The sequence below is a fragment of the Chelmon rostratus genome, chromosome 8 (genome assembly GCF_017976325.1).
Source record: "Chelmon rostratus isolate fCheRos1 chromosome 8, fCheRos1.pri, whole genome shotgun sequence".
Lineage (NCBI taxonomy): Eukaryota > Metazoa > Chordata > Actinopteri > Chaetodontiformes > Chaetodontidae > Chelmon > Chelmon rostratus.
In genome coordinates, this window is record NC_055665.1 from 3,913,940 (window position 1) to 3,974,887 (window position 60,948).

The 60,948-nt window shown below is 42.2% G+C and overlaps 2 protein-coding genes across 3 annotated transcripts; both read left to right on the forward strand.

Moving 5' to 3' along the window:
* Window positions 1–902: 902 nt before the first annotated feature.
* On the forward strand, window positions 903–3,903 carry sostdc1a (sclerostin domain containing 1a). The gene is made up of 2 exons (XM_041943063.1): window positions 903–1,158; window positions 2,848–3,903. The coding sequence occupies exons 1-2, from the start codon at window positions 954–956 to the stop codon at window positions 3,291–3,293; spliced, it is 651 nt and encodes a 216-aa protein (XP_041798997.1). The 5' UTR covers window positions 903–953; the 3' UTR covers window positions 3,294–3,903.
* Window positions 3,904–4,783: 880 nt separating this feature from the next.
* crppa (CDP-L-ribitol pyrophosphorylase A) lies at window positions 4,784–54,092 on the forward strand. 2 transcript variants are annotated; one of them, XM_041942517.1, is made up of 10 exons: window positions 4,784–5,123; window positions 8,137–8,425; window positions 11,691–11,840; window positions 18,152–18,256; window positions 19,354–19,399; window positions 20,737–20,834; window positions 26,554–26,631; window positions 26,833–26,922; window positions 34,335–34,466; window positions 53,168–54,092. In XM_041942517.1, the coding sequence occupies exons 1-10, from the start codon at window positions 4,873–4,875 to the stop codon at window positions 53,270–53,272; spliced, it is 1,344 nt and encodes a 447-aa protein (XP_041798451.1). In that variant the 5' UTR covers window positions 4,784–4,872; the 3' UTR covers window positions 53,273–54,092. The 2 variants fall into 2 exon arrangements, with proteins under 2 accessions (XP_041798451.1, XP_041798452.1); XM_041942518.1 differs by lacking the exon at window positions 18,152–18,256.
* The last annotated feature ends 6,856 nt before the right edge of the window (window positions 54,093–60,948 follow it).

Below are 60,948 nucleotides of genomic sequence, written 5' to 3' on the forward strand. Positions count from 1 at the left end.
GCCAACAGTTTAATGCTTGTTTTGATTTGTTTATTGCCTCTTCCCTGCCTTTTCTAGTCTAGTTTTCTAATATTCTTCACTCAATATATTCAGATATTATCACAATAAGTAAGTTTAAGCAGAATTAATGTCCAGTGGGTGATGATGAAGTGTGTCTGAGATCATCAATAACTTTAATTATAGCTTTACATTGTTGGACGCCTGAAAAATGTTATTGATTGTTCTAATGAGTAAATCTTCTCCTTTTATGTTGCTGTCATATTTCTTAGTGTCAGATATTGAATGGCTGTCTTCAACTTGATGAAAGTTTGTGGAAAACAATGGAAATAAATCCAAGGTTTTATCCCCCACGAAATCTAATATGCTGTATTTTCTGAATATTTGAGAACTATATGTAGAATTCATCGTATATGTTGTTTATTTTATATTTTTGCACTGCTCAACTTATTGTTCAGTCTTCTGTTTTTTTGCCTTTTGTCCTCGTTGAGCCCTTTGTTTTTTTCTGTGCCAGTACTTTGAGTGCAATGTCTAAACCGGAGTCAAATTCCTTGTATATGAACACACACTTGGCCAGTAAAGCTGATTCTGATTCTGACTTTGAAAATGTTGAAAATGAACCAAACCAAAAACCACGTGTTAATAAGCCAATGACTCAAGCATGTAATCCCATCATCATCATCATCATCATCATCATCATCACGGATCGCATCCTCTCCAGCATCCAGGATCAATATTAAACTCAAAATAAATGCCGTGGGCGGGGTTTTCCTACCAGCGGTACTTTCGTGACGACCAATCAGAGCCTCCCTACAGAGACGCACCTGAGTAGCTGCCAAAGCGAGAGGCGGACCGACTGTATAAAACTCCGGCTGCTATTTGAAGCTCATTCAGCATCAGTCCGCTCCTAGTTGGACTTAAATCTCCCCGACGTTCCCCATTTCCCAGGAGCAGCCATGCACCTGAGCGCGTACGAGTCGTGCCATTCCTTGGTCGTACTCTGCATCCTCCTGAGGAGTTGCCAAACCTTCAAGAACGACGCCACGGAGCTCCTGTTCCCGCATGTGAGCGCGCCGGTGCCGGAGCTTCAGAGCAACGTGACCCTGAACCGGGCGCGCAACGGCGGGAGAGGAGCCGGCAGCGCGGCGCACGACAGAGGCGGTGAGTGAGTGCAGTCAGGGTGATTGTGAAGGGACGATAACGTGTGTGTGCTGCTGCAGAGTGACTTTTACTAACCTTATTGTGCTTTGAAAGACTTTAAGGAAGCTGCTCTCCCACTGCTGCAGAATCTTTATCTGATATTATGTCTATTTATCACATTTATTTGCATTATATTTAACAGTCATATGTGAATTCCATCTTTTTAGAATTTGGTCATGGATCACTGTTGTCCATTTGCCCAAGCTCTTCCATGTCCAATTTCCATTGTTTACCTTCTGCTTTACTTGATGTCATCATTCTTCGCTGAAGGTTGCATGCAGCCGAAAGCTCTTGATAAAAGTCATGTTAAAGAGTCAAAGTGTTCACATCAGCATCTCAAAAGAGGCAAATGAAGGGCCTCTTAATCATAATCATCAGCTACACACACCTTAACAAACAAAAAGAGGCTTCATATGTCATCAAAACACTTTCAAATATCACAGCTGCTATTTGCAAAATGTATATCACAAAAACCCAAAATAAACATGAAGTAGCACCACAACAAGGTCGGTGTAAACGTACAGTCTTGCACTGACGTTGTACAGTCAGATTTCTTTTGGATTGTAGTATAACACCCCCCTGATGTCATGCGGTGTCTCTGATGCTGTCGTGACTGCCAGCAGAGGCTGTTTCCCTGCACCGCAGTGAGCTGAGGCAACGCTCAGGTAACACACACCTGGCTGGCCGTCGTCCAGGCAGGGATGAGACTGGGTGTCAGTGCAGCTGAATGGAGGTGTTCTCCCGCGAACAGGAAGCCTCTGATTGTGGCTCGTAGCTCTCCCAGCAGCCGACCGTGAAGGGGGGGGGACACAGAGCCTCGGCCCTGTTCATTCATCAAACTCTGACAGAGAAAGGGGGGGGTGTCACAGAGTTTATGGAGCTGTATGAATGGATCTGAGCTTGGGTTACAGTGGTGGAGGGGAGAGCAGGGGGACAGTGTTTGTAGCCTGCAGCAGAATAACGCTGACAGTCGTAGCTGCTGCACAGACGTAATCCTCCTCCCTGCTACACTGATAAAAAAGGGTTTTCTCCTTTTCATGTGCCATAATTCCTCAACTTTTTGAAGTAGAAAGGTCAACATACTATTGTGCTCCTTCCCTGTGTTCCTGTGACTTGCCAGAGGCTACAAAGAGGCTCATAACCAGTGTAATGTACAGGATAAAGGGCTGAGCTGTAATCTGCACGAGTTATGTGATGTGTAATTCTGTTGTCTCAGTTAGTGCTGAGAAGGATGTTCCGATTCAGAGGTCTTGGGAAGCTAAATGTAGCAGAGCTGCAACAATTTGTGGATTAATCAATTAGTCGAGCAACAAAAACAAAATAGTATAAATGATTTAATTATTTTTTGAAAGAAAAAATACCAAATGTTCTCTAGTTTCAGATTCTCAAGGTGAGGATTTGCATTCATGATAGCTAGCTAAATATTTTGGGGTTTTGGACTGTTGGTCAGACAAAACAAGACATTTGAGTGTTACCTTGCACTGTCGGAAAAAAATAACAGGCTCTATTCACTATTTACTTTAATATTTTATGAGTAATCAATAAAATAATCTGCAGATTAATTGGAAATGAAAACAATTGTTAGTTGCAGCTGTATCTTAACACTGTCAGATTCTTCTGTCTCTCATTTCTCATTGTGTTGCTCCACAGAACGAAGCCAAATTGGATGCAGAGAGCTGAGATCCACGAAGTACATCTCTGACGGCCACTGCACCAGCATCAACCCCATCAAGGAGCTGGTGTGCACTGGCGAGTGTCTCCCAGCTCCAATGCTTCAAAACTGGATCGGCGGCGCCTACGGCAGGAAGCTCTGGGGTCGCCGGAGCAGCAACCAGGACTGGCGGTGTGTCAACGACAAGACCCGCACGCAGCGCATCCAGCTGCAGTGCCAGGACGGCAGCACGAGAACATACAAAATCACCGTGGTCACATCCTGCAAGTGCAAGAGGTACTCGAGGCAGCACAACGAATCGGGCAACAAGTTTGAGGAGCAGGCTCTGACGCCGCCACAGCTCCTGCACAAGCACAAGTCCAAGAGCAAGAGGAGGCTGGGGAAGAACCGGCTGAGCGAGAACTGGCACGAGACTGAACCCTGAGAGCTGGCAGGCATGCAGACTCTTAATCCACATCAACCTGCAGGTGTTTTGTCTCAGTGACGTTGAGACAGGACGTCCAGAGCTGTGGATTATCTCTTAATGGGACTGGGACTTGAGTTAGGTGAAGCTGGTTCCTCACTATGATGGAGCGCTCCAAAGGGCATGCTAAAGACTTTTTTTGACATTTGAATCCATGTGGTTAAAGATAATGTGAACAGAACCGGGGTCTACAGTCTGCAGAGCTTTCTATAACCCTGAGCAAACCCACATTGTCCCAGATGTAGCCATGTGCATGTGTTCCTATATTCTTTTTATATGCAGATGGAGATCTGCAGTCAACTGTTTCGGCACCAACACCACTCAACAACACAAACATCTCAAAAGAATCCTGTGTAAATACTTGTACATATATCAGATTCTTACTTGCCTTTTGAAGTATGGCCATGTGTATAAAATTTTACTATGTAAGATTTATGATGTATGATGTAATATATTTTTGCTGCAATATATAATATGATATGTTCTGTGTCTATAAGTGGCATCAGCATGTGGGTGAAATCTGGAAAAGCTTTTCATCGGCCTGTATTGTTATAACTTTATATGAAATAAATATCACTTTTTATCACATGTATTGTTGTCAGTGGAGACTTTACTATGTATGAACCCACAGTTCATCGTGATAACTATTGCAGAGCGATGCTTCATCTACAGGAGGCCGGCTTTAAAGCTTAAATCAGGCCAATATTCAAGTTTTAGAGAAGAGTTTTACGATTTTGTAATTCAAAAGGCTGGTGCATTTTTAATTCTCGCGAGACTTGGTACTGCGAATTTATTTCTGCAGCGTGAGGGACCCTGAAATCACGCGACAACCTAGCTCTCTGTTAAGAGGAGGTAGCTGCCGATACTTTTCCAAACATGCGTCAAGCATCAACTTGAATTTCACCGGAAATCAAATGCTTCTACTTTTAAAATAGGATCTAAACTAAAACAAACCAAACGCTATTCAAATAGATCAAAACTGTAAAATTATGCTTAGTACAAAATATGTTCTCTACAATTTTCTCAGTCATTCTAATTATATGATCTAATCAACCGGTTCGATAACTATTGATATTTTCTAGGCATATTCTCTACCATTCCGATTTTACCTTTCAGTAGAGTTTCGACCGTCAGAACGGCACAGAAAAGTCATTTTATCGACTTCAAAAGCAATTCAGCTACACATGCATTTGTTTGACAACTGTAGTTTCTATTAGTTTACATTTTTTAACCAAAAATAATAGATGGATGAGGAAGTGTTTTAATTGAATCTGAATAGCTTCTCTTCACGAAAGAACTGAGAAAATAGTTGATCATTTCGTTTCACATTTATGTACCGAAAGAAGGCACTTCAGCCAACCTCGTCTTGAGGGGATTTATTTTGAAAGCATTCGCCGGAAGTACGCCATTTTACTCTAACGGCTTGACAACACTGTTTCCCAAATCTCCATCCACGTTGCCGCTATGTTTCCACCCCGCCCATTATCTTGGAATGTAGGGTTTTGGAAATGACCCGTTGTGACCCCACATCCACAAACCGATGGAGGTTAACCACATCAACATGCAGGGCGATAACTGTGAACCAGAGAGGCCCGCTCATCCCGGGATTTTCCCAACCCGCGAGGCCGGGAAGAGCGACGACCAGCCCGCAGAATGCAGCGTGGACTTCCCGGTGTCTGTGGTCCTCCCTGCCGGCGGCACCGGTGAGAGAACCGGGCTACAGACACCGAAACAGTTCTGCTCGTTTCTGGGTCGGCCGCTCATAAGCTACACTATCCAGGCTTTCGAGAGGTAGGAAAAGATGGAGGTAGTCAGTTGTCATAAGTAAGGTGTCATAATGTCTGTTTGTGGAGATATGCAGGTACAGGTAGAGTGAGGGAAGTAAACGCCTCACGGTCACTTCACTTCCTCTGACGGTCAATGTGTCTGTGCAGGTATCTGAATCACCAACTCAGTACTCGAGTATTTTCAACTTTACACTTTTCCTTCACTACTCTCTCAAAAGGGCATATTGTAGCTGCTCCAGTGGAGGAAAGTAACTAAATGCATTTACTCAAGTACTGTTCTTAAGTACAATTTTGATGTAATTGTATTTGACTTGATGTGCTACTTTAGACCTCTGCCCCACCACAATTCAGAGAAAAATATTCTACATTTTCATTTAAATACATTCATTTAACACCTTTAGTTACTAGTTACTTTGCAGAGTTAGTTTAATAATAAAAAAAATGATCATCAAATAAATTATGAGGGAATATTATAGATTAAGATAGAACTTAATTAATCTCTGACTGGAAATTCACAAACTACCCACCAGATAAAGTACATAAAGTTATTAAGATGAACCCTGTCTTTACTAGCTTTAACATTAAAGTGATGTACACATTAATGCATCAGTAATTATAAACCTATGATATAATATACATTATTCTGAAATGGGCCAGTCACAGTCGGTTCATTGAAAGTACAGAGAAAAATACATAGCCCTTGTTGTATCTCATCAAGCAGATCTGATTCTACAGGCGATTGTAAGATGTCCAGACCATGCACCATAGATTTACATTCAACAGAATTCAGCAGCAGCGGCTTGAAGAAGAAGGCACCCCTGTTATCAATGGACTAATTCAGTCTAAAGTGTTTATAGATGCATATTCCAGACTGTCTCTGACCACAGAGGAAAGCCATGAGATGTGGCTGAAAGCTTTGGAAAGTAAAGGGATCCTCACGATGAGAAGTGTTTATTCCTGTTTCAAATGGCCACATGCTACGAAAGCAGCTCGATGAGATAAATTGTTCAGAGCTAATGTTGCATCCTTTTGGCCCTTCTCTTCTTAAAGGCGTTCATGGTGTTGCACTTAGTTTTACACACAAAAAGTAACAGAAGTTGCTGCTTGAAGAATGAAGAGCGTTTGAGAGAGAAGTTCAGACCTGTTTTCTCACCTCAGTGCTGTTTTGTTAAATACAAAACATCGGAAATGTGTCAGGGAGGAGGTTTCAGACACTCTTTGCTGCCTCAAAGCACTTTTCCATGGGTAGAAAACTGTTTGCCTGCAGATTATCAAGAGTAGCTTGGAGAGTGTTTCTGCAAAGACATGTTGTGTTCAATTCTTCAGTGCCGTGAGAAGCACAATATCAGAAAAGAAACAATTTACAGACGAAAGAACCAGATGGAAATGTTTGTCTTTGGCTCATCCAGAAAATTCAACACCCAACAAATCAAGGTACTTCATCATACTGATGCACAACTCATATGAAAATTCAATATTTCCACATACCAGTTCTGCTGATTTATTGTCCACAATGGCCTAACACACCCAGAGACATTAAAATGATAGCTACCAGGCTGAAGCTCTTAATGGTTTACACATTTATATCCTCTTGCAGTGTAGTATTCACCAGCAGGTGAACCTCTGAAGCACACCGTGTGGCTTTGTGAAGTGAAAATCAGCCTCACTTCCTCACTTCCTTGAATGCAGATATTCTATTTATCACATTTTGGTGTTGCCAGAGGATTTGAGTCTTTCCTCCACGACTGGAGGAAAGACAGAAATATTGTCTTCAGATTTCAGGCTCCATAACAGTGAAGAGAAGGTGGATGTTTACACTGTGTTGTGATCACTGCCTGACCTTCATTACAACAATACCATAACAACCGGTGTTTATAATCAGACGTGTCTCCTCTTAGCTTGTTCTCAGTGTTTACGTGTTGTGAGGAAATGAGTGCAGCAACATCCTGGGGACTAGAGGGCAGGGGGAGATGCTGCCTGTGTGGCCCCAGTGATTACAGAGAGGCTCCCAGGGGAGGAGGGTCAAAGGTCATCAGGGTCAGATCCACAATCCAAGCGTGATCATTCAGAAGTTCGGATATATTTGAATTAGCACAGATGTTATCATACTGGTGGTAGAGCTGATTATTTTCATTATTGATTAATCTGCTGATTATTTTCATGATTAATCATTAGCTCTATAAAATGGCAAGAAGTTGTGAAAAATGCTTGTCACAATTTCCCAGAGCCCAAAGTGACGTCTTCAGATTGCTCCTTTTGTCCAACTAGCAGTACAAAACTCCAAAACTCTTCGTTTGCCATCATGAAGGACAAAGAAAAGCATCAAATCCTGAAATTTAAGAAGTTAGAACCAGCAAAAATGACTGAAACGATGAATCAGTTATCCAAATAGTAGACTCACCGTTGCCTCTTTAATTTTTGGAACTTATTTTGCACAGTTTTGATATCAGCAGGGATAATAATAACAAAACGTTCTTTTAAAGCAGCTACTTCTCAGTGCTGAAAAGGTCAGTTAACAATATCAATAATTTGATTATTTAAGTAATTTGTGAAAGGAATTGTTCAACATTTTGGGAAATGCAGTCGTTTGCTTTCTTGCTGAGAGTTAGATGACAAGACTGATAGCAGTCTCATGTCTTTATGCTAAATCCTATTAGCTTAGCAGAGAGACTGAAGGCAGAAGGAAGCTGCTCACACAACCACAACTTGTCATTTTAACTCTTCATGTTCCGTTTTGTACTTTTTTTGTCTTAATCTTCTCAAAGTTTCATCTTTTTGTGGGTTTTGGGCTGTTGGGTCGTCCAACACAAACAATCTGAAGACGTCACTTTGCACTCTGGGAGATTTTCACGAGCATTTTTCAACGTCCTCCAGATTAAACAAGCAAACACTGATCAGATAAATCGATAAATTGCAGCCCTAATAAGAAGCTCTGGGTGAGTGTTGTGTTCTGCTGTCTTCCCTGTCCTTTCTGACTTCTCACCTTACCAAACAGACTTGGCTGTGTGTTCTCGCAGGGTGTCATGGATCCAGACCATTGTGGTGGTTGTTGCCAAAGAAAACGTGGACCTGATGACGGACATCATCCAGCGCTTCCAGCACAGGAAGGTTCGAGTGGTGCCAGGCGGCTCAACTCGTCACAGGTCGATATGTAACGGGGTCCTGGCTCTGGGCGAGGAGGAGGAAGAGGAGGAGGAGAGGCCGGCGGCTGACAGACCAAAGGTGGTCATCATCCACGATGCCGTGCGGCCTTTTGTGGAGGAGGACTTTCTGTACAAGATAGCCATGGCAGCCAAAGAACAAGGGGTCAGTATGAAAAAAGCTGTTCAAACTAAAACATTTGGGTATTTGGGATCACAGTAGAAAATAGAAATCACTCCAATGTGTTTGAACTGTGTTTCTTCCTTTATGTCTGTTTATTTGGTCAAGTTAGAACTTATGTACCAAATACATGAGAGATGAAGCGATTTATTACTATTAGAATCGTGTCATCAGAAATGGTTGAGAAATTCATCATCTTAATCAGCAGCTATTCTAATCACAGATCAATGATTTCAATAATTTTTCAAGCAAAAACAAACATTCTTTGGTTGCAGCTGTTCAAATTGAAGATTTGTCTGATATAGGCCTGCTACTGACAATTATTTTTTAATTATCAATTAATCTGCCCATTATTTTCTTGACTGATTAATTTTCTGGTCTATAAAACATGAGAAAATAGTGAAAATATTCCTCCCAGTTCATCAGACTCCAACTTGACGTCCTCAAATGTCTAATTTTGTCCAACTGAAAGTCTAAAACCACAAAACATCCAATTTACTATCCTGTAAAAGCAGTAAAACTTCACATTTAAGAAGCTCCGACCACCAAAGGTTTGGAATTTGTCAGCAAAAATCACTCATGAGATGATCTTCCTGTCGATTGGCTAATTGATTAATTGTTATTAAATCATTGCAGCTCTATTGTTATGTAATATTAAACTTAGGTTGAAGACTGTTGAACTCTGGGAAACTGGGATGTACATTTTTCACTGTTATCAGGTGTTTTATAGAGCCAGCAAGAATATGATTAACTTATAAAAGTCTTTTTAAAGTAATGTGCTAGCTGCAGCCTCCTACAAGACAAACAAGTCAAGTGTGTTTATAAAACGCAGTCAGGAGAGGATTGAATTCTGTCAGGAATCAGTGGAAATGGGCCTTTGCTCACTGAAAAATAGCCTTTCTGTCATGAGGAAAAGTTCAAAGCTAAATGTAAATGTCACAACTTGGAAATGATCAAAATGAAAATTATCTCCAAAGCTCTCGTCATAAATATGACTTGAAGATGTGTAACCTCTATGGCCTGTCAGTTTTTCCAGTAGCACATAAAGGCAGGATGTGTCTATTTCCAAGAGTGCAGCAGTTCAGAGACAGATCGTAATCCCTCTACAAATAGAGAAAACAACCCCAAAATGCCAGCGGTTCTTCATGCTTGGACAGCGTGGTGCAGCTAATTTAATCCACTGTAGCTCATCTCTTCATGTGATTTTAGCTGAAAACCAGAGAAGGTCAATTACAGTGCGGAGTGTAAACAGATCCATCATGTTTAGCTGCAGTCACAGCTGCTGGAATCAAACCGTTCACCTGGTGGGATGACCGCTGACCAAAAGCCACACGTGACTTTTGTTTGTGCGCCCTGCAGTGTGAACATAAACAAACCAAACGGTAAAATATAACAAAGTCAAATTTTTCCAGTCGGGTTCAGACCAAAGAAGACAAACAGCGCTTGTGATCACACCTTCACTTTGCCCCTTCGCACACAAGGTCTGCCTGTCTTTTCACAAACTGTTCGTCAGATTGACAGGTCCATCGCTCCCGGTGGTACGGCTCGTTTATTTCGCCGGTGATCGATGGAGAACATTTGGGCCGCAGTGACGAACGCGCTCGCAGATTGATCTCACGATGATTCATGGCCGACACTCGGAGAGAACTTTGTTGAATGCAGGTCACACAGGTTGTGAAGAAAGCAAGCCCTGACAGAAGGCCAACATTTATGGTGTGTTTCAGAGTGTGTGTGTGTGTGTGTGATGAACTCTCACAACAGGCGGTCTGGTCTTCATTATCTTGCCAGCATCCACGCTCATGGCAGGAAGCCCGTCTCCACTGAGAAGCAGCAGATTAATTTTGATTTTAACAGCATGTGTAACATGCAGAACACATGTTTGCTTTCCTTTCATTTACTCGACGTTTCTCTCGCACTCGCTCGCTGACTCTCTACTCCTGGAAACTGCCTTCTATCATGCTATAGCGAGGTGAAAATATTATCTCAGAAATGCTGATTATTTTGAATTTCCAAGGGAGGAGAGGTGCAAGCAGTGCACGCTCCAGATGTGCTGGTTAAGATGGATTTATTGTTGCTCTGGAATATGGCTGCTGACTCACAGTACGATCAGAGAAACGTTCTGAAAAGAAAAGAAAAGAAAAATCATAACTCAAGGTCCACTTGTTATTCCAGCAGCATCTCATGAGCCTCATTCATTCATGAAGTGATAATCATGATTTTTAATCTTGAATATACGAAAGCTTTTACATCTTATGTCAACATTGTGATCATGTCATCTACGGCGGACGTCCGAAGTGAGAAGAGGTGTCTCCATGAGGCTTGTGACGGCGCTGTACGCGGTGGTTTTGGTGTCAGCTGGTGGAGAAGTTCCACAGCTGACAGTGCAGATGTTTGCTCTGACAACAAACAGCGACTCTGAATGTGACAGACTGTGATTTCAGAGCTTACCAGGACCTTTGATTTTCCTCCAGAGGTTTTTCTGTCTAACTGTGCGTCTGTGTAGTGGCAGACGTTCGGTGAAATTTATGCATTTTGAAGCTGATTCGATGCACGTTCGCCTCATTTCATGCTGCCCTGCGTGTCTGATCACTTCTGTTTATGTCTGTTCTACGATTTTAAATGTGTTCCACCTCTAAGTGTCACTGCAGCATTCACCACATTCACTTCAGGAACTGGGGTTTGTGCTTTGGAAAATCTTTTGATCTTCATTTTATTGAAAATAATCCCGTCTAGACATTTTTATAAGGCTGCTTTCACCATCGATTAATCAGACCATTATTTTCTCATTTAATTGATTATTTTTTTGGTCTGTAAAATGGTTGAAAATGTCCATCAGTGTTTCTCAAAGTCCAAGATCATGTCCTCAAATGGCTTGTTTTGTCCACAACCAAGATAAATACAGTTTACTGACATAGAGGAGTGAAGAAACTGAAAATATCCACACGTAAGAAGCTGGAATCAGAGAATTTATAAAATCAGAATAGTTAATGATTCATTGATAGTTGACAGCTTATTAAAAAGTCATTGCAGCTGTACATTTTTGCTCTTGTCTGTATTTTTACATGAATCTGCTTGCAAAATAAACCAATTTGCTAAGATTATTTCATGTTTTGCTTATTGTTGAGAGCAGCTTTAGGAGTTATTACACTCTTGACAGATCTTGTCTAATTTCTCTCTGAGAGATTCAGAACTCTAAGATTGTATTCAAAACAAACACGAAAAACTGAAATGGTTTTGTTTTTTGTTTCAGGCAGCAGGAGCCATCCGACCTCTTGTTTCCACGGTGATAGCCACCACATCTGAGGGTTACCTGGATCACTCTCTGGAGCGAGCCAAGTACAGAGCCAGCGAGATGCCTCAGGGATTCACATATGATGTCATCTATCAAGCCTATCAGAGGGTAGAGTCTGTTCTTTAATTCACCTTTAACAAACGTGTGGGCGCTCCCATGTTGAGAATGTGGGTTGATGGATCTGCTGGACTGTTTGGAAAAATGTTCTTTGCACTTCGATGGTGCTCAACATGTCAGAGAGTTTTGCAACTTAAGTCCATAACTCCTTAGTTAAAAAAAAAATGTTGACATAGCAACAGCAAGTGATGCTCTGTGAGTTTTATTTTACTTTACTTATACTGAACTTTTCAGGACTGCAATGAGGTAAATGAAATCAGACACTTAAAAATAAGACAATTAAAAATGGAATAACATACCCAACAGTAATGTCAGATTAAAGTAAAAATAATAATGATTAAACAGAAAGACATGTTGGAAATAAAACAGTGTTTTAGCATCAATAAAAAGCTTCTTTTAAAAGATAAGCTTTGATGTCCCTGATTCTTCAGCCTCAGGTCTTCAGGTGGTGAGTTCCAGACCTGAGGGGCCCTGGCTGTTAAACCAGGCTGCCTTTAACGTTTTGAACTGGGACTTAACGACAACCAGCACAGCCCTGCCTGAGCATCTGAGGCTGCACTCTGGCTAACACTAGCAGCACTTCAGTAATATCAGTGCAGAGAGGTTAAACAGGGCTGATATGATCCTGTCTGTATTTGTCCTGTATATGTGAAAAAGCGAGCAACTGTGTTTTGTACTAGCTGAAGGCATGAGGTAGTTTTTTGGCTTAACCCTGAATACAATGAATTACACTAATCTAACCAGGATGATGCAAACAAAACATGAATGACCTTCACGAGATCAGGTCGAGAGAGAAAACAAGATTTCTGAGATGCTCCTCAGTCGATAACAACATGATTGAACCTTGTTTTTCAAATGCAAGGTCACTGTCAGATATTACACCCAGGTTTTTGGCTGCAGGTTTGACATTTCGAGACCGAGAGCCAAGATGTTGTAAACGTGGGATCAACTTTGGAGGACCGAAAATAATGATTTCAGATTTGTTTTCGTTTAGATGGAGAAAGTTTCGGGACATCAAGCACTTTTCTTCTTGAAAAACTGATGGAAGTTGTCTTGCTCGCTGGTTTTTATTGGGACATATGCTATATTGTCTGTTTATGTAACAGTATGATGTTTGCCAGTGGCAGCAACAAGGGGCCGAGGATGGAGCCTTGGAGTCAGAGTAAGAGGTTCGAGGCTGCAGAGAGCACTTTATCAGTGTAATTGAAATGTAACGCACAGTTTTAAAAGGTTGATTGCAGTTTGTCTCTCTTGTGGCAGTTGTCCACATCATCATTTGTGATAAGCTGTTAATGAGGCTAGCAGTCTCTTTGTCCTGTTTCCTCAAACGTAATTAATGGCACAGTAATGTCATTTACCGATATAATTTACTACCTCTGCCAACGAGGTTATGTTTTTGGTTTGGTCTGTCAGCAAGATTAAGGAAAAACTTTCGAAGTTTTTCTCGCGATAACATTGTGAAAAGGGCACTTGACTTTGGCAGAGTAGATGCAATACATCTTAAAATCCAGTAGATGGCAGTAAAGCTAAATACTGGCTAAATATATTAAATATATTGTAGCAATACGATATGCAAAATCTGCTTCTTATTCTTTTTTTTTTTTTTTTTTTTTTTTCCTTTTTCGTTATACATACGGGCTGCATGGTGGCTCGGTGGTTAGCAGCGTCGCCTCGCCTAACAGCTAGAAGATCCCCGGTTCGGTCCTGCCTGGGATCTTTCTGTGTGGAGTTTGCATGTTCTCCCTGTGCAGCGTGGGTTTTCACCGGGTTCTCCGGCTTCCTCCCACAGTCCAAAAACATGCTGAGGTTAATTGATAATTCTAAATTGCCCCTAGGTGTGAATGAGTGGTGTGCTTGGTTGTCTGTCTATATGTGTAGCCCTGTGGTAGGCTGGCGACCTGCCCAGGGTGTCCCCTGCCTTCGCCCGAGAGACGGCTGGGATAGGCTCCAACCCCCTCCATGACCCTGCAAAGGATTCAGCGGTGTATAGATAATGGATGGATGGATGGATGGATGGATGTTATACATACATTAAAAAAGTGTTGTATTATCAAACTGTCACTACTTAACAGATCATTCTGTGTAACTGAAGAGGTCAAGCAGCAATCCAGGATTTGTCCAGAGCACACGTAGCCTAATTTTCTAATTTTCTTTCGTGATTTCTAAAACAGCCACATTTGTGAAAACAACTCTCAGGACGGACAAATCAAGTTCTGCAGGCATGTTCTGCTTACTCCTGGTGTCAAATAGTTGCACAAAAAAGCCTCTCGAACCTAATGAAATGGTTGAGATTTATGCTCTAAGAACTACACCACTTAGATGACAAAGGTCGTCATGACTCTCATACATCATAACAGGCCTTTACAGTCCTTCATTGTTCAGCTGATGTGCCAGAACCTGCAGGGTGTCACTGTGAAGAGCGTGTGGCGTGGGTGCTATCGCTTTCACTCGGCCTCTGCTACGTCTGGGAAAGAAATAATGCATTAATATATTCTGCCACACAGAAGATTAGTCTGTGGAACAAAAGTGAACAAAGGCTCGGTTGGAAAAACGCTGAAAGAGCACTGAAATTACATGGCACATTTAGGTGGATTCGGATTAGTAATCACAGCAGTTGAGTGCGTTTTAATATGTGTACCTGAAAAATGGAAAGAATTTATCCGCTGACATGAACCATAAATGTGTTGATTCTCCCTGAAAGCAGGGGCTTATTGCAAAGACTTGGCAGGCAAATCCAGGCCAACTTAATGTGAAATTTAAGTTGCAGGAGTTGACCTTATTTATTTTTCAGACACTTTTAGTTTGCTATTTCAACCCTGACTCCATTAGATGGTTCTTCTGATACCCACGATTTTGAAGGACGCAGCAAACTTTGAGCTAAGAGATGAAGTATGCCTCCAATTGGAGTCCCATTTGTCTGCAGTTATTTTTATTCCTGGCACATATAGCCCTTCAGATTGCTCAGAGAGCCCTGTTGGCTTTGGCGTTGGCCATGTCAGAAAATGAGCTCACATTTGTGCCGCAGTGTCAAGGCCAGTCAGGTTGCAGAAATTAAGACAAAGTGCGGAGGTCTCTGGAGGAAAAGAGGTTTGGAGTGGTTGTTGTTCTCCTCCTCTTCGATCTTTCAAAAGATTGGGGAAGTGTCAGGTTAGGACTGTAGGACATGCTCATGAAATATCTGAGAGCTGCACATTTGTATCTTGACATCCATTGAGAGGAGAAGAACTTAGGGCTGAAAAGACAAAGGGGGAGACACTTTATCCAGTCCCCAGTGAAAGCTTTTGTACAGGGAGAAAATGCTAAAGGTTAAATTACCTCAAGACCGAGAGCGTATTTCTGCTGTAATTTCTCTGTTCTGTTCCATAGTCCCTGGAATAAAAGACCCCTCTCTTTTATAGCTCGATAAAATATTACTCAGGTATAATCTCAGGTGGCACGGACGTGTCTTTGTAGTCCTGACTGTATTTTAAACCAAATGAGCTCATTGCCTCAATCCAAACTTCATGTGATCTACACGAGCTGAGCTTTCCCAGCTGTGAGTCAGTGTAAGAAGCAAAAAATACAATTTTCATTGGCAAATAAAGTATATGACCTAATCCTAATTAAGATTAGTTCAGGAAGAAAAATGACAGTCAGCAACAATTACGCAAGTGCAAATAATGAGAGCTGGCTGTCGCTTTGCAACACTGGTTCCAACCCAACACTTGAGCTTTGGTACCAATACTAAAAGAATACTTTTTCTTATTTTCTTATGCTCTGATCAATATTTCCAGAACATAGTGGAGCATTTAGCAGCTGAAGAGCCAGATATTTTTCTTAGGAGTTGGTGGAGACCAAAACAGAGCTAAAAGAGAGTGAATACAAGATTATGACAGACACATGACTCCAAATGAATGCTGATGTTTCTCTGTATTTGCTGGATGTAGTATTAAGCTACTACTACTTTTTTTACATTACTTTTCAGTGCATCAGAGGGGCCTCTGGCAAGACCTTTGCTTGAAGCTGCACTGATCAATGTTTTTATACACAAGAAGAGTATGTATAGATATATAGACAATATAGACAATTAGCAACTAGCTGGTGAACATAGTGAAGTATTTAGCAGCAAAATGTATCTAGCAGATACTTCCTTCAGGAGAATATGAATAGTGGACTTGCATGTAGCTCCCCTCAGCTAGCCAAAAACTCAAATAATTTAGCTTTGAGTAAAATAATTATTATAATTAACAACACGATTTAGATCAGGAAATTGTTCATCAAAGAATAAGTAAACAAGACTACAAATCTCATCCACATCCCAGGTTTTGATATTCAGTGCTACAGACAGGTTTTTGTCAGTACTCATGAAGTATTGTGGTTTTAGACCCGGCCCTGCAGACAGCAGGACTCCACATTTACATTTTCAGTTTTTACCCCCTCAAGACCTGAACATGTCAGTGAAATCAGAGTTTTATTTACCTTTCACATGAAATATTGTACTCCAGGTGAAAACCGAGTAGACATTATTGTGCACAACTTCTCTAATTGGACCCGGGACTCAAACATAAACATGCACATCCAGATTTGCTCTCACCCGAAATTAATTCAAATCTAATGAGCTCAATTAGACATTTGATGTCTTTTGGCTCAGTATTTCCTATGTTGTCAGATTATTTTAGCATTCCCTCAAAAGGGGTTTGACCTGCGCAGAAGGATTTTTCACAGCTTTTGTATTTATTTTTTCCTTTCCAAAGTGACATTCAGCTGATTATGACAGACCTGCCCGTCTTCCCTTTCGTAGCATTTGCAGTCGCAGTCACGCATGTTTTTGTCTAACAGGTAACGCATTTCATTTAGCTGTTTTTCAAAGTCAGCATGAAATTTGCATGTTTTTACTTACTAATGAGCCTTGGAACTGATACTGTTACCATTCCCACCAGACTTTTTTCCATTTCTCACGTTTGCAAGAACAGCCATTTGTGCAGCATTGACAGTTAAATGAGGAAACACATCAAAACGGCCCGAAGAAACCAAAGTTCCTATAGATAGATAAGAGTGCTACAGGGCCAACAGTCCATCAGCCAAAGAAAACAGCATCCTCTGAGGTGTCTGCTGAAAAATGTGGTGACGGCAGCATCGTGTTATGGGCCTGTTTCTCTTCTGTTCAAACACCGGCTCTGATCACGATACAGACAGACAGGCTTCAGGTTATTTCATCTCTCAAGGAGGCGGCCATATGTTGGACAGAACCAAATTATCTTAGGAATGCCTGGACAACAGAAGAGCTGAACAATTGGCAAATCAGAGACTCGGTTGTTCCGTAGTACAGAAGTTCAGACTTTACCCCCTTTATGCAAAAAATTTCAAAGCCTGAATTTTCTGAGCACATTCATTGTCTCCAGACGATGAACCCTCTCCACTGTGGACTCTTCATGAGGTTTTCGCTTGCAGCATCCTCAGGCCAAAATCTCGAATTTTGCATGCATGATATCTCATAATAAATCTTAAACTTTAACCCCTGTGTGGTGCCCCTGTGGCATGAGGAGTGTTCTGGCCTGAATCTATTGGCTCTAAGAATTCAGCTAGAGTTGAGTGGGATTGCAATATCGGTTGGTCTGTTGGTTGTCAATCCGTCCAATACCTACAGACTGAAATATCTCTGCTACTGGATGAATCATGAGACATTTATGGTCCCCAGAGGATGAATCCTACTGACCTTGGTGATCCACTGACTGTCTCTAGAGCCACCATGAGGTTGATATTTGTGGTTTTGAGTGAAATTTCTCAACAAGTGTTGGCTTAATTGCCATTAAAAAATTAGGTGCATTCATGGTCTCCCTCATGATGAGTTAACGTTCATTCAACCACTTCCCAGCTAACGTTACCATTTGATAGTGTTAATACCTGAGGAAAGGTTTAAATTATTTTCAGAGCACATCTCAGACACGTTTAAGCCTGGAAGTAAAACACACTGGATGTGTTCAAGCCAGCTAACATTAGTTGTTGTCTAATGTGTCATCAAAGATGTTGCTTGGCCTTGAAATATGGCCCAATGTCTATGTGGATTTTCACTGTCTGTTGTCTTTTCAATTGCTGATAACTGGGAAGCAGTGAAATGATAACGATTTGTTAGATTCCCTAATAGTCGCCACATACAGTATATACTTCCTGTATATGTATATAAGAGGGTATGCAGTTGGTCGCAGCCATTGGTGCAGCTCCAACACACAGCTACAACACAGTGTACCAGTTCCACTGAGTGGAAATAAGTTGTTGTTAGCAATTGTCCACTGTCACTTCTCTCCGTTGTGTCCCCTCTGCAGTGCAGTGAGTCAGACTTTGAGTTTGGCACCGAGTGTCTCCATCTGGCTCTGCAGTACTGTGGCACCAATGCCAAGCTCATCCAGGGTCCGCCAACACTGTGGAAGGTGAGCTCGCCAGGGGCCTGGTTTGGGTTGGGGATTGAGGATTTTGGCTCGCACAGCTGTGTGCCCGCTGCTGATTTATCATATGGGCACAAACAAAGCTCATGGATCGAAAGTGAGGGGTGCTGGCAAAAGAGGAAGCCCTAAGATATTGAATGTGACATCCTTGATTAGCATATAGCAATTAGCTTAAATGTAAATGCTCTGTGCTGAACCCTCTATCAGATCATGTAACGTTTTGCCTTTAACAGCTAGTTCACCCCAGTTGTAAAGGGACATGTTTTTTAGTTAGACGTAGTGTTATCTAGCCAGGAGGTTTTATGTGCTGAAGTTTTGAGTTTTCTTTCTTACCCCATCATAATGAACTCGGACAGAGTTTTGTTTGTGCATTGAAGAAGGGCATATCAGTAACATTTGAAAAACAACTTGTCTTTCCAGCAGCAACGCCACGGTCGCTTTGGATAATTCAGAGCGGTATTTCCCCACCTCTTACTTTTGATAAATAGAAAGTCATGACCCCACACCACAGGTTAGGGTTCATGAGTTGTGATTTTTCCCTTCTTCTCTTTCTACCAAATACTTCCAGGATGGATGGAGCCACAGCAGCTAAATCAGTAACTAAACATCACCTTTGCACACTTCTGTATGAGTTTGCTGCTTCTAAAGGAACCAAGAAGATTAACAAGCTTCGTCCAATAATGATTCAAGATCGGCATTTCACACACTATTTTCCATACAGGAAAAAACATCATGTTGTCGTTTCAGCACCGCAAACTAGTAGCTCAGTCTGGCTCAGTGGAACCACTGATGGAGAGTAACTGGGACACTGTTTGCGGTATCGTGACGCTTTGCTGTTGAGTCTTTCACATTTTGTTTTTTAATGTTTTGAAGCACCCAAATGAAATTCCATTCACCTTCAGTGTATTTGGGTAGTGGGTTGTTTTTCAGAGGCGGATATCTCAAAATCTTGGCACATCAAACCAAAACTCTCTGCATGACCAGACGCCTCTATAGTCAACATGTTTGGGTTTTTTTTTTTTTTGCTTGTTTTCGTAATTTTGGTGAAATTATCCTTTAATGCCAAATTATGTGTCCTCCAGGTAACCTACAAAAAGGATTTGGCTGCTGCAGAATCCATTATAAAAGGTGAGCTACCTTCTGTGTACATAATTTCCTGTATGTACTGTGTGAAGTAGATCTTTTCATCGTCTCATCTTACATACACACATGAAGAATCCATGTAGGCATGTTTCCATGGAGGGCGGGAGGCAGTAGCTCTCTCAGGCAGGTTAAAAGCTCAGAAATGAACAGTGTTAGAGTTTTTGTCTGTCTTTAGCGGCAGGTTAGAGTTAGACTTGAATAGAATGAACCAAAATGGCCTCTCACTGACATTCTTTGTAGCATTGTTGGAACAGGGCGGCTGGAAGCAGCCTGTGAATACAACACAGAGCAAGTCAGCACAAGACAGACTATCACAATCAGAAAAATGGAAATAAACACAGGCCTGTGTCTCACCCCGTCAGCACCTGGACCAACAGTTACCTGTTTGATGATGACATAAGGTGCACAGTGATTATTCCCAGAGCCTCTGATGTGAATGAATTCATTGTGTTTTCCAGAGAGCACGTGGAGGAAAGTTCTCACATCTGTCAGTGTGACAAACTGTCGAGTGTTTCAGTTTGTGTGTGTTTGTGTTTCTGTGTGCTCATGCATACTTGCATACACACCACACACCACGAGATCTGTGTGTGTGTGGCTGTGTGTATCCAGGCTAGTGTGTGTTTGCGTGGACGCTTATGATCGATTTTTCAGTGAGGCCGTCGTACTGGACGTTTTTGCTGCAGCGCCTGTGATGAGTTGATGTTTTCACATCATTCGACTTGCTCATCATAACTCAACGTCACTGACATGGTTTTATTTTTGACCAGGAACTTAGAATGTAGCCATAGAGTTGAAAAACAGCAACTTCTGGTGCCACTGGTTTCGGTTTTATTTTGAATTGGAGTCCAACAGTATGAGATATGAGAAAATATGTCATATTTACCTAATATGTTGGTTTCGCAGTATCATACGGTATTACACAATTCTCATTATTATTGTCACTTACAGTAACCCATAAAGAATGAAAACAGAAGGGCTTTTTTGGTTAAACACTTTATAGAATTTCACAAAATATGATTTCCTATATTTTTAAACTGATATGGCAGAATTCAATATGTTGTTTTAATAACGCCAATATGGTAGAATTCAGTACTTTAGATAAGCAAATGTACATAACCCCTCTGTCATACATTTTGATATTTATTTATTCGTTTTAAATAATGAGAACTTCCTCAAAGACAATACTGATGGTGAGGATGTATTCAGTTCATCACTCGTGTGGAGCCTCTCCAGTGGACGTCTACTGATGGCACCACACTAAGTGTTTGTTTGTGCTCATGCAGGTGAACTCTCTCACAGGATCACTTGTCTTTCTCCTTCAGAGACTCTGTCGCGGTCGGCCTGTGTTCTCACAGGTGGATCTGCCCGAGCCCTGGCGCTGGCGGACGCCCTCCAGAAGGCCGTCGGAGCGCTCGGCATGGTAAGAGTGTGACAGTCAGAGCCGATTAAAATGTTTGGTCGTGTTGTCGACAGCGGTGCTGAAGATCCCCATGAGTTTGCCATTTTTATTTTCCTCTATCTCCCCGTCACCGCACCGCCAATCCCCCCACAAACTCGATGTGAGCTCCACTTGGGTGGGCCGGTGGTGAGACTTGCCATCTGTGGTCAGGCCTCTAATGGAGCCTGTCTGGGACATCCACTCTCTGCAACTTTTCCTCCTCCTCATTTTCTCCTCCCTCCATCCCGACCTCCACCTCTCACTCCCCTGCATGCAGGAGAGCAGATGGCAGTCATATTTCCTGTACTGTGGGAGTTTGCTTGATTAATTTAGTGTTTGGTGATGAGTTCTTACCTCCTCCTCCTCATCCTTCTACCACCTCTGCTCAGTCAGGCTTGACAGGCTCCCAGTTTCCACCATAGTTCATATCCCTCCCGTTCACTCTGAAGCTTTTTGTGGGGGCACATCAGATTCCCATGTTACAAACATCCTCCATTTAATTTGTAAAATTGTTCCTAATAGACAATGGAAAACAGTATCCATATGTAAAACAGCGGGTGAGTGACAGTCTGAGATATTCACTCCGACAGCACAGACCGCGTTGAGGTTCCACATGTGAAATCGTCTCCTTTACCTCAACAACTGTTGGGTTTCCCTTGAGCAAACCACGTAGCTTTTAACTCAAGCAACTTCTTGCCTTGCTTTGAAATCAAGGAAGAAGAAAGGATGTCACAAAAATAAGCTTTCTGACTACAAACGGACTTCAGGTTTTTGGGTCTGTAAGAAAGAAAAGCTTTTGTGCAAAGTTGTGTTTAGAACAAGAAAGTGATGAAGCGAAATCGATGTGAGACAAACAGACGAACCCTGCAGTAAAGAGCTCGTTCAGCTAAAGGGTAGGTGACGTAATATTATGAATATCTGTACAGTCTTATTTCAGTATAATAGCTCTGAAACAAATACTGCCTTCGTGTGGCTCGTGTTTTGGTTTGTTAAAGGGATACTACAGCAAAATACACTATTTCAGTGTCGCTCCATGTAACTGAGAGGCTACTCAGGAAGTCGAGCCGAGGATAGTCAGATACTGAACATACGAGTTAACGGCAGAGAGGAGGATTAAGCTGAAAGAAGCTATGAGAAGCTTATATCAGTGTTGTGATTTGTGTTTTCCTGGACATTTTTTTTTCCAAGGCTGTAATTTTCACTGGGGGCAGGGGAGACGTGAACCACTTTTCAAAAACATACCCTTCCTCCACCTTTACTGTTTGAGATTGTTTCTCTACAATCTCTCCAAACAGTCTCCTTTTACTGTCCAGCTGCTAAAATTCAGGTGAGAGAAGAAGAGTTGATAAGAATGCTTATCTAAAACACCCTCACTAATGTCATGAGCTCAGAAAAACTTAATCTGTACAAGCAGAGCCAGTGGTTTGTGGACTTCTTTTTGCCCCGGTTTTTGTCTCAGGCAACATATGAAACAGGTCACACTGTTTATTTTATTAATTTATATTCTCCTAGAAACATGCTAGAATTGAGCATCAGTCAAAAGATGATGTAAGGATAGATTGATAGCTTTCCCTTTTTCGTTATATGGTTAGGGAACCACTGACATAACCCTAAAATCACACCTACACCCTTGACTGAAAGGGGTTGGTGCTGCTTGAAAAGCGAGGAGAGAGTTGACTCAACACGTCTCTAACACAGATTTTATAAGCTTCACAAAATGTTACAGGGCTTTTTATTGGATCACACGAGATTGTACAGGTGTTTATGATACTGTGTCCATCTCCTTCTGTGCTTTTTTTTTTGTACCCGTCACCAATTACTCTTCTCCACTGGAGACACCCAGGCTGACAAATCGGCCACACATGGCTTCGTGTATAGAAACGTGTTTCCTGCATCATCCTGATGTGTATATATATTCCCTGAGAGTAGCTGATGACAGTGTAAGGGGCCGGCAGAGCACGCCGCATTACATCTTTCCATGTTCCACCGTGAGCCATCTTCCTTTAAACTCGCTCCAAGTCCTTCATCAGCCGGTGTCAAACGGGCGGATCTTGCTGTCCGGCTCTGGGCCGGGCCCCAGAGACGGATTGGGGTCAGTATCAGTCTCCGTATATCGGCTGATTGGAGCCATTCCCGTCTGTGCTCAGGTGGCCGGTGGGGCTGTGTTTTTCCGGTGAGCGTGTTCGGAACCAGATACATCCTTTTCAGGGAGTTTGGGAGGGAGGAAGAATGGAGGGGGAGATGAAAGGCGAGTGGAAGGAGCGGAAGATGAAGAATTACCTTTGTCCCAGTGCCATTACGTGAATCTAATACAGGGATAAGCAAGGCTGGGCCGCCTATGTGTGTGTGTGTGTGTGTGTGTGTGTGTGTTTGTGTGTGTGTGTGTGTGTGTGTGTGTGTGTGTGTGTGTGTGTTTGTGTGTGTGTGTGCGCACAGGTGGAGGATTTGGCAGTATGTGTGAGTAAGAGGAAGACACTCAGAGTAAGAATGTGATTAAGGGATTCTCTCAGCAGGATGTTTTCTGAGCGATCCATTTGATGCAGTTTAAACCCAGGCTTACACAGAAAAAGGAAAAATTGTCAGTTGATGTAAAATTTATACAAAAATTAATCTCCTGAAAATATTGCAGGAGGAAGCATTTCTCTTAACCTTTATTTATCCAGGGAAGTCTCAGTGAGAGCAGTGCTCTGTTCTTCAGGAACACCCTGTTCAGTCACACAGTTTCACACATTCACACCTGGAAGCTGCACAGTACAACCAGTATATATATATATATATATATATATGTGTGTATGTGTATATATGTATGTGTATGTATATATATATATATATATATACACATACATACATACATACATACATATGTGTATATATATATGTATGTGTGAATGAATCATTGTGTCCTTTACGATGAAACAAGTCGAATAGTTTTACATCCTGTTTCCCTTCACAGTCTCTGCTTTTCATGTCGTACTGCTGCTTAGTTCTCTTAATAGCCACAAATTATCATTCTGATCAAGATACAGTTTTTGTGAAAGCGCATAAGTGCAGTAACTGTGAATCTTCACTTCAATAAACCATCTCTACTTTCAGTTACAATTACAAGACATGTGTCATTTTTGACCAAATTTCAAGCATTACTGTGCTATTGTGTCTTGCAGATGTAACCAGGATGTTTTGTTGTGCCAAGATACCTAAATATCTGTGCAGAGTTGAAAAGTTCCTCCGTGTTGAACCAGTTTTTGTAGTTGCACTATCCTACTTTCCCCTTTTGGTGCATAATTGTGAGCCATCAATTATTCAAACATTTGACTTCAGTGATTTTAGAACAAAGGCTAAAACCCAGACGGGGAGATGTTTTATGGGGACCCAAGTACATAAATGAAGGAACAAGTATATCATTAAAAAAAAGTAGGCCAAATCACCGCCTCTGTATTCTCCTTATCACTAATCCTTTCATCTTGATGTATGATAATATTCTCATATCCAGCCCACATCAAAGATAGTCCTCAGACTCATGTATCAACTCAGTGAAGGTTTTTAATGATTAACCTCAACCTATGAGAGGGTCTGTCACTGACAGAGAGCGAGGAGAAAAAAGCTTTCTCCTCTGTCAGCCACTGATAGTGATGAGTAAATGGTTCTGCAATTTACAAAGTTTACCTGCCAAATGCTTTTTAGATTGTTCACTTGACCTCTTAATGTGGTAAATACACTGTCATTACATTAACATCAGCAGTTAGTGTAGCTGTACCTGCAGCTTTTTGCTCTTATTGTTAAAATCTTTCTCTGCTGCTCTCGTCTGCCCAGAAACTGAAATGAAAACATCAAAACACCAAACTCTTTATCGGAATCAGAATCAGAATACTTCATTGATCCCTTACGGGAAATTGGGTCAGTTGCACTTGCTCAGTAAAAAGAAAAAAAGAGGATTCATTAATTGCCTCTAGTGTTTGTTTTTAATGCTAATTAGCACATTTTAGCATGCTAACACACTAAACTAAGATGGCGAACATGATTAACGTTATTACTAAACATCAGCAGTTATTGTGAGGGTGTTTGCATTCTGGTGTTAGCATTTAGCTCAAAGCATCACTCTGCCTTGTGGCTAGCAAGGCAGAAAACCCTTTAATCTTGCTAAAACTATTTTTAATACCAGCCTTAACAGTAGTTAAGCACAGCAATATCTATCTAAAGATAGTTAACTTAGTTAGCGGTAGCCACCATAAGCTACTGGTCATACCAGACCAAGTAAGGCTGTAGCACCAAAATCACTGACTGACTGAACTGAGCAAGTTTTAATGCATAAAGTGTGAATTCAACTTTTTAGTCAGAGAATAAGTGTGCCATATTTTAATATATATGTAGTCTTCCTTTAAAGATGCACTTATCTATATTTAATCTATAATCTAATCTATACCTGCCAAGCACCAACCGGCAGACAGACAAAGCTAGAAACCAGCTGGTGAAGCATTTAGCAGCGGGAGATATTTCAATCAGGAGTTGGTGGAGGCCAAAACAAAGCTAAAAAATGCTATTGTAGCTCTGTGATTATTGGACATAGAGATATGCAGCTGTTTGCTACCATGTTTGCCAAAATCGCTTTCTAAATTGATAATATGTCAGTGTAGTGATACATTTTATTTCCACGTACAGCTTATTTCCAAAATTCAGTATTTTCTTTAACACATTTAATTTATTTCAGTGGGTGGCTCGCTGCTGTGTTGAGCTCTGAAACTGTGTTTTCCTTGTGTCCTCAGAGTGGTTTTGGTCGTTGAGCCTCTGCGGCTTCTTGGCTCTCCAGGCCATGCCTAAATTTAAATAAACATTCCTACTCTGGGATTTCATGCCCAACCTGGTTTAGATCATGTCAAATTTTTTAAACCCGGCAAATCTGCATTTCGGACTGAAATGATTTTCCTCCTGAAGCCATGGGCAGTTATCGTTCAAGACCAATTAACCCTCCGACATATGTTTCCCATATCCAATTCACATTTCCAATTACTTTCTGTTATTTTAATGGGTAGAACAACTGTATCTCAATGCCAAACTCAGACTCTGGATGTTTAGTTCTGTGTTTATTTCCTGCGTGTGTGAAATTGCAGTACCAGGCTGTAATTAGGGGCACAACAACAATGATGAATGTAGAACGGACATGGTGGACATGGCGTGCTATCCAGTTGCCTCATGTCACTCGTATGCCAAGGCCGAAACTGAATGGAAAGATCAGGACCTAAATGTCCTGGTTCTTTGAGCAAAAAAGCTTTTACGATTCTTGGCTGTAGTTGGTCTTTGACTCAATTTGCAGCATAATGAAATTTCAGTTGGCTCGTGTCTGATCGCTGTCCCCGGCTTTTGCATATGACAGAATTTTCCTGCCAGTTCAGACGTAAACTAGAGCCCAGTTTCTTTTTTTTAATCTCTTCCATTTGTTCTAATAAGCTTCTGATTGCAAATGATGGAAATAAGCCACTCAGTTGCGTACTCCCTGAGTGTATTTCGATTTTTTTTTTTTAGCCCTTTTCTCTAATCATAGAATCATTCATGGAAGGAAAACAGGTGGTTCTCACACTAAATGATTGAAGAAGTGATTGAAACAAAAACCAGGAGGCTCTTGACCTTTGAGCATTGAGGTCAGTCGCATCAGATGCATGGTAACAAGCAGAACTGAATATTTAACATGTCTGTCTCCGTCTTGCAGGAGCTGGATATCATCCCTGATCTGATGGGAGAAAACACCAGGTATCTGTTAAAGGAGTGGAACTTCATCCAGGTTTCTGTGAGTTCCCATTTTAGCTACAACCCTTCTGAGAAATGAAAACATGTCCATGTAAATATTCATGATCTGTTTGGCCAAAGGAGTATGTAGATTTTAGATGAAAAGCTTCTAGCATAGTTCTTATCTTGCTGCTCATCATGGAGAAAAAATTTATCTTAGCTCAAAAGTTCTTACCTGGTTTTTGATTTCCCTGCTCTACAGGTCAACCCTTGTATGTCTGAAGTGGAGGCCTTGCTGACGGATTTGGAGGCAGCAAATCGGGCTCTTCTGCACCCACTGGTCATTATATGGGTGAGTTGACACATGGATGCTGTAGCCATCGTTTTACAAGAGTGTAGCCATGCTAGTGGCTTCTTGGAGCTGTAGATAGGCGCAGCAATGCTTTGAGCTAAATGTCAACATGCTAACATGCTCACAGTGAGAATGCTAGCATGCTGAAGCAATGCAGGTGTAATGTTTACCATAATCACCGTTTTAGTTTAGCATGCAAGCATGCTAATGTTTGCTAATTAGCACCACGCACAAAATACTGAGGCTGATGGGAAGTTTTGTGGTACTGCACTGAGTATTGACCTGATGATGGCGCTAGAAAAAAATTTACTGGATCACCAATGTCAGGACAATTCATCCTGAAGGGGAACATGAAGATCTGTTCCAAATGTCATGGCAATCAATCCAGATGTTGTTGGTTTCAGTCAAAACCACAAAGGTGAACCTCATGGTGGCCACAGATGAAAAGTTGGGATCAAAGTCTTGAAGATACATCACATGAGGATCGTGAATCTTCATGAAAATTTCATGGCAGTCCATCCAGTAGTGGTTGAGATATTTCAGTCTGGACGACAGTGGTGGACTGACAGCCACACCATTGTTGCATTCATAAAAGTCACGCTGCTAGAATGACTAAAAAGCAAGTCTGTCCTGCACTCTTCAGACTCCTGTTTCCAGTCCTCGCTGTGAGTTGTTGTTGTCTGAAGAACAGATTTGAAAAACCAGTGAAGAAGAATGAATGTAAAGATTTTACAGGAGACATCATGGTTCAGCTGCTCAGCAACTCTGACATGCAGAGTTACAAGGAGAAAAGTAATTTCTTGAATTTGTAAAAGCTGTTCTCAACTTTTTTTTAACTTGGCTCAGTGGACCAGTGCCAAAATAAAGCTTGTTAATGAGGCCAACAGAAGCTGGAAAGCCTGCTCCTGATTCTGTGTGTGTTTTAACCAAAAAAACCCCAACAAATCCAATGTAATAAGTGCAGATGTCACACACATTACTCAATTATACCACTGCCTTGATTTGTGTCTGTCCAATACAGCTGTTAGTCCACACACAGCAGTTTTCATTAGTACAGGATTGACTGTCTTTGTCACGCCTGAACAAAAGCATCTGTGTAAATCCCATGCTCATTTCTTCACATTCTTCTATGACTTTTTTAAGATTGTGGTTGTTTTGCTCCGATATGTCAGCATTTTATACAACCCAGCAAGGATTCAGCCTATACAGTCATCTTGGATGTAGCATGAGTATTTTTTTCAGTTCCCGCAGCATCCAGTTTCTTGAAAATAACCATAATAATTGCTGATCAGTATGAGCAGTGCTTGAGTAAGAACAGTTGAACAGAAACAATGGAGGCGTACCTGCCCACAGTGCTTGTTGACAACAGGTGATCTCTGGTGACATTAATGGTGTTTTTGTCTGTGAAATCGTCGTCTGTTAACTGGGAAAAGATGAACATACCTGTTTTACATTAATACCTTAATTTTATGCACTGAAAGACCCTCAACCTTAAACAGTAAGCACGCACTCAAATTCTGCTAGGACCTCCCCCCTTGCATGTATATTTTTTACTTCAATCAATCATCAAGGTTAAGGAGTGGCCACAGAAATCAGCTAACTCTTATGTTAGACGCATATAAGATTTGAGAAGAACAATTGGTTTTTACAGACAATCCATGTTAGAAAAATCACCTGTGTTAACATAATTCCCTAAAATAATTTGCGATTATGTGCATGCATTAAAAGTATTTTAATGTGGAGTTCCTCTTTTGGGTTGAATGTACATGGAATCTCTTACTATAAGGGATAAAACAATTCAAGTGCTGAAAGTTTCTTATTTTATGCTCTTTAGGCCGACTTTGCATTAATGATAAAGGGTTAAAGGAAATTCAGAATCACAAACAGATTTAATGTCAAGTACGAAGAGTTCACGTACCAGTATTTTGGTACATAATGATCACAATAAATATAGTGAGAGAAAAGAAGAAGTACTGCACAATCAGAATCCAAAATCTTAAATAGAAAAAGTATATATGATATTGTTTATAATATTTTAAATAGATTAGAATATTGTGTATTTGTAGTTTATATATATATATAGTATATATTAGTATAGTATATTTATAGTTATATTTATAATTTTGAAAATATAAATCAAATTAGAGTGTGTAAAAGACTTCATACACAACCCTGATTTCACTAAACACAGTGGTAATAGCCCTGTTTCTATTTGATGAAAATATCAAAATCTGCACTTATTACAGGTTTTGCAGCTCACCTGCTAAACTGGATGAGCAGCAGGACAAATCCACTTGCATAAAGTTAACGCTCTTCAGCAGAGTTTGGATGCCCAACAAGCAGCCTTCACAGACCACGTTCTGACAGACACAGTGTTCTGACAGCAGGTTTAATAGCTGAAACCTCACTCAGAAGGTAAAACTGTTCCAAAGTGCTAGTTTGTCAGGAATAATTCATAGAGATGAAGGGAAACTCGTCATAAAACTCTGGTGGACATCACCAAGAACCTCCCAGAGCTGAACCTCGAGCTCCAGCAGCTTCTCAGCTCCCTGCTCTCAAATGTGAAATCGTGAAGTGAAATTAAAGCTGTGGCACCTGGAAAGACGAAGCTTTGCATGTTCCTACTCTGCAAGAGTGAAAACTCCTTCAGCGTTTGGTAAGAGGTTTCAAGACATGAAGAATCAACCAAAGGGAATGAACATATTTGCTGTTTAATGTGGAACCAGCTGATTGACAAGCTACAAAATGAAATCACTGAGCTGCAAAACAACGAAGCGAGCTCAAAACAACAACAACCTCCTCTGCTCCAGGTCTATAAACTGCATGTGTGTCCTGAGGATTTTCCCTTTCTGAGGAGACATGCACTGAAGTTTGCATCTGTTTGGAACAACCTACTTCAGAGAGCAGCTCAGATTTTCAAAACTGACTCATGCAGAGACTCAATCCTGCTCGTAAGTGACAGACCCAAACCAGGAAAACCAACTGCGAGTAGCATCATCATCACTACCATCTAACATCAGACGCCTCGCCAAAGAGAAGAGAAGCAGTTCCAGCCATCGCAGAGGTTACTTTTGAATTATTTAGTATGACCCTTGAAGGATGTCTTAAAAACTGAGATGGCCCTGGATAGAAAAAAGGTCCTTCACCCCTGAAGTAAGTTTGTGCACACAGAGAGGTGTCCTAAAGGTTTGCAGTGGTGGAACATCAGGTTTTTATCAGACCTTGAGTCTCCTTGAAAATCAACCCAGAAGTCAGTGAGTGTATAAAGAGCTACTGTGAGTCTGGGTGTTCTGCAAGTTAAACATGTCTCGGTATCATTTCCCACACTTTGAATGAACTTTTCTATGCATGTTCATGAAAACAGACATCTGGCACAGGACAGATTCAGTTTCTTGGAGATACATGCACTACAGGGCAAGCCGAACCTTTTCTTTTTTTACGCTTGTAAAAACGTCACCTGTATTCCACCTCGGGTACCTTGACGAGCTCTGTAGCTGTTAGGAAACCCAACACCTCCCAGGAGAGTGCTGCAGCTTGGCCTGGCTTACTGTTACCTCGCCTTCAAACACCAACATCCACGGTGAACAGAGGAACACTGACCTGAGAGCTCTCAGAAGGAAAAACCTCAAACAAACTGATCAGATCTGCTCCAAAACACTTACAAGTATTTGCGGAAAAGGCCTGTTTACCCTCTTTTAATTTGGAAAATTGACCTCTTCAACTAACACACAGAGCAAGTGCCAAAACAATTCCAGGTAATAAGAAAGACGTAAACTTCAAACCTCTCAGTCTCTGCAGATGTCATGCAGCAATACTCCACTGAAGCCACTGAGTTTTCAATGAGACACACACTCACAGATTCACATGTGTAAACGCAGTCTGACTTCCCACAACTGCCACTGTCAACATGCTGCCACGCCACTCTGTTCTGTTCTGCCACTTCCTCTCTATTTAATGCTATTCTGCTTTAATGTAATGTAATGTGATGGAAATATTGTTTGTCACAGTCCCACAGTGTGTATGATAATATGAAGTTGCAAAGAACAATAAAAATAAAACAGGACAATTGTTTAAATATAAATACAAGGGTACAAAACTGCTGAAAAGTACTAGAAATATAAAATGTTTCAAGATAAATAACTACCATACATATGTCTAAATATATATACAATGTAGTGCTAATTAAAACAAATCACAAGGGCAAAAATAATGAGTTTATTAATTGATTATTCAATCATTAAACAGAAAATCAATCAACATCTATTTTGATTGTGTTGGAGTTATGATAATCAGTCATTTAAGTCATTTATCGAACAAAAAGGTTAAAATCCTCCCAAACAAGGATGAGGATTTTCTGCTCCTCTCATTGAATATTATTGGATGTTGAACTGTCGGTTGTCCAACATTTTATAGATTAAGTAATTAATTTCCTGCTCACTTGTTCAGCTTATTGTTAATCGAGTTGCAGCTCCACACGTTTTTATAATACGTGATGTGAATCATAGCAAACTGACAAACTTAACTTTTCCAAAGTGAAGTGCATTTAAAAAAGGAAAACAGTGACTACAGCGGATCACACGAGGTTTGCTTCCCCTCCTCGTCTAACTGGATTTCATGGTCAAGTTAGAATCTTTGTCAACTGGGAAGTTTTGACTACGAGAAACGCGAAGCAGCCGCTGAGTTTCACGGCTGTGAGAGTTAAGGCTTAGTTCACCACCAGTTTTTTTCCCACCTCTTTTTTTTGGGGGGGGGATTGTTGCATGTCTGCCTCGTTATTTATCGCAGGTTTGATCACATGGTAATGATCAGCGGCGGCATAATTGAGTTTGAAGTGTAGGTGTTGGCCTCGAGGGCAGTCATCCCAGTGGACCTGCCCGGTGGCCTCAGGTAGACGTGAGTGGTGTTAGATGGCAGTTCCACAATGTTCACGTGTAGAGCTCAGTGAAGCAAACCAAGTGTGCTCGACTGTTTGATAGAGGTCACTGTTTGAAAGTTAAGGACGGACCTCCTGTTGTTGATTTCACCACCTTATGTGTTATGTCTTAGGTGTCACACATCTGTGACTGAGGCCTTCTACAGTTGTTATTTTTTATTGTATGAAAGCCACAGCAGAGGCCGATACCTCAAACAGAAAACAAAATTAATCAAGGAAAAGAAATGAATGTAATTTTTAACACAGCCGCTTTGCTTACAGTAGCAACTAGTTTTTGTGTTAGAGCAATAATGAACATCTTTTCTTCCACTTCTTCATTCACTGTGTTTGTGCATCATCACTTAAACTAAGTGCAGTTTTATTTTATTTTTTTTTTGTAGTCCTATCCTGTCTTAATTTCTTCTATTGAAGAGGAAGTGCTTGCAATAATTTTTTTTATTATTTATTTTTTTTATTTTGAAGATAATCAACCCGTGATTGATTAATTGATTGATTCCTTTATTTTGAACATGTAAGAAAAACAAAGAAAGACAGAGCAAACAGACAAAAAGTGATAATAATAAAAAATAAAGAAGAAAAAAAAGTCACCTTCTTCAGTTCATGCTGAAATCCGATTACATGAGCGAATCGGAGTAGAAAGAAGTGTAAACTTATTAAACCCTACCCCTAAAGTGCTATTACATTTTTATCAAAAAAACAAAAAACAAAAAAAAAACTCATGACTGAAACATCCTGATTCATCCTCAACCTGTACATGATCCATATATTCAGCCATTACGATAAATAACATGTACAATATGCAGACATTGACAGTTACATTATGTATTTTTTTTTTTAAAAAGTGTTGTGATTCAGTGATCAGGAGAAACTTACAGTGTTTCTCAGAGATGAGGAGAAGCTTGCCAGCATGCGTAGATGCCGTCTGGACGACAGCGACTGATTTAAGATGAAATTGGCCATTATTGATTAACGCATCAGATTGATCCATTTTCACATGACATCTTGTTAAACTAGCTACCCCATAAATTAGTTGAGAAAATCCCACCTCACAGTCAGCAGGTGTGTGTAGGCTTTGTGGCCTTATTAACGTGTTTGCTTCTGCCTTTTCAACAGGCTTTATTTGAGCAGCTGCTGGCTGGAGCTCTCATCTCTTCCTGCTCTAATGATGCAACCAAAATGAGCCAGAGACTTGTTTTTGAGTTCTCCATAATCATTCCACGATCTCAAGAAATCAGCGTTTTTCGTTGAGATATCGAGATAAATGAACGGGTTGTCACGAGAAAACGATGTTGTCAGCTTCTGCATTGTGGGCATCAGCTGCTTCCTACTGCACAGCAGCAGCCGTTCATTATCAACCTCTAACCTGGTTTCATTCTGGTCTTTTGAGGCTGCTGATGTTTTCTTTTCTCTTGTGTGGTGGGTTTCTGGCGTGGCTGTAAAAAGCTATCACTCTCTCATTGTGTGGACGTGACAGAATCACAGAACCAGACTGGCTGATGATGCTTTAGATCACTCAAAACATGTTCTGTTATCGCACTCTGCTGTGTAAATGTCTCAACGTGGTGTCTGCCAAAAAATGCATGTGCACTCTTTCCTGGTTTCTTAGAGTTTATCGCCCCTTTAATCCCCACCCCTTAAAAAACCTGCCCAGTGGCTTAAGGTAGAGATGAGCGGTTTTAGTTTCAGCTCCAAGATGTTAATGTGTGTAACTCAATACATATTAAGTCCAAATGGCTTCAACCCGGCTTCAAGAAAATTACTACAACAAATTGCACATCATGCCGTTGTCCTTTTGCGTGTGTGTAGTTCACATAGTCGGCACAAACATCACAGTGGCATCAGTTTCAGTAGTCTCATATGAACCGGTGGCCTGGAGGTTGAACACCTGCTAATGTGCTGAATAATCGGTTTCCGGACTCCGCTTCACCCGACGACAGCCAACATCTGATTGATATTAAAGTTTAAGTGTATTAATTGCACGTTTTGAGCGGATGGTTTGACACATTTGAAACGATTCTCCTCACTATTGCATCTCACTACCGCAGCTTGTAAGGATATATGACAAAATAATTGCAGTGAATAAATCTTGAGTTAAGTTTCTGTCTGTGGGACGATTATGGAGATCGGCTGAGCTTTAGACACTCTTAAGGATGACACGGTAATGTGAACCAGTGTGTCTACGTGATGCTCTAATTGGAAAAATAAACCCCAGAGGGCCTAAAGATTTACAACTGAATTAGAGAATCATTATATCCTCAGACAGGACCGTGTATCAACCGACCTGTGTTTACTCTCGGCACAGCAGAGCCCTGAACGCAGCCTTAAATAAACAGGCCTATAGAGTTGCAACATGTTTGAATGAATGCTTGAACAATGAGCTGTAATTGCTCCAAAAAGAGGCATAATTGCTGTTCTGGTAAGAAATCCTCGCTATTGGCAAACCTCTTCTGATTGGTTGCGGTGGCCTTTGTTTTGATAGGTGCATTTGAGCGCTTCAGATGAGCTGTCCGTCAGCGGGAGGGTGGTAGAGCCAGCAGCTATCGTGGACCTAGCCTCGGCAGCCAAGCTCCGAAATATTCTCCTCTATGGCATCCAGCTTCATCAGTCAAAGGTAAGCTCTCGGTCTTTCCCCGTCTTCTTCATGTTTTTCTTTTATTTCTTCTAAAACTCAGAGTTTGTGTGCTGTGAATGCATATTTAAGAGAGGCCAAACTAAACAGAATGGGAAATTTCTTTTAGGTGTCTCGTTCCAATGTCTTGTCATGCTTTTATGCTTCAGGCAAGGTTGCTGTCTTTTATCACACGTCCTTATGCGAGAGTGTGTGTGCACCCCTTGGACAGGCGTGTCCGGAATAAATGTGTGCCCGCCAGTGTGATTGAGAGGGCAGGATGTCAACTTTTCACCTTCCGCCATGTGCGTCGTGCAGCATTGTTTCACCTGAATGTCAGAGGGATGAAAAGGATGCAGAGGTGCTTAAGGTCTGAAGCGCCGTGCACACGTGTAGGCCGAACCTCCACGGTTAAGCTGTGTGTCATGGGAATGCACTGCGAGGCCCGCCAAGTGCACTGGAGTCATCAGGGTGGATGCGGTTGACCTGAAATCCATAGCTGACTGCTCAGTAATTACAGGATTATATAAAGTGGAGTTATTCATCCAGCACAGTGAGAAATGTCAGGATTCATGCTACCAAAGCCGTCAAGTCGAATCCCAACTTTTGAGCCAGATGTGCAGCGCAAACCTAAGACAAATGTTGAATATTCATGGCGTCGTTGGCCTTAAATATGACATCCATCATGATTTATGTTCATGACTGACTGCAGCAGTGCGATAAATGAGGCTTCTTGGCAGCTGCATCACTTCACAAATCATTTGTAAAAGCCTCCGTGCCTCAGGCGAGGGGATGTTTGTGCAGGTCGGGTTTATTCACTCCTGCAAAAAGGAAAGGTGAACGAAGAGCTGAAGGTGGAGGCCCGGTCTTCTGTGGTCAGTGATTCGGCATCGGGCGTTAATTAAAACGAGACGCTTTGTGTTCCTGATACTGAAGCCTGCAATACGCTGCTAGCCCACATGTGAGTTTGATTCAGCTATCGGATGTTGGACATCATGGTTTTCCCCTGAATTATGGAGACTAATGCTGTTAATTAGTCATCCGGCTTCAGCTCCTCAGAGACGGCAGAGAAGGGAGTGGACGGAGAAAATGCTCGTTTCACCATGATAAAATGCTTATCGTTATTAGATAGCGGAACAGCATAATATAGAATATATAAGTCACTGTTAGCTTTGTGTTGTAATGAGGATAATTCTTCCCAGATGGCCTCATGTTTTTGGCGATGCCTGCCAACACTTCCTCTGTCAGCCGCACAGTATATATGAATATTGCTCACAAATTCAAAGTTTGTTTTATGTCTTTGGCTTTAATAGAAAAAAAGATCTGACAGCAGGCAATAATGCACACATAGTGAACATTTTCAGACCATCAGTCTGATTAGTGAAAGATGCATTAAAACTATGCGAATGGCTTGTTGTTCTTAAAAATGGGTTTTTTCTCCTGTTTTGTTTTTGTCCTCAGTGTTTGTTGCTTTAATGAAAGCATGAAAACCATAAACATCTGAGATGGCGCTCTGACTATACGAGCGATTATGTAACCGAGCACCAGGCACAATTCAGGATTCTTCACCGTAAAATTCAGCGTTTTCAACATCCAGACAATGATTTTCAGCCTGGTCACACAAAGGTCGGCATGTTTTGTTTTCCCCGCAACAAAATGGCCTGGATTACATTTTCTCTGCAAAGAATGGTCAAGCTTTCCTGTTTGGATGTCTCAAAATATCTGAAAACATTCAGTGAAGCCGTTTTAAACACATGTTGTTCACTTTGAGTCAATAATAAGATGTTAGCTCCCATATAGCTGTTTATCTAGTTTGCTTAAAAGAAGTGCTTATCCATCTAAATGCAGGTTTGTGAGTGTTTGTAGGTTCAGTTTTCTTTCTTCATCTGTGTGTGTGAGTTTGTGTGATTCCTGTGTGTGTGTGTGTGTGTGTGTGTGCACCAGCTTCAGCAGCAGTTAGGACTTTTTTCATTTAATTCTCAGACTCTCTCCATTCAGCACTGAGTGGCTCAGTGGTCCACATGAACACGATGCTCTGGTCTCAAAATGACCGAAACATAAAGCTGTGATAGAAGCAGACAGGGTTAATGGAGAGCGCGAGGAGCGAGGCAGGACAGCACGACTCGTGTCTGTTCAGAGCTCTGACGCCCTCGTCTCAGAGCCGACTTCAGCAAAGTGAGTCAAACTGGTGTTGACGCTGGCACAAACTCCACCACTGACGTCCAGTGATCACTCCAGCAGGAGAGATGCTCCGTGCTGAGCTTGGACTTCACAACCGCCTTAAAACCAACAGAGGCTGATATGAGTTTACTGTGGGGCGGCTGCTCTGCAGGTGTGCTGAACTGACACTGACTGGAGGGAGGAGGGAAATGTATATTTTTCCTCCAACTTCAATGCTGCTCCATTTTAAGCTAAACGAATTATTTTTCTTTGCTGAAGTTTTGTGAATATTGTTTTTAAGACATAATTGCTGTGGTCTTTGCCGCTGGCAACAGCAGCTGCTGGTGAAACAAAAAAGTACAATCGAGAGCTACGATCTGTGACTATGTGAACTATGACTTTTACTGTGTGTATAAACTACTACTGTGTATGTATTACCACCGCCGAGGTGCTCTTGAGGAAAGTACTTAACCCTGAACTGTTGCAGTGGAGCTGCTGAGTGGCCAACAGGTCAGACTGTGTTTGTACTGGCAGCTTCCAGGCTGTGAATGTGAGGAACTGCGTCCAGCAGGGACGCATTGATGCTCGGCCACCCTGGTTTAAAAAAGTTTCCAAAAAACAAAACAATTCTCTAACTTCTAGAGGAAGTGTGCAACTCTATCCAAATGACTGTTATTCCACTTTTAAAATAGATTAATTGTTTAATGCTTGATTATCCACACGTAGCAACCAAAGTATGCATTTTTGGAAAAACATTTTACCAAGTGGTTGGATGATCGATGCCAGTCTCATGTCTGAGCATACGAACCTGGACTCAATTTGCATGGCTTCAAAGTAGAAATAAACAAAAAACTACCACCACCTATAAAGCTGGCTTATTAACACAATGTCTCTCGTTTGTTTAATCCATACACAAACAGAAATGTAAAAACTAACATAACATATGTTACGTTATTAGTATTATTTCCATTCCTTCCAATTCACACAAGCAGCACCGTTCGGTTAAGGTCAGGAAGGACCATCATCATAGTAAATAAATAAATTAGTTACAGACATGAAAACTGGGCCTTGTCCTCACCACCACCACAGTCATACATTATTTTACAGTCTATGGACGTCACACTGTTTCCTGCGTTAGCTCTGAACTGAGATCACAAAGCAGAAAGCTGCATGTGAACTGACTTCATAGGCTCATGTTTAATAACAAATATGTGCATGCAGCGCTTTCTGAGCCGAGGTTTAAAGGGTGAAGTCATCACAGTGTCTGACATAATCACCACTCTCTATAGTAATGCTTCAAATAGTGATGCTCATCAATAAAAAATGAGTTAGATATCAGGCAGCCATTGTAGAAAACCGGACGTGGGTAAATATTATGAGAAATGTGCTCAGTTGTGACCTGGGATCAGCGAGGCTTTGTGTCAGGGAGTGTCTACTGAAAGCTAAGAATAATATTTGTGCAGTCAGAGAAGCTTACTTTTCTGGATTTAACGGCAAAGTTCAGACCGCCATTACTGAGACACGCTGCCAGTATGCAGTATTTGAATATTTTGAGTCCTGTACAAAAAAAAAAAAAAAAGTTAAGCTCATATCCCAGAATATCTCCTTTCCCACGCCTCTTTTTCAGGCAAGAGCCTTAATATGATTCGATTTTCGGATGCGACTAGAGTTGTTAGCAGTTTCTATAAACCAGACGAAGATTAAAGTTTTAATTATAAGCCAAGGTTTTGACATTTTCTGATGCGTTCACTTTGTCATCAGCAGTAAAACAAGGTATGACATCAATTCTTCTTTATTCAAACTCTTGTTAAAGATAATCCACCATAAACTCTGAGTCCCTTTTGTTCCTTCCCAAATGAGTTCATCCTCTGCTCTGACATGACTGGTTGTTGTCAACTGTACACCAGTCAGAAGATCAACTGTGGAGAACATTTAAGTGTCCCCTGCCTCTCATTATGTTTCACTCTGAGGAATTATTGGACGCACCCACCTCTTTGGAAAAGCACGGCCGTTTGGCTAATTGAATTTTAACCTTTGACAGTTCAAATGTATGAGCACATGGAACTGAGTTCATCCCAGAGAGGTTGGGAAAGCGATCCACCTCATCGACCTTTACTGATGTCTTTCTGGATAAAAAGTGGATTTTCTCAAACGAGGCCTGACTGTGGTTTCGCATTATTCGGATTAACAAGCAGCCGCTGAGGCACAATGCGTCCAGCAGCGTGTCGCCATGCGTGCCACTCCGCTCCGTCAGGAGGAGAGAGTGAAATGGAGTCGCGGACAATGAACAGCAGTCTCTCTGAAAGTGATCAAAGCGCTGCTCTAGAGCCTTTTTCCGTTTGTCTTCGTTACCCCTCTGAAGATGCCCACAAGCCAAACATGAGGTGCGATAATGTGTGAAAACCTCAAACCGATCTAAAGATGTTGGCTGAGAATATGCCGACACCGGATCCCCATAAACTGACACGATGTTGTGAAACGGTGACGGTATACGCTATCAGTGTCTGCAGCGGCGATAGGAAGTGTCATTGGATCCCTCCTCGCACAGGGTCCTGGCGACTTGTCATCTGCTGAAAAGGGAGTTGTCACGGTGATATATGGGTGTTGTAATCCCTGCAGTGAGAGCCCTGATGTTTACCCAACCCCATATTTCCTCCTCCTCAAAGGGCCCAGACCGGGAATCCTAAACCTGAGAAGAGATTAGCCGGCCGGGAAGAAAAGAGAGGGAGAGAAAGGAGAAGAGGGAGGGGAGGGGAGAAGAAAAGGAGAGGACTCTATAGGTCTATTCTCCTGTACCTGTTCAGATCTGGGTCTGAAAGGCAGACAGGTGAAACCGTACACGGCCCACAGAAGCTCTTGCTGTGACACTCGTGAAGATGTACCCTCGCCGGGGTCAAAGGAGATCAGCGAAGGCTGTCGACTCTGTGGTTTCAGCACACTCGGCACTTTTCTCCGGCTAAATCCAACACTCATCCTCTGCTCAGTGAGCGAGCGGCCTTCACGGGAACGGGGGCAGGAGGTTTGTGCAAAAATCTGATTCGTCTGACGCTGATTCATGTGAAGAAGTCGCAAGCCACAAAGTTGGGGAAACTGCCAATTCAAAGAAAACCTCAAAAGTCAGACTCACCGTGTAAGTGAAAACTTTGACCTGCTGGTGGCGCTCGGTGAAGTCAGTAGAATTCATCCTTTGGGGACCATAAAAGTCTGTATGACACTTAGCAGTAATCCGTGGAATAGATGTTGAGATATTTCAGTTGGAGCCAAAGTGGTGGACCAACCTGACATTGCCATCCCTTCAACTCGCAAAAAAAAAAAGAGTAATAAACGTCATAAACAATCAGGTTTCACTGCAAAGTTCCATAACTGAAACCTGGTCTTTTAGTTAATTCCCTGAATACGAATTACACACTCCTGGAGAATTTTCTAAATGAAGCGCCAAGGGAAAATGATTTCTCCAGAGGTCTTTGTCCACAGTTTTTCTCACACTACATCCGTCAGGCGACATGCACACCTTATCCTGCTGAGGTCCAACCAGGCAGACAGGTGAAACCCTTCACAAGCCACCGAGGCTCCCGCTGTGACACCTATGTGTTAGCATCCTGGCGGGGTGAAGGGAGATCAGGGACGGCCGCCGTCTCTGCCGTCTCAGCACACTCCCGACCTTTCTCTCAGTAAACCCAACAGTTGTCCTCAGATGAATAAGTGACTGGTGTTCTGTTTTCTGTGATGTGAGGAGCGTTGGAACCTTTAATGCGCCGTCGTCATCTCTCATTTCTCAAAACGAGGAGCCGTCTCCATTCAGAGACAGATGTGATTAGTGAAATCACATTTATTAGCCCCTTTGGCTCGTCTGGGTCGATTGACAGCTGGGGAGACAGTTTCAGCAAGGAGGAAAAAACGCCTGTGATATTAAGTTGCTGTTTTCTCAGTGATGCTGAACCGAACGAACATTAGATAAGTTAATGAAAACATTGCAGAAAGCAGCACAGATAAGAAATGACGTGGCATTTCACGAAGCTGTTTCTGGTTAACCAAACAACTTCTGCGGGAGAGCCAGCAGATTTGGCGAGCCATCCTCTTGATCCACTGCACTTAGCGTCAGAGTAAAAGTCCAATATCCACCCTGCTCCTTCACACAGTTTTCCCCTGCTGTTTGCCTAAGTGCTTGTCTTGGTTCTGACAATTATGTCTTTAAACTTTATCTAAGATCCCCCTGGAAATGTGGATGAGAGCACTTGGCTGCCTCGGTGGAATCCTGACATCTCCATACAGACAGAAGCCCGCGGATGGCTCCCCTCCTCGGTGATGTATTTGTAGAGTGTGAGGGTCAGAGCCCTGGGAGAGACTCACTCTGCTGCAACATGTGCAGGATATCAAGCTTGATCTTCCATGCCGAGAGTGCTCCAGATGTGTGTCGGTATGTGTGAAACTTGACCGCTGGAGTTTGGCTCGAGGAATTAGACATACCAAAGCGGTGTTTACTCAGCTTTGATATCTTAGATTAAAAAGACCAGCGAGCGCGCTGTTTGGGCTGATGCGACTTGACGCAGGCTCTTACAGACAATTTGGAAATGACATTCCAAGAGAGAATTAGTGTTACAAACAGACGGTCTCATGGAAAATTAATGTAAGCCAGCTCTTCACAATTAGTTTGTAAACATCCAATCACTCAGAGCGAGGGCAAACCATGCGTGTGTATTTGTTTTGCCACTTATTTTTGAGCTGTTTCTGACCACCCACAGTAGTCCTGGTTTGAGTTTTCCTCCAGGGATTATGCTTTCATTTAACAGGCCTCATCAAAGATTGTTTTTGTGGCGCTCACCTTCCTGCTCTGCTTTTGCTTTTATTTGCTGGGACCTCTCGGTACACATGCTTGTCTGGTTGGGTGCGGTGGAAAATAGCTGTGGAATAGCACACAGTGTATTCAGACCAGGGAAAATACCACCAGATGCCCCAAAATGCTGGTAAAACTTGAGCTGAGACTGATCTGCTCCTCTGCTCACTTCAGCTCAAGTAGAAAGCACTCAGAGGGTGTGCACCTCAGCCAAGGCTTAACAATCAAAATTACTTTAATAATACACAAAATGTACATCCACATTTGGATCCGCATTTGCGTCAGCATACATATGGTAACAGTCGATCATGCTGATTGGCTGCTCATAGCTATGATTTTGGGAAACTCCCTAAATCCTTACAGGAATATTACAGCTTTGTACAAATGTGACATGTGAACATTTTCAAGTGATTCATAGCCATGACCAAAGATGGGGCCGACTGAATTTGTCTTGTTGCTGTAGCTTCACCCATAAGAGGAAGTGACATCACGTTTTGCCCAACAGCTCACACTCGATATGTGCATGTGCCAGTTTGACTGCGTCACACCAACAAGAATCTCACCAAAATAAATGTCATCTCCCAAATCTGAAGTATGCACGGTTGAAAGGTCACAGATCAAACATAAAGTGGCCACATGGTGGAGCTCATCAGCCGTGACCAAACCGTAGTCAAGTAGCTGGATTTTACACTTCATCCAAGGTGATAAACCACCAGTGTTGGTTTTGATTTCACTTTCTTCAACTTCCGTAACGTGTTCACTCTCAAAAGTCTCCACAAGCATCAGAAACATGTCGGAGAAAACCCAAGCAGCCAATCACAGTTCTTGTTTTCTGCATGTAGTGTCTCCGTAGCCGCTGTTGCCTCGACGTGTGGTTGTATTTTAGAGGACGTGAACGTCAGCTGCAGTGTAACCCGCGGTGTACTGAGCCTACGCATGTTGCTGCTGTAGCTACACTGAAGCCCCTGAACGCACCACCATGAATCGAGCTTTTGTTTGTTGGCTCACATCCTAACTTTCCACAAATTTTTCGGAAAAATAAACCAAACCGAATCGGACTGAAAGCATAACTTAAGTGGAGGTAATGACCAGCTAAGTTGTCTGGAGGCTGGCCCCAGCAGGACGGTTCAGTCGGCTGGTAAAGAGTAAAAATGGCTGGTTCTGGGCCCCAAAGCTAAAATCAAATTTCCTGCTCTGATGGAAACCCCAATTGGAAGTTTTTAAAGTTATAAATAATCAGATTTCAAGGTAGGATTCAAGAACTGAAATCTGCTCTTGTATTTAATGTCCTGAAATGAATCTCACAGTCATGTGAAAGCGATTTTCCTCAACAGTTTCTCGTAGCCGTCCCTTGTTCTCACACTACATCTGTCAGTCCACATGGCCGGCTGTATCCCCCCGATGTTTAGTCTGCAGTACAGCGATATTTTGACAGCGGTACAAAAATACAGTGTTGCACCTATGTTTGTATGTTTGGCTTACCGCCGACTGCGATTACAATCTCGTGCTTGTATTAAGGATGGAAGTGAGGGCACTACGCCTTGGCCAGGAAGTGTGCTGCTGAAAACCAGGTTGTAATAAATGTCATATTTTGTGAAATATTCCTGCACCTGCGCCTGACCTCAGATGGCCTGGGATACAGCCTGTATTTGGCTTCCCTGGTTTCGTGTAAGTGATACAGTGTGATAAGTAAATGAGGCATCTGTGGAGGGTGTGTGTGCTTTTGGGGCTCTCTCACCGCATGTGGGATTTGGTATGTCCCAGTACATAAATCCCACCCCTGGCTTCATGCTTTCATGCCTCCTCAACTAAGGACCCATTGTTCTGCTTACTGTTTTGAGGTATGTCTTTCGGTGAGTTGAATTCAAACAAAGTCGTCTCTCAGCAGAGCTTGTTGAAAAAGTTCTCAGTGAGGGGATCCAGTGGAAGGACGGACCCCCTCGATGTCCCGTTCTGAGCAGGGTTTGCCTCCTCTGAAGAGGGTACACAGAAAGAGAAGTTGTACATTAGACGTGACGAACAAACTGCTGTGTTTGCCCAATGGACGCCCCTAGACAGGATATTTTGGAAACCCGTGTTGAAAGAGCTTCACCAGTGTACCGTGAAAGGGTTGTGTGGCAGCGATTGTTCTCTCAATGGGGTCTGAAAAGCAGTTATCAATGCAAAAGTTTGCCTTTTCTATGGCTGGAAAGTCTGAGGGAACTCACAGTCACACAAAAGTAGGGTGGGATGCAGACTTATTCATTTTCCAACATTACAGTCCCTTTCAGATGAAGTGAGGCAGAGTGGGAACGACACGGGTATCTAAAAGACAGACACTCAGGCAACGACACTGAATACCTCAGCGAAATTCAATAAAACACGTTCCCCGGAGGCATTTCGTCTGTAAGACGTATGAAGTGATGCTCATGTCGCTGTCGTCTTTGTCAGCTTCTCTCAGCTTTTAATTTCTCACATTTGCGGCTGAACTTTTGTTGTAAGCGTGATGTGTAATCTGAAGGTTGTTTGGCTCCGAAGCTCAGCAGTAGCTATTAAAGGATTTAAGCGTGTGAAGGTTTTCTCTCTTCTCTGTGGACTTTAATGTGCAGTCAAATGTCTTATTAAAGTTTGGCAGAGTTATTGATCATCTTTGATTCCACCTCAGTTAATCATTGATCCTCTGTCTCTTTGTCTTGTGCTGTTCTCCAGTCAGTGTCTGGCTCATTATCATAGGTAAAGTACAGTGAAGTACCGTACTTAAATACAATTTTGAGCTTTCCTTTAGTTATTTTCTTCCTTCCTTCTGGCCTTATGATGTCTCATATTTCCTTTTCTTTCTTTCTTTTTCAAAAAATGTCTAGAAATAAGGCTTCCACGAAGCAACAAAACGTAACTCAAACTGCTCTCCATAATGACTACTTTTTAAGCAGTAGGTTGTGTCTTTTTGAAGCATTTTTGTTATATTTGTTGTAATTTTCATTACATCCCAACAGCAGTTGATAAATCAAATGCTCTGACATAAAGAAAAAGGCTCTTGCAGGCCTGTAATGATCACATCCAGTCAATTCATTCTGGTTCAATGAATCGATTGGATGGCCTACCTGCCTGCCTACCTGCATGCACTCTGTCGATGCACTCATCGCACATGACCACAGTCTTCCACAAGGCCAGGCAGATATATTCCTAAAGCTATAGCAAGCTAGTCGCATAACAATGGCAGAGAAAATGTCCCGATGCTAACATGCTAGCTTGACAGCTGTATTCCTGACAGTAGCCGTGTTCTTTGCTTATGTTCATTATGTTGATGTTGGGTGTTTCCTGACATGTGAATGAGACATGAGGTAGTCGGGTCCTGTTAGCGATGACAGCGATGTGCTGTCCTCCAGTAAGCACCTGCAGAGCCACCAGACTCTGGTTCAGCAGCTAACCCAGTAGCACGAAGCCTCACCCACAGCAGCTGAACAGCAGGTGTCAGGCCGGGTCTCCGAATCAGACCGAAAGACTGAAAGGTTCAACGGCTTCACTTTGTTTTTATGATTGTGGCATTTAACAGAGTTGTTATTCAGGTGTTTATTAAGAGAACCGGTCTCCTCTTCCCAGCGCTCTCTTGTGGACTCGTCATCAGGCAGAGAGCGTTCATGTGTTTCAGGGAGTGACTTTGGAGGTATGAAGGGAGAGGATGTGATTTCTCTAAGTACAGGACTTAATTATGTTCAATTCAGGAGGAGGAATTCTCCATTATTTTCATGATATCTCTCAGTTTATGCTTCTTTCTCTTCTTCCTTGAGCTCTTTTGAAAGCACAAAAACGCTAAACTTAAACACTCCTCTTCACAATTGATGCTTCCAGAAGAAAAGTGAAATGTGCATGAAATGCTCCAGACATTTTACTCGTATTACTCGAGTATTTCACCTTGTTGAATTGCTTTTACTCTGAATACTTTGTCATTCTTTATTGAATCAGATGAGTCTCCAACACCTACAAATAAATAAAGGTTTTTACAGAGCAGCAAAACAAGCTCAACATGTTTTCACAATGAGTACTTTTAATACTTTAAAGACCTGCTAAGAAATAGTAAGGACAAAACTGTTCTTGATTCATTCCTTCTTTCTTGAATTGATTTGAAACCATGAAAATCCCCTCAAACCAGAAACAGTTTGGGCTTTCATCTAACAGAAAAGCTTAAACAGTTTCTTTCACGATTAGGACTTGTACCTGTGATATTTCTGGATATTTTAGGATATATTGAATACGTGTTTATCATGCTTTGCAGCCAAGTATTGTTCAAACCCACAGTTCTTTATTTCAAATTTTAGAGGAGAACCCAGCGTTTCCAAAGAGACCAAATATGTCAGACTGAACTTTGAGGAAAATGTGCAGAAAGTGATGCACGAGACATCTAGACTTTTTCCAGCCATAAAAACGTGGAGTCTTGGCTTTGAATATTTGCCTCATATACCTTCAGTGAAGAGCTGGAACAAGCTGGTAAAGAATCTACAGTATATGATACTGTCAGAGGAGACTAACCAACCTTGATTTTTTCCAACCCTGGAGCTGCGTAATGGGAAATAAAATGGGGATCTTGGCTGTTAAGGAGTGAAAGATTTAAATGCAGTACTTTTACTTGTAACGGTGTATCGCCCCCTGTGGTATTTCTATGTTTACTGAAGGATTGGAGTCTTTCTGCCACTGTTCTTCATTGTATCAGATGAGTCTCTACAGGACTGTAGCGGTGTGAAATCTGGGGCTCTAATCAAAACTCTGGACTGGCCAGTAATTGGACCTGTTGCCCCCTTCTCTGTTTGCAGCGTAGCCCCAAGCTACTGCCTGTCTTCAGTGATACACGGAGGGGACTAAGGGCAGCAGGACCACAATACCCACTCTGGGACGAGCTGTCAGAAACCCTGAAACACTATCCTCTCTCAGACCAAAGCACTGTGTGTTTTTAGCAGTATTGTATCACTGGGATTCAGCACACAGGTCATTTGGGGAGAGTTTTTTTCCTTAGAAATTACTTCATCTATTAAAGCGCAGAAGTCGGAGTAATGCTCAGTGAAGTTCGTGTTAGGTGGTGGTTTTAGATTTTAAGACTCCCAGAGTGGAGAACGCTGTCTGGCCTTCATGCAAGTAATGATACTGCCCTCAAGTGGATGCTCCAGCGTTTAGTGCTGTGGCACCGTCATGTCACAGGCAAAAATACAGTGACAGTAAAACATTAGCATGATGAAAAGAGGCCATAAAAACTTTCTAAATGTTCTTGGCCACCTTGGTTATGGTAGCTGGTGTGACTCTAGCAGCTCTTTCCAGTTCTCTTGGCTCGGGCTCTGCGCCAAGCTTTTCCGTAAGCTGTTTCTCAATTAGGACCCAGCGCTCTTGGCATTTCATGAAGGAAACAGAAGTGGAAGCCCTGAGCGGCAGCGGCAGTCCTCGGGGCTGGGGATGTCGGGAAAATGACAGAGGCATACAAATTGTCACTGTTAAAGGTCCTAATTGCCTGAAACCTTTAAGCATCAAAGCAGGCTCTTCTTGTGTGGTAGAAGTGCTGCTGCACGCTCCTCTCAGATGGAAAGGTTGATTGCAACTGTGGCATTTAAGAGTATAGAGAGTTTGAGGATTGCTTATTGTGTGGTCCCCGATGCTTTCCTCCCCCTTTCTCCCCCATTCCCCCTTTGCTCTGTGTTTCAAAGACCTGTCGCCTTACGGCTTGTCAAAATCCTCCCTTTAAACAGTAAGCAAAAATAGAAGCTAATGATTGAAGTTCCATTCCATAAACTTGTGGTCGCAGTTTGGAATAACAAGGCTGTTGCATGTGTTTGTGCATTCATACACATGGGAGTGATTGAGAACATTTTGCTTTTAGACACTGCCCAGTCAGATGATTATATATTGCATTGTTTATGTATTAAAACAATCCTGTCACTTAATTCCATAATGTGACTCGTCTCTTGGACTGGAATCTGGGGTCTTGGTGCATGAGGTAAAATTCAAAAGCTGAACCTCCCCTTAAGTCCCCAGAACTCTCTCCATCTATGACTCCAATCCAGTGGTATTTTCCTCTTGATACCAGTTCATATATTGTTTGCTAACAGTCTCTATTTTTAAATGTGAAATCTGTCAAGAAGCTATATAAATGCCATCTAGGCCACCAAGGGATTGGATGCCGCAGTAATCGATGTAGCAGAGACGCGGCTGTCAGTGGAAAAAAAGCGTTTCAAAATGTAAATGTGTCACTTTCCCGTTTAATATGGCATAAATTACTGGTGATAGTCCTTCCACTAATGTGAATAAATGATGATACTTTTGGCTGGGAAATGCTTTAAGTGAGGATTTGTGGCAGTTAATCATTATAAAGTGGAAAGTGAGGTTCCCTCACGTCTAATAATAGCAGAGTGAATCTCGTAAAAACAAGCACTCTTAAAATAAAATGGAATGAAAAACCCTCCTGCTGACGGCACTTAGACTTTGGCTCGAGGAGAAATTTCTGTCTTTGGAACACATGAAGATTAATTCCAGACTATAAACAGGTGAGAAGCACCTATTAGCTCGACCGGACTAATCCGCTTTCGGGTTTTCTGCTCAAAGGCGTCAGGTTTTATCTCATGTCTGTTTCAATACACCGCTCCAGTTCTGATTGTCTCAGTGAGACATGCTCAGCCGCTAGCGCTCGCTAACCAGTTCCTCCATGTTCTGCTGGAGGAGATGCTGGGATAGAGACAGTGGAAAACCGTCTTAGTCTGCGCTGGAGGACATGGGCTGTAATGATGAAGGTCTGGAGACATGCAAATCCCTGCAGGATCACATTCCACCTCTTTGTGTTTGTGTGTGTGTGTGTGTGTGTGAGGGTCCACATGTGCGAACACACATGTATCCCCTCTTGTGCATGTTTGCGTGCCCATAACAAAGAGCCGGTTAGCTGCTCATTAGCGAGCGGCTTTCTTCATGCTGGATGGTCGTCAGTGGGAAGAGGAGACACGAGCTGAACCGAGTTCCACCCCCGCCAACGGCAGCAAAGCCCGGGTCAGGAGAGGTACCAGCTCTCTGCTGTCAAGACCGGAGTGAACTGCAGCTCTTCCCTGAGCGGCGATCAGTCACTTCACATGTTCCTCACACTTAAGTCATATAGATTTCAGCCTGAAAGCGGTTGAATATGCAAATGCGCGTGCAGCCTCGCAGTTTGTTGCTCTTCAGTAATTCTACCCTTTTGTCGTGCTTCTTCCTCGACCACATTTGAAGCCTGAGTGGCAGTTGTGACTGCTTAAAGCTGTGCCACGAGTCAATGAAGAGCTCAAGTCGTATTTGTGTTCCACTGTGCAAGCAACTACTTGATTTAATATTGCTGTTTTATGAAGCATGATTCATATTTCAAAGGCTGCATATCTGGAGTGGAAATAATTCAGAGCGAGGGGTTTAGACAGGCTTAAAACTTTGATCCTCCTTGGTGATCTTGACTTGTGCTTGCTCTTATTTTCTTGCACAAACTTAAGTGTTTTTTTTTTGTTCTGCCTATAAGAAAACAGACCTCTGTAACAGAGTCGTTAGCCGAGGCTTAACGGCCGTAGCTGTCTTCAATATGCCCGAGCCCCCTGCAGTTCTCGTGACTTCCCCGTAGTCCGTCCTCATCAATGCTCTTGGGTGGTAATCAGCCAGCGATCGCGTTCATCACATTTATCATCCTTTTAGCTCCTCCTAACACATGAAACATGTCGAATACTTTCCATGTGAACATGTAATTGCTTTTAAATAACAATCCGAGGAATGCTTTGATCTGATTGCTTATGGTGTAAACAGTGATAAGATGCAATTAGACTTTGCAAGAACACTTGGATTTCTTGCTCGGAGCTCCCGAGTGATCGCTGCGAACGTATTCCTGAGGATGTGTGGACTGACTCATCTCCTCGTCACCTCGTACGAGCGATTAAGCCACAGAACAATGACTTCGGTACATCGTAAAAAAAACAGGAACTATTTTTCCTTCACTCCATTTCCTTGATTCTCCAGCCAATTGTAAATCTAAAGCCATATTAAGAAAAGATTGTAGATGCTGGCACAGAATGGAGCTCATTCGAAGCGATCATATTTTGATCCCCTCGTGTTGCTTTAATCAATGAGGAGCTGGAGTCGCTGATCTGTCCTCCACTGCCTCAGTTCCCCCCTTCAGTCTGTTGGTGTGGAAAATCTGTGTCATCTGACTCCCCCCTCCGCTGGTTCTGATTAGGGAGGAGTGCTCTGGGAGTTCTGGATCCGGGTCTCTCGCTCCCATTTACCACGGTCAGGCCTGATTCCACGCTCATCGCTCTCACACCTCGTCACATTCCTGTCCAGTCGCTGCACAGGCCGTGCTGTTCGGAGCTGGTGGTGAAGTCAGCCTTTGAGATCAAGAAGGCACAGAGTGAGAGAAAGCTTATTTTTCTCCGTTTGATCACACACTCGGCTCCAAAAGTGTTACACCGCTGACACATAGTTGTACTGCAAACTGCGTTTGGAAGCCAGATATGAAGATGTGTTAAATCGGATGTTCCAGGTCACAAATCATCATTGTTGTGTCACTTTAGTGGAATATATTTTTAGTATATTTTATGTTCTCTGTGGATGTTAGAACATTAAAAGCTTTGAGAAAAGCCATCTTAAGACTTCTTAAATCATTTCAGTTCAGCAAATCTGCCTTTTGAGAGCTGGCTGATAAAGTTGGTTTTAGACCCAGCAGGAACGGTGTCAGATTGGTTGGTGTTTTTCTGGTGAAATAATACAAGTCAGATCTAATCCCGTTTTAAAGGAGAGTTAAGATTTATTACAACTTGGAGCAGATTTTTTTGACGTCTCATAGCAGGAAAAGCAAGCACGGAAATAAACGTGTTAAAGGCTGCATCCCAGTTAGGTGGTGCAGTTCCAGGCCCCTGCTGCTGTCCAGCCCGGCCCACTAACTGTGATTTCATGCACTCATTCTGAAAACGACAATATTTGATTTGTTCAGCCAACGTCTTGCTAAAGATATTTGTGCATATCTAACAACATGCTGATACCCAACTCTTCCCTGTTGTTTGAAAGTAGTGTTTCTCCTTCCAGCCAGAAATGCGGGCTTTCCTTTCGTGCATGCATCTGTACCCCAGCCGTGCAAACTATTAGCTGGTTTGTTTACAACACAGAGCTGATTGTAAACAGGGAAGAGGCCGTATGTCACAAACTGCAGTAAAAACCCACAAATAAGACACATGCTCCGAATGTGCATGAACATGTCCAAAGAATGCCCCTAAAACCTGAACAATATTGTTGTATCCCACATGTCTTCAGTGGAAAATGCTACATTTGGAATAAAGCCTAAAGCCTAAACGGAATATGCTGTTTACATGACCAGTATAAAATTCAGAATATTGTCATATTTGGAATAATAGTGGAAAATTAGTGTGCATGTGAGGGTAGTCACTGTCATGGCTTACAGGAACACCCAAATGAAACAGAGCCACCATTCATGTCATTACACCTGCTACACCTGACAGATTAATTACAGCTCTTTTGAGAGCATTCACTTCAAGTTTTACCTCCAAAGTGGGAGATAATTTGGCTGAATTGCTTCTGAACAATTCAGTTTCTTGTCCTGCCTAACTTTTTTTTAGCGATCCCACCGTGTCCTCAGATCTCCAGAATAGACAGTTTATAACACCTTCCTCCAGACAGTAATCATACTTTCACTGTAGCTACATGTAGTCTGCATGTCAGCCTGCCAGCGAGGTGCTTGGGGCTGTAATAACAGAGATACTCTCATTTGAAGAGTTTAGAGGATGGTATATTTTGCCTTTCCTTTCCAGCTGGTTTGTCTTTAATCGTTAGCATGTCCAGCTAACTAGCTGTCATGTTGAGTCACCTCGCGTTACCTCCAGGGCCAAGGAGCACATCATCAACTATTACAGGTTACAGGTCAAAGCACAGTCCTCATCCTCAAAGTTTTTACTCTTAAAATGTTAAAGTGGAAGGAAACATACATACAGTAACCAACCAAACCTGGGAAAATTGTAGTTTTTTTAGCATGATATCAGGTACAACCCTGATTCCAAAAAAGTAAAACGAAATAAAACAGAATGTGATCACCTGCTGATCCTTTCTGACATAAACTCAACTGAAAACAGCTCAAACACAATATATTTAATGTTTGATCTCATCAGCTTCATTGGTTCTTGTAAATTTCTGCTTATTCTGAATCTGATGCAGCAACATGTTTGAAACAAGTTGGGACAGGAGCAACAGCAGACTGGGAAAGATGTGGAACGCTCCAAAAACACCTGTTTGGAACATTCCACAGGTAAACAGGCTGATTGGTAACAGGTGATAGTGTCATGATTGGGTCTGAATCATCCTGGAAAGGCTCAGTGGTTCACAGCGAGGATGGAGCGAGGTTCAACACTTTGTGAACACATGATTGGATAAAGGATTTCACTACATGGGCTCAGGAACACTTCAGAAAACTGTTGTCAGTAAACACAGTTTGTTTGGAAATGATTGCGTTCTGTTTTATTTATGTTTTGGTTGTAGCATGATTTCATGTTTGTAGCCATCAAGTGCATATTTAGGACTGCTTTGACAGTCATAGCAACAGTGACTAAGGGGCTGCGCAAACAATTATTTGGCCAAAACTGTGAAAATAAGATCCAAAACCATGCTTGTCCTTTAACTTAACATGAAAGTGTAATATTTTAGTTATTTGAATTTGTAATAAGAAACCAAAATCCATCCCAGAACTTTTCTTCTCTCGTTCAGCGGCATATACTCTTTTTTTATATTTTCTCCCTCATGCATGCTGCTACATCAAAAGCTTTGTCACAAGCCTTATTAAAGTGCACGATCCATTTATGAAAAAGTCCAGGTAGAGCGTGAAGCATAAATCTATGTGAGGAACAAGCCTGTGGTTAAAACAAAGCAAAGCTCCTTGAACTGCAGCCCCTTTGAAAGATGGAAAACGGGTCATTCTCAGGCCTCATCAAGAAGCTAAATCAAAGTAGGGAGTCGCTGTAGACTTAGGAATGGAGTCAGGGGAGTGAAAACCATTAAAAGTGCATTGTGCAGGCAGTCTGCAGAGAAAAAAAGAAGAAGAAAGAGATACAGAATCACGAAAGCCAAACAACCACAACAGTGAAGCTGGCTCTGCAGAAACAGAGCGACTGAATGAGAGACTCTATGGCCTCCTTTTGTCTAACGTGTGGTTTCGCGTAGATCTGTCCAATATCATGCACCATAAAGCTCAAAGTGGGTCTGATTCGGTCACAAGCTTCAGAGGACTTGACATTAACACGAATTTGTGAAAAAAAGAAAGTGGCTTAATTCTGTGGCGTTTTTCTTCCCCCTCCTCTGGAAAATTGCTTCCGTCTGTTGATTGAACAAGCCGTAAAATAACATGGGAGTCACGAAAATCCTCCAGCAGATTTTGAGATCCTTACAATCAGATTAAATGTGGTGAATTCAAATTGCTGTTCAGCGTCTGCCGAGTTTGTTTGACCTTGAAGCTGACTGGAACGGGATCTGTCTCTCATGAGGAGCCCGGGATATTTTTACGAGTGTCGTCATTTTTAAAGAAAACGGCGGCTGATGCTAAATTTGAGACTTCCTTTTTGCCATTTATCAAAACATTGACGCTGTCGCTGTGGCGTGTTGTTAGCGTGTCTGTCTGTAATTTGAAGATCTCTAACAAGTGACCTCCCTGTCTCTCCTCTTCCTCCTCTTCGTCTCTCTCTCTCTCTCTCAGGACGCCGAGCGCTGGGAGAGGTCAGTGTTGAAGGTCGCTGAGATCACGTCAGCCCTGATCCGGGAGAAGAGCCCTGCCCTGGTTGGACAGCTTCTGCGGGCTTGAGGGGAAGCAGCACCAACAGAAAACCCCCTCAGTGTGACTCATGAGCACTGCAGGGATGAGATAGTTGTTTCTTCTGCTCTGAATCCATCTCTTTATCGATTACAGAGAGAATAAAGGGATATTCCCACAATTCAATATTGCACTTGCAGGTAGATAGACCCATTTAACAAAAGGAATTGTCAAAATAAAAGCAGCAGAGGCCAAAATATGCTGACTTTTAGTTTGAAGTGTGGGCCAAGCTCCAGAAAACCAGAATCCTACACTTCCCATAATGCAACTTTCTTAAATCCCTGTCAGGTAAACACTCACATCTTCCAAACTCGTGACTTTATGCTAAAAATTCAGTTGTGGCAGCGAAATGTTAAGCCAGGCTTTACTGCAATCAACATCTGAAGACAGCTGCCCTCTGAAGATGTGATTGGTTGGTAAAGAAGTCGTTAGCGGCAACTGAAAGATGGATCACAATCATATTTTGTGTGAATTGTAGCGCTACCTGTAAGTAGCACCTGAGCTAACACGGTCACAGCTGGAAGTTTGAGGCTACCAATCCTCCAGGCTTTCAGCTAGCTTGTTCACCAAAAGTATTAAAAGTGCTTTGACAGTAAGTCTGTGTTTGAAAAGGGAAACGGATCGAATGATGCCTCAGACCTGCATTAACAGGCCGTATCACTACATTAACTTACTGGGAATTTGAATTACTTATTATTTAATTATTTGAACTGGATTAGACAACGATAAACAGTATGTTCATTGGCCCATTTGGTTAAACTGCTCTGTTGTGTCATGACCACTGGATAAAGTGACTGAAACGCTAATATAAAATAAGAGGGTGCTTATATTTTTGTGCTAAAACTGCTTGTTTAAAACAATAAATATGGTGGAATAAAGTTTTTTTTTGTTTGTTTTAATCATATTCTCTTGTGTTCTTTTGAGTTTTGTTCAAGAATCTTAATCACAAAATATTCAGATTCTAGCATCAACCCTAAAGTCACGGATTAGACCCCGGCAGCAGCAGCAGATTTCAGGTGTGAAACCAGTTCCTAATCCAGCTCTTTTCAGAGTAACTGAACCCGTGACTGAAGAGCTGTGAAGTTCCTGTCAGTGACGCCCTTCATGAAGCAGCTTCGTACGGACGAACGAGGCTCCTGTTCCCTGCAGTGAAACAGCTTTAAAGCCACCAAGACGACGAAGACGTCCTCCAGGTAGACATGTGGGCTCAGCTTATCCTGCTCTTACTCAAAGCAGAAAAAGATCCTCACTCCCTACCTGTACATGGAAAATAAAGGGAGTTGCACAAAAAATGCACTTAAATTAACTGATTTATTTACAAAGGGGTGATGTGGGCGGCCGTAAAGTCAGTGGATGTGTGGGGAACATGGCGTGTTGGAGGGAAAACTGAGCAGAGAACACACAGACTCTCCACGAGGACTGAGCTGGTACCTTCTGTAAGAACTGGGGGAACTGAGACCAGCTGCTCCCACTCAACCTAAATTAATGGCCCCACCTACCAACACCTGTCACACAGGTGAAATAACAGGCGGTTCTTTGTGGCAGCTTCTGATATCTAAAAACATGATGCTGTTTCAGTCTCATATAAACACTTCTTCATCGTTCTTCACAGCCATTTACCGTCAGATTTGTCTCAAGATGCTTTCAGGAAACGAGGACTTTTCCAGTCGGGCCTCACCTTCCTCTGGAGATCACCTGACCGCTCACCTGTCTGCACTGCTGGCCCTCATTTCAGTCTCGTTACATATGCACACAGAGCGACTGTTTGTTACCACTCTGGCTTTGTGCTCCGGCCTTTCGCGTCACCTGTCCTCCTATCTGTCCATCGACTCAGAGTTTAGATCAGGCTCAAAATGAATAAACAACAGTGAATTTACCTCATGTTGAAGGTGAAATCTTCATCTGCAGGATAGCTAGTGATCACAGCTGTCAGAGGGCTGTAATGGGGTAAAAAGTGCAGTTCTTCTGTAATGAGCAGAAGTAGAAAACTGCACCTGAATACATGAACTGATGACTCAAACATTAAAGTTTCTGTACGAGTGTGACTGCGGCCGACCTCAGGATCATGTGTTGGTCACAGAAAGGAGGGAAAACAGCGTCGCACATCAAAGCGTCTTTAAAAGTGCAGTTTTAAAGGAAGGAGCATTCCTAAGACGGCCACAAAGGCCTCGTGGCTTTGTGCACGCCTCTCACACTTCCAGGGCATCTCCAGTTTCCTGCATTTCTCCGTCCTCTGCAGCTCAGTGGAATTCCAGCTGCTGATAGAGAGCCGCCTCGGGCGAGAGGAGCTCCGTCTTCAGGTTCCCGTAATGAACTCCTCACAGCACTCGCTTATATTTCAGCGATTTCTCTGGAGATTCTGAGCCACGGTGACAAATGGCGAGCACTCATGTTGCACTCGTGGGGGTTATTTATTCATTCATTCAGGATGTTCCTTTTAATTTGTTCCCCGTCTGTGTGTTTTTCTTCTCTTTGCTGTACCTTTTATTAAAATTAAGAGCAAGAATCAGTGTAGTTCCAGTTTTAAAACAAAGACAAAGACAGCTGCTCACTGTTTTCAGCAACGTTAATCTAACAGGAGGAAATGGTGCATTTGTTGGGGACTATTTTCAGCGGCGGATTAATCTACATTTGCTGCCGTAGTGAGTGTTTGTGGCAGCAGGATGTCAAATAAATTAGTGTGTGTGTTCATGGTGATGAAGCAGCTCTATGGCACAGAGGAAGAAGATACACCAACTTTATTTTTCCCCCACCAGGGAAATTTTGGAGGCTGTGATACACACAAATACCTGCCTGTTAGTGGATTAATTCAGTGTTGCTGTGAGTCTGACAAATATAGAATATCAGCAGACTTCCTCTTTAAGGGCCTGTTGTTGTTTTTTGACATTTGTTTTAGTCTATGTTATCCTGTTTTGGTCGTACAGGAAGCTCACATGGTCGTAGTTTTGGTGACACAGTGTGCAGCACTCACCCCTGAGGGTGGGGGTTCAGGGGGGCTCTGCTGATTCAGGTGAGGTAATGAGGCAATGGAAGGACTTTATCAATACTCTTAACATGCCTGGACTGATCAGTTGTCAGGCTGTGGTGAAGAAGTCTACATCATGTATTTCTTTGAGTATAGTGACACCTGGTGGACATCGTAGTTTTTAAGTCTGGTATGAGTGTTGGACATTCTTTCTCCACTGGGGGGCCATATTGGGCTTATCTGTGCAAGGACTACACTGTCCTTAAATTTGGGCTTATTTTTTAAAATGTTTTGGTAAGACTGAGTCCAAACCTACATGCAAGACACACTTTTAATGGTGCTGCAACAGCATTTTAATCGTTTGTGCAGTGAAATGTGGTGATTAGGGTCTTTGTTAAAGGATCAACTTTATTTCCACTGATGATCATCAAACCATTACTGTTCTTGAAATACTTCTTTGGGAGAGTGAGACTACTGAAGGAACAGTACAGAAACTTTATGTATTTTATTTATTTTTTTATATTTTGTAAGTTTATTTGAGTGTGATTCTTTTAAAAGAAAATATATCAAAACAAAAACAGAAGTTCAAGCAACAATTAAGTTTCATTTTATTGCGTATTTACAGAAAATGCTGTAAATAAGAAACAAAATACCAGAACAAGGTAGAAATTATAGTATTAAGACAGGAAAAATCAACAGTTTTTAATTCTCGATCTAAAAGTTTCAATTTTCAGGTTATTTTTTTTGTCCTTTTATGATGAAGGTTGTCCGCACTCAGTCTTCTGATGACGTTCTCAAGTGAAGGGGAAAAGTCCAGCTTTCCAGTTTCAAGTGCAGACAAACAGAGCATTTCAGACCCTGACCTGGGTTAGTGCAGTGGTCAGAGGGTTTAAGGCTCTGACTGTGAACCATCATGTCCACAGAGAGTCTGAGTGGACGTCTGCGTTGCATGTCGTTCCCCGTCTCTCTCCTGTCCCCCTCTCTAATGTCAAATCTCTAATAAAGACATGAACCCCCTCTGACCCGGGATCGTCACCCTTTAGAGACAAAGCCAGTCAGCAGCTATTTCAGACCTTCTCGGAAACATGTGTAATATTTTGGAGTAGTTCTGTCGAAGCTGCTGTAATGTGTTTCTGTCCGAGCCGAGCTAGTTTAATGCTAACCAGAGCCACGGGGCTTGGATGATGCCTCAGACCAGGTCTTTGTTTAGATAGGGCCACCGCTGGTGCTGCAGGGAGGGGAGACAGAACCCAGATGCCAGATGACTGTCTGTAGGTCTGCCAGGCACGTCGTCACCCCGACCAGCCCGCCGCAGCTCTGATCATGGCCTTGGTATTCAGTGGTGGAAGTGTTCAGATCCTGTACGCAGACCACAGTGTGAAAACACTCTGTTACAAGGAAAAGTCCTGCACTCAAAACCTGAACCAACTAAAACTACTTAAAGTTAAGAAAAGTCAAGCAAAACTCCTGTTTTCAGCTTTATGAACATTCATTTTCCAGCTATAGTTTATTTAGCTTTAGAAGCTTTGGGAGCACGAATTTGGAGATTCGTGGTTTTAACGGGACAGGAAGGGTTTGAAAAATTGTAATCTGAAAAGTAACAAGTAACTAAAGCTGTTGCATAAATGTAGTGGAGTAAAAAGCACAACGTTTGCTCTGAGATGTAGTGGAAGCGTGAATTTGCATAAAGTAGAAATAGTCGAGTAAAGTACAAGTACCTTGAATTTGTATTTAAGTGCAGTACTTGTACTCTGAGGCGGCCTGTGCTCACACCTGTGTGTGTGTGTGCTTCTCTGTACAAACACATTCACTGCAGGTTTTCTGGGTGTTTCAGTGAGTTTGTGTGTGTGCGTGTAACAAGCCTAAATTTAGTTTCACGTGTCTGAGCTCATCCTGGCTGAAGGATTCCCGAATCTGGATCACAATGAAAGCGGCACGTCCAGGCCAGCAACGCCTAACGGAGGAGCACCCAGAGAGAAACCACGAGAAAGCACTTCTTCCTGGATACTACCAAACAAACACAGCGAGGGGGTCAAAGGAGCAGACTAAGAATATGAGGACTTTGGACGGGTCAGGAAGCTCCGCGAGGTGGGACGCCAAGTACAATAAGGCAGTCATGAATACAGGAGGGAAGGTGTTCAGGAATTTGACCTCATGAAGTCACTGCGAAGCCACAACGTGCGGCTTCTGGAGGCTGAAACTCACTCTGAGCTGTTGGACGTCGGAGGGATTCAGCGTCTGTTTGTGTTGCTGTGGTTAAAAACACAAGTGCGGCCAAGGCTGGATTTCCATGGATTCCCACCAATGCTGACAATGTAAGCATAAATGATATAAATGTTTGCAGCAGTGGAAGTCACTTCAGATTAAAGCGTCCAACAAGTGCCACCTGAACTCAGAGAGGAACGTCTGTGGACAACAGTGCCATCTGCTGGAGATCTCTGCCCGGTGGATTTAAAGCACAAACTCGGTCTGACCACCGAATCTAAACAAATGTATGTAAGTCTGCAACAGAAGCTGCTGCAAAAATTCATCACACAACAGCAACACATGGACGCCGACGCGACTGCAGCGAGCTCACGCTGCAATGTAAACATGTCAGGAGTGATGTCAGCGTGGGCAGAAATGAGTTTACACTGAATTTAGGGGGTTAAGATGTGATTTTGGTGGTCTGGATCAGGTTCAGAGACCAAGTCAGCCTGGAAAATCCATCAGAGGGGAAATTTAATGACACATGCTCGTCTCGCTCAGCATCCAACGCTGTGATGCCACTGAGAAAAGCACCTAAACTTCTGGGAAGTGAAGAACCTCAGTGGTCTGTGAGTGATTATACTGATCAGATAAGGTTTGATGCTGCCTTCAAGTGCTCCCTGTAACATCCTGGTGTGGAAAACACAAGTCATATTCAGTCGTGTTCAAACTGACATTTGTGCACCTGCTATGTAAATTTGAAGTCGATCATGTCCTATTTGTTAACATTTATATAAAAAGTTGAGGGAGAACTAACACATGTCACCACTCATAACTAATTGCATTTCAACTAATAAAGCTTCATTAAACAAGGACTGACATTTATACCAGCTGGACAGATGTAACCCGTGCTGTAATGTAATGTTCCCTTACTCAACAACTGTGCTTATGTTCAGATTTGAAGTGCTTGTACTTTACTTGAGCATTTCATTTTCATGCACCTTTATACTTCTACTCTACTACATCACAGTATTGTACTTTTAACTCTCCCACATTCATCTGACAGCTTTAGTTACTAGTTACTTTTCAGATTACAATTTTTCATACCCTTCCTCTCTAGTGAAAACCATGTATCTTTATAGAGATACAGGGTTCTAACAGGACAGCAATGATGAGCTTATAAAATATAATGCACTGCTATACTTTAAAGTAACCAGCAACATATAAAGTAGTTAAAATTAGCACAAACTAAAAGTAATAATTGAAAAATTTCATTGAGATCAATGTCTGGTTAGTCATTATCTGTCATGAGGTAGCACGCAGTGAGCTTTGCACTTTCCGTTATCGTTCATCAAAATGCATCTACAAAACAACCCAACGGTCATTTTCAGCATTTTTGACAGCAGATAGTTTAAAATATCGCAGGACTGATGGATCAAGAAGCAACAGCTACAGTGAGCTGCAGGCTGCACACCTCCAACTTCTCAGCCAGGTAGCAAACTCACTGTGTCCCGCTGTCTGCAGACTCACGCTGTCTGCAGACTCACGCTGTCTGCAGACTCAAGCTGTCTGCAGACCCATGCTGTCTGCAGACTCAAGCTGTCTGCAGACCCATGCTGTCTGCAGACTCACGCTGTCATAAAATCAGATCATAGAATAATGGAAAAAGATCAGTTATCCACCACTTTACTATATATGCTTCTTCCACCACTGGGTGTTGCAAATCAGGGCTGAACTTAGGAGGTCAATGTGTGGGAGACCTGAGAGCAAACACAGGAAATCAACCAGCACAAACCAGAAACACACACAACACATGTCAAAATAGAAAACACTTTACATTCAAATCATAACAATCCAGATTTAGATTGCTTTGTGTTTTATCAGTAACACCTGGCGTAGTCAGGTCAGGTGACTGCTGCATTTTAACCATTGGTGTTACGGGAGTTATTCCCATGATTGTTTCCCGTTGACATCTTATTTAATATTCTAGGTTTTGAACATCGAGCGTCAACAGGATGAAAAGCAGAAACGTGCGTCCGTCTCACGTTGTGAACACATGAGCGCTCTTCTTACAGTCTCTGCTGCCGCTGCTGAATGTGTGCAGTAATCACCTTCTTAGTTCAGAGAAACCAAACAATAAACATTTGTTCGTGTTTTTATGCGCACATGATTAAGTGCACATTATGTTCACATATGGCAAAGGTATGTTGGCCTTTCTGATACTTAGAAAGAAACCGTAAACCGTGATTGGCCTTCCCACAGAAGGTGGGGCATTGTTTCAACCAGTCGTGTACTTGGATGAGGCCACAAGTCATTTCAATTCCACAAACCTCTTTGCCACGTTGTCGACCTCGAGTCACCTGAGGAGCAGCGTCTAATCTGCAGCATCGGAAAAATACTGAGAGATCATGTGACCTGTTTGTCTTTTAATTAATCCGTGAGTTAGGTTTGTTACCAAAGGACGACACTGAGCAACAAAGTCATTATACAGTCAGTGGAACGAGTGCATTCCTTT

What these genes read in the sequence shown, in the direction of transcription:
- sostdc1a (XM_041943063.1), top strand. Translation starts at nt 954, where the DNA reads ATGCACCTGAGCGCGTACGAGTCGTGCCATTCCTTGGTCGTACTCTGC. An exon ending in CGCGGCGCACGACAGAGGCG is followed by an intron (nt 1,159 to 2,847) that starts GTGAGTGAGTGC and finishes GTTGCTCCACAG; the next exon opens with AACGAAGCCAAATTGGATGC.
- crppa (XM_041942517.1), top strand. Translation starts at nt 4,873, where the DNA reads ATGGAGGTTAACCACATCAACATGCAGGGCGATAACTGTGAACCAGAG. An exon ending in CCGTCGGAGCGCTCGGCATG is followed by an intron (nt 20,835 to 26,553) that starts GTAAGAGTGTGA and finishes TCCGTCTTGCAG; the next exon opens with GAGCTGGATATCATCCCTGA. An exon ending in TCCAGCTTCATCAGTCAAAG is followed by an intron (nt 34,467 to 53,167) that starts GTAAGCTCTCGG and finishes TCTCTCTCTCAG; the next exon opens with GACGCCGAGCGCTGGGAGAG.